The sequence below is a fragment of the Diceros bicornis genome, chromosome 34, assembly GCF_020826845.1.
Source record: "Diceros bicornis minor isolate mBicDic1 chromosome 34, mDicBic1.mat.cur, whole genome shotgun sequence".
NCBI lineage: Eukaryota > Metazoa > Chordata > Mammalia > Perissodactyla > Rhinocerotidae > Diceros > Diceros bicornis.
The window spans coordinates 35,678,221-35,738,328 of NC_080773.1; the positions used below are offsets into that span (position 1 = coordinate 35,678,221).

At 43.0% G+C, this 60,108-nt stretch overlaps 1 protein-coding gene and 1 pseudogene across 1 annotated transcript; both read right to left on the reverse strand.

Moving 5' to 3' along the window:
- Nucleotides 1-5,274: 5,274 nt before the first annotated feature.
- On the reverse strand, nt 5,275-6,259 carry LOC131397747 (zinc finger protein 599-like). The gene is made up of 2 exons (XM_058530802.1): nt 5,599-6,259; nt 5,275-5,300 (listed from the first exon to the last, which is right to left on the reverse strand). Exons 1-2 carry the CDS (start codon nt 6,257-6,259, stop codon nt 5,275-5,277), a joined length of 687 nt encoding a protein of 228 aa, XP_058386785.1.
- A 17,292-nt stretch (nt 6,260-23,551) lies between these two features.
- Nucleotides 23,552-33,860, reverse strand: LOC131397748 (vomeronasal type-1 receptor 1-like; annotated as a pseudogene).
- Between the last annotated feature and the right edge of the window lie 26,248 nt (nt 33,861-60,108).

A 60,108-nucleotide genomic window follows, 5' to 3' on the forward strand; every position in this document is an offset into this window, starting at 1 on the left:
CGAGAAGTATAAGAAACTAGCATACATTGCTGAGAGATAATAAAGGCCTAAGCAGTTTCACTGGTGAGTTCTACAAAACATTTAAGGAATAAATAATACTACAGTAAGACGTCCTTTCAGAAAACAGGAGGATCAAACGTTTTCCAACTCATTTTAAGAGGCCAACATAACTCTGATATCAAAACCTGAGTACAAGAAAAAAAGTAATTACAGAACTGTAGTCCTAGTTAACACAGGTGAAAAAATCCTTAACAAAATATATAGCAAACCAAATCCAGAAAAATGAAAATAATAAAATTAATCATTGGGTTTTATCAGAGGAAAATATGGTTGAACACCAGGGAAACAATCAACCCTCACCCCCCCAGTCTGTTTTCCTCTCTGCAGTCAGAGGGACCCTGTAAAGACCTGAGTCAGAGCACCACTGTCCTCAGCTCTTAAACATTCTATGGCTCCCACTACCCTCAGAATAGAGGCCCAGCGCCTCACATGCCATTCCAGTGCTGCTTTCTGCCCACCCGACCGTCTGGTCGCAACAGACATAGCACAGATCTGCGGTTTCACGAACGTTCCCAGTTCAGTGCCACACCCAAGCATATGCACATGCTAGTTCTTGTGCCTGGAAACCCTTCTTTACCTCATCCTACTGGGTTCCAGTAATTGGAAGCGCTGCATATAATCCCTGGTTTTGATTAAGGACCATGGGCCAGGAGTGATTCACTTTTGGGAACACCAACCTCAAGGGCAGAGAGAGCGGGAGGCGAAAAGGAAAAGAGCATCCTCTACATCCGGGCCCTGAGACCAGCAGGGCGCGCGTCCAAGTGGCTCAGCAGCCTGAAGCCAGTACACTTGCCAGCGCCCGGCCCAGCAACGTCGCCGCCATCAGACCCTGTGCACTGAGCAGGGACCCGAGTTGGCCCCTCGACCTTAATCGACTCCCCATCTTGCCGGGCGTGACCTCAGGTGACCCGCACTCGGGCCTCAATTTCCCTCGTGTAAAAGGCACACAAAGCCCAGGGTGCCGCCTCCTGAGGGAAGGAGGGCGGGTGCGGGGCCCGGAGAGCGCGCGGCCAGGCGGTGGTCACGGCTCGTACACAGGCGCAGAGGCCGGTCCTATTCTTTAACCCTCCTTCCTTACTCGGTCCCTAAAAACCTCCTGGGAAGGTGCCCCAGCCCAACGCCCAAGTCTCCACTGCCTCCGCAGACAGACCGGCCACAGCTCTGTGACGTCACCGGAAGTCCTGCCCCACCCCCGCAGGCCCCAGGAAACGTCCCTCCCCTGGCTCGTCATTGGACTAGCACCTGCCGCCATCGCACAAGCACAGCCTTCTGGGTGGTGTAGTTTCTGTCCAGCATCCCGCCGGGGTTGGGTGCGCCTGTCCCATTCTCCCCGACAATGGCCAAACAGCACCTTGAAGGGCACTGGGAAATAATGCTCTATGGTTCTAAGTACAGGGACCACGCCCAGATTTCTGTGGCCACATCGGGCAAAGCACCATCCAGAGAGATCTCCAATAGGAGACCTCTGCCTGTGCAGCTTTAGGCAAGCCTCTTCAACCTCTCAGACCCTCAGGAAAAAAATGTAAGTAAAAAACATAATAAACATAAAATAAGTCTTGGGGATGTAATATACAGCATGGTGACTATGGTTAATAATACTGTATTTAAAAAACATAATAAAAAGATTTAAAAACATAATAAAAAGATAACTTGCTTGCCAGTGTCTGTGTACTCAAATTAAACGGTGCTCTAATTCAGTGGTTCCCAAACCAGTAGCATCAGTATCACCTCGGAATTTGTTAAAAATGCACGTACAAGGCCCCATTCCACCATCAGTCCATAGCCTGAACCTGCAGCTCCTAAGAGAGCACTAAATCCTGGAGAAGTATGGAAACAGATCACCGAGGCCTAGGAGATATCCCCACAGAGGAGCACAACTGAAGAAACATAATGAAGACAAAATTTCACAATCACTTCTGCCTATATTCCATGCCCAAAGCTGATTTACATGGCCCACATAAGGGAAGCTGGGTGTCCACAAGGAGAAAATTGGAGAGCGTTTACCCAGATTCTAATTCAATCCATCAGATATCCATTTTATTATGCCTCCTACACATTCAGCATTATTATCCTTTGGGTGATAACCCCAAACTCCATGCCTCCATCTTAGTATTTCTGTTCCTAACCTAAGATCAGAAGGCTGTACAACAAAATAAGTTACTTGTTGCCATTCACTCCCAATATCACTATGGTTCTGGAACACAGTGGAAAGGCCTATCCAAGGATCTGAAGAATAAAACCCTGCCAACCTAGATTTCTATAAATGTCAAAACTGTCTTTCAAGAAAGAGTATGAAATAAGACTTATTTCAAGCCCAAATGAGAAATCTAATGGAAGATTAACACACAAAATGAAATCCTAAATGTTATATTTAAGGACTTTGGAAAGTGATCCCAGAAGAAATAATTGCAATGACAGAAGGAATGAGGTCCCAAGAGGGGAATGCCTTTGTGGATTGACTCAACTGCTTATTATTGCATTAAATATGAATAACATTTCCTTGTGGAGTTACAATGATGGAATTAACATGCATAGTCTCAACACATATACCAAGATAGGACATATTGGTTAATCTTCTAAGCCCCTTATATTGCCTGGGAAGAAAGAAAAGGCATCTATAGCTCTGTGCTTTCTGTTCTGTGTAAGTGTTTGTACATTTTGGCTTAAACAATAGCAAACAGAATCAGAGTATATGCTTTGCAAACTAGAATAAGGAAAATCTGGATTGTAAGTAATTAATAGAAAGTTTATTTTTAAAGGACCAGAAAAACAACAGGTGAGGCAAAACAATCCACAAAATAAGATGACATATTTAAACCCAAATATATCAACTATTACATTAAATAAGTATGGAATAAATTAACAGTTAATACTTTTCGATGGCTCAAAACTCCCTTTACAAGGGATTGAATTTTCATCAATAAATTTCAAGCACAGGTTTTGAATTTCCATTCAAAGCACAACTAACATTCCATGGCATCCTCAGCCACCCCATCTGCACTAATGGGAAAGAAAGCAGGGGGCAGAGAAGAATGCCCTGGCTGTGGCTGGTGGGGAACCAAGACCTTAAACTGAAGGTCACCAGAACCCATGAACAAGCTTCTTAAGGCCTAAAATCAGCTGAGTTGTCATTGGGACCTGCGGTATATTTTTACCAGCAAATCCCACCAGCACATCTCCTGGTAAGGAAGGAAAAGGATGGCACAAAGGGGTGACAATCATTTTAACAATAGCTGACATTGAAGTATATCCAACCACCCAACACCACGACAGGCATTTTACAACACCATCCTTTAACCTGCACAACAACCTGGTGAGGTGGGTCTGTCAACACTCGCTCCTTTCATAATGAAGCTGAGGCTTCCAGTGGTCATTAGATTGCCCAGTTTACAGGGGAGGAAACTGAGAACTCAAAAGGTCCCCGAGTCGCCCTGAGTCATGACCACTGATAAGCCGCACAGCTGAGAACAGTGCCTGCAGTGATGCAGGTCTCATCGCTGTCCTACACGCCTCCTGCCCAAAGCTGTCTAATCTAGGCGGGCTGGCGCCCCTTCTGGGTCAGAGAAATAAGGCCATGGAAAATTCAACTGCCCATGTACCATTAGGGGGACAAAGATGAGTCCTGTCATTTCTGTGTCCAAGAAAGGGAGCCTTCAGCTTTCACTCCCTCAGTCAACACACATGCTAGGTGCTGATTGAGAAACTGGAACACAATGACAGGCCACGTGTCACATTCCTACGGATGCAAAGGGCTCTCTCTTGAGGACTGAGGAGAGAAAAGTCATTCCCTTCATTCCAATTATTTACACGTCCTGTTGGCTCCACCTCCTAACATGTCCCAGGTCATCCTCTCCCCACCATCTCCAATGCCACGATCCTGGGCTAGTCCACTGTCAACGCACTCCTGGAACACACAGTGGCCTCCATACTCTCTCCCACATCAGTTCTTGACCCTCCGCAGTCCATTCTCTACACAGCAGCCAAACGGCAAGTTAGAGACAAATAAGATCATCCCACTGTCCTGCTGAATCCCTTCCTCAGCTTCTCAGGACAGTTAGAATAAAATTCATGTTTCTCAGCATGGCCTACAAAGCCCTGTGCACCTGGCCCTGCTCCCTCCATCTTACTGCCCACCACGAATCTCCTCCAGACACACTGGCCTTCAGGGCTTTCCTCCAACAGGCCTAGGTCTTGCCTGCCTCAGGGTCTTGGCACATGCTGTTCCCTCTGTCAGGAATGCTCTTCTCCATATTTGAGCTGGGGCTCCTCCCTCCCTCGTGGGTCTGCATGGTATTGTCCTGCGTATGCCGTCTGTTCCTCTTCCTGTGCTTTACAGTTTAATGTACACCTTCCCACTTTTACAGACAAGAAGAGAGGCCTGTGGGGAAGCGACATGACCAAGGTCACCCAGCTGGTGAAGGGCACAGCTCAGAAGTGTCAGAATCCCACTTCTCCCCTGAGTCCAAGCTCTTAGGCACTGGACCACGCTTCCTGATGCACATCTGTCCTCCACGCCTAAGTTTTCCCTGCTCGTCATTATGCTCCATGGAGACCACAGACACATTATGGTCACAGCAGGAGAGTTGCTACCCCACACCTCACGTTATCACGTGTGTTTCCCATTCTAGAAAGCAAGGCCCATGTCTCAGTCACCCATGTATCTCCACAACACAGGACACTGTGTGGGTAATGGCGATCAAGGATGGGGTTCTCGGGCCGGCCCGGTGGCGCAAGTGGTTAAGTGCGTGCGCTCTGCTGCGGTGGCCTGGGGTTCGCCGGTTCGGATCCTGGGCATGCACCCACGCACCGCTTGTCGAGCCACGCTGTGGCGGCGTCCCATATAAAGTAGAGGAAGATGGGCATGGCTATTAGCCCAAAGCCAGTCTTCCCCAGCAAAAAGAGGAGGATTGGCAGATGTTAGCTCAGGGCCGATCTTCCTCACATACACAGAAAAAAAGGATGAGGTTCTCAAAACTGCTGCCCATCATACCAGCAAGAGCACAGCAGGTCCCTCGGAACACAGAGAATGAGATGGGGAGACATGGACCATGAAAGAAGGGGATCCTTCATCCACTGGGATGCACATCACTCCTGCTTTGGGATAAACTGAGGCCCAGGTCTCTGAGTGAGCCACATGATAGCAATAGAGCTCTCAGGTGTGGAAAGGAGGTCTGTCTGCTGAGAACCAAGTTGTGTTTTGGGAGAGACTGGCTTCTAGTCTCTGCAGTGCAAGGGCTCAGCTACAGGTAAAGGTAACGCCATGGTCACAGCACAGACTGTGCATATGAGGGAGGACAGGGTTCTCTTAGGTATGAACTCTCAAATGCCAAGTCATATTTTTCCTCTGGCAGTATGATTAGCCACAATAGTTACTTTAAAGAGGTCTGTCCCCAGTATGAGTTCTCTGATGTTGACTGAGGCCTGCTTTCTGGTAAAAGGCCTTCCCACATCTGTTACACTTGTAGGATTTCACTCCCCTGTGAATCTTTTGATGGGTAGTGAGGGTTGAGCTATAGCTGTAGGTCTTTCCACACTCACTGCACTCATAGGGCTTCTCCCTAGAGTGACACCTCATGTGTCGAGTTACTGAAGAGCTGTCACAAAAGGCTTTCCCACATTCTTTGCACTCAAAGGGTTTTTCCCCAGTGTGGGTTCTATTATGCCGAATAAAATCAGAGAGGTGGGCGAAGGCCTTTCCACATTCACTGCACACATAGGGCTTCTCTCCACTGTGAGTACGCTGGTGCTCTGTGAGGTGTGACCTGCGGCTGAAGGCCTTCCCACACTCCATGCACTCAAAGGGCTTCTCTCCACTGTGAATCCGCTGGTGCTCTGCGAGGTGTGACCTACGGCTGAAGGCTTTTCCGCACTCCATGCACTCATAGGGCTTCTCTCCAACGTGAACGCTGTAGTGTTCAGTGAGGTCTGCCTTCTTGAGAAAGGCCTTCCCACACTTTCTGCATTTACAGAGTTTTACTTTAGTGTGAATCTGCTGATGTTGAAGAAGGCGGCAATTCTTGATAAACCCTTTCCCACAGTCCTTGCATTTGTAGGAGTTCTTCCCTCCGTGAATCAAGGGATCTTTCCTTGATCCGCGTGATTCACACTCACGGCGAGGGTCTCCTGGAGAGGTGAGCTCCTGGAAATTGTTTGAGCACAGACTGTCAGCTGTTCCCAAATCATCACCTTCAGGGATCATCTTTCCAAGGGGGGTTTCCTTGAGGGGGACTGTCCCTGCCCTCAAGTGCCCTCTCTGCTTTTCTGATGGTCCTTCCTGTTCCCTGGCTTGCCCCAAAATGGAAACCATGGAGTCTTCCTGAGTCAGTGACCTGTGGAATGAGCACCCCTCAAACAAGGATGGCTGAGAAGCAGTAGGCTCTATGGTCTTGGATTTTGCTTTGCCACCTGAAGGGAATTCAATACACAAAAGAAGCCTATTAGTGATGCCAACATAGAAGAAACAAAACCACCAAGCCCGTGGGAAAAGGCAGGTGGCAACAGTCCCGCTGATACCCGCTGGGTTTTCACATCTCTCAAACTCAGGTTGGTGTTTTTTTTTTTTTACTGGTCCTTGGATTCTTGACACCTTTAAAGGGACAACCTTGAGGAGAATCTGGGGCAGGGGCCAGAGTGGAGTCCCTTCTTCAATGTCCAGAGGGGAAAGAAATGATAACACTGTGTGTGCTGTGTTTGTTCTAAGAAAGAATGCTATGTGGTGCTAAGAACACAGCGAAGGGGGCATCTAAAGCAGCCCAGATAAGACGGAGAGAGACACTGGTGGAGGCTTCCCAGAAGAGGTGTCTTGAGAGCTGAGTCCTCAAGAAGCAGGAGGAGTTACCAGATATGGAAAGTGAGAGGGCACTGCAGGCAAAGGAGACCGAGTGTACAACGGGGCAGAGTCTAGAGAGAATCTGGATGCCCAGGGAACTGCAGGGCATGAGAGGATGCTGGGGGTAGACAGAGATACAGACAGGGTGCCGACTGGCAAGGTTCAGATGGGTGACAGTGAGGACAGCCGTGCCCACTCCCAGGACAGGGCCTACAAGGCTGAGGGTAAGCAGGACCTGGGGGACATATCAGATCAACTGTGCATGAGGAACAGTTAGGTGACTATAAAACAGACAAGATCTAGAGAGAGAAACCTTAAATATTTACTAGAAGATATTAATCTATGCAAATAGAGAAATTAATAACAAAGTTATCAATTCTCCTCAAATCTATCCGTAAGTTCATTACCACTCCAGAGAACAGGATTTTCCATGAAACTTGACAAGTGGATTCTAGAATTTACATGGAAGAGTCAAGGGCCAAGAATATCACTGAAAAAAGAATAAGGAGAGGGGACTTGCTCTCCCAGGTGGTAGGCTCATGATGAAATTACAGACATCAAGACACTGTGATATTGGCACAGATATAGAAAAACTGGCAATAGAAAATAATAGTGCTCAGCAACAGATTCATGAATATATAGAGCTTTCTTATACAGCAGAGGTAGCCTAGCAGATTAGTGGAAAAGAAGGGATGATATCACAAATGGAGCAAAAAAATTGGTTTCCCTCATGGGGAAAAGTTACTGTATTTCTACCTCACACCATACACAAAGACAATTCCATATTCATTACAACTTAAATGGAAAAAGTCAAATTTAAAATATATTCATAAGCAATAGGAAATGAGTATCTTTTTGACCTCGGTGTAGGGAAAGATTCCTAGCAAGACACGAAAAGCTGGAATCATAAAACAAAAGATAAATGGATCTGAATAAACAAAATATGAATTTCTTTTAATCAAAGATACTTTAAAGAAAATAAAAAGACAAGCTAAACTCTAGTAGAATACAACTGCAGCCCATATAAGGGGTAAAAGATTAGTATCAGGAATATACAAAAACTGACAAATCAAAAAGAGAAGAGCAGCCATCTTAATAGAAAAATGGGCAAAAAAATCATGAACCGACATTAAGAAAAGACACACATGTGGCCACTAAAGAAATGAAGATTTTCTCAACCGTCTGAGTAACGAAGGGCTGCAAAACACAACTACGGTGAGATCCTCTTTATACCTATTTGATTGACAAAAATAAAGGCACCTGGCAATATCAACTATTGGAGAGGATGTGGGTCAACGGAATCTCGCAGACACTGCTGGGGGAAGAGAAAATTATTATAACCCCTTCAGAAAACAATGGGTATCATCTTAATATTTCAAGTACCTAGTCATCCAAAATTCCACTCCTAGGAACATTATCAAGAGAAACTTCTGCACATATGCATGAGGACACCTGTATAAGAATTTCCATGGCAGCACTGTTTGTAAGAGTGAAAAACTGGAAAAAAAGTCAATGTCCAAGAGAATGAATACTTTGTGGTATATTCACACAAAAGCATATGTACAGCTGAAGAACATGAGTAAATCACAGCTATATCTATTATAAACATTAGTAACATAATACTGAATGAAAAAGCCAGGCCCAGATAACTATAGAATACTCTTTTTATAAAGTTTATAAAAAATCTATACAACATATTGTGTAAGTGTACACACATACATAGACACAGGTATGATGAAACAATTTAAAAAAGTAATGGACTGAACATTTAGATGAAGTGGACTGACCAAAAAACAAAACATACCAAAACTGACACAAGAAAAAATAGAAAATTTGAATAGCCCTACATCTACAAGGATATTGATTTTGTAATAACAACTTCCCACAGATGAAGCAATGAATAATAAATCCAAATTCTGGAGAATGGTTATCTCTGTGCTGGAGGTATGGGGATAAGAAAGAAGCACATCAGTATCAGTGCTGTGGTCCCGAGAATCCCCTCTAAAGTGCCACAAAGAAAAATGAAATGACAGGAAGCACTGACAAGAATGTGGAGCAATGGAACTCATACACAGCTGGTGGAGTGTGGGACGGTCAACCATGCTGAACATTGTTTGGTGGTTTCTCTTAAAAAGCTGAATATACACCTATGCCATGTCCGAGCCAGTCCAGTCCTGGGTACATGCCCACCAGAACTGCTCATGCAGTGATGCGCCTAACATCCATAAAAGGAAAACAGCCCAGATGTCCATCAACCAGAGAATGGATAAATAAACTGCAAATATTACTACAATGACATATTACACAGCATCAAAGTATCAAACTCCAACGATCTGCAACCACATGAATGAATCTCATACACATACTGATGATCAACAGAAGACAGGCAGAACACATACTGAGAGGTTCCATTTATATCCACTCAGGAACAGTGAGAACTCACTGACGGTGTTCAAGTATGGGTGGTTACCTCTGTAGGAGGTAGTCTTGACTTGGAGGGCTCATGAGGAGCCTCCTAAGGTCTGTGTCTTGACGTGAACGGTGGTTACTTGGATTTATTCATGTGTAAAAATTAATCAAGCTAAACCCTTAAGATTTATGTGCATTACTGTGTGTACATTACTCTTCAGTTAAAAAAATAGAAGAAAAGAAATAATGGATAAAGGGAATGTTTGGAAGTCCAGTGTAGACATTTCTTACAAGAATGAACCATCTCCTCTAAGAAGTTGGTTGTACAGATAGTCACACCAATAAGAGGCAATTCTAGAGCTAAGGAAGGAAATAAGAGAAGAAAAGAGTTCCCAAGGAGGAGGGAGAAGGTGTGACCTAGACCCTGGTGCACGAACTGGTCACGGCTGGGGGCAAGACCTCTTCTGTGGAGGTGAGGAGAGGCTGCAGGCAGCAATCAGATGTGGAGGAGTCTGAAAGGGGTGAGAAGCAAGAAGGAGAAGTAAGCAATCTTTATTTCCAACATGAATTTGGTCACAGGCTGAGACGTCAGTGGCGGGGGGAGTGGGGACGATTTGGAATAAGGTGAGTGGCCGGGAGAGCTGCTGCAGGAGACAGAGCTGGGCAGAGGCACAAGCAGATGGGAGACAACAGGCTGTGTTCGCATCATGCAGATGAGAGATGACGAGAGAGCTGGACCAGGGTGCTGGTGGTGGAGCTCGGGAGGGCATGGCAGGCTGGACTCAGGAGGTGAGGGTGACGTAAACTGGGGAGGACTTGGGGCTGGCTGGATGAGGGGTCTGATGGAGACAGAGGTACTGAGGGGTCATTCAAGGTTGTTTCTGGCCTTCTCAGCTTCTCAGATGGCAGGGCCATTCACTAAAACTGGTGTCCCCAGCGAGGTCCCAACAAGAAGCTTTCATAGAATTTCAGAGGCAGCAGTTCCCTCCCGGTCGCTGCAGCGACCCCCACTGCCCAGCTCCTGGCCACTCACCTGGCGAGGTGCTTTGTGAGAGGCCTCCCCTCACCGTCTGTAGCGCCTGCCCAGGCTCCGGCAGGGAGATCAGCTCTGGTTTGGGAGCGGGAGACCCTTTTCATGGAGATGCAAGACAAAGGTGATTTGTAAAGACAAAACAGAACCTCCCTACAGAGTGTGGTATTTAGGACAGGGACGGTTTCAGCATGATGTTGCTCCCACGCGAGCAAAGACAATGCTGACCTATGGCCTGGAACCCAGGCCCCAACACCATCCTTGGGTGAAAAGGCTGCAGAGGGTCGTGCTGGCTGTCTACACAACACCCTCCATCCTGCAGACCCATGCTGTGCAGGTGCGCACCCCTTCCACACACAGCCGTGGGGCCCTGGGAAAGGGATGCCTCCCTCCACAGCTGTTTCCTAATTAATCTAAGTCAGTGGGTTGTACCCTCCCTGTGTCTCACCAGGGGATGCCTGGTCCTCACTACAGACCAGTTCAAACTCAATCTCTGGGTGAGGCCTGGGCATCAGGAGTTTCCAAAGCCCCCTGGGTGATTCTGGCATCCAGGGAGCGATGAGAGCCCTGGTCTCCATCAACTTGCAAATGGTGCCCCAATCAGGAGCCTGAGGCAGACGGTGACTGAAGCCCATCATTCGCTCAGAACAGGAAGCCTTGATTGTGGAGGGAAGAAAAGCGTGAACAAGGGGTTCTGCAGCCCCACTCAATGCTGCAGCCTTCTGGGGCCTGTGAGGGACCCAGACAAGGCCAAAGCAGACCCCTGCACCAGGAAGAGGGGGCAAGAAAGCAGAGAAGGGGGTTGGCCTCAGGAACGTGCCATAGTCCACAGGCAGCTAAGCCGGGGTTTGACACCAGGCCTGGTTCCAAAGCCCAGCCTACTGAGCATCGCACTGGGGAGAGAAGGGCTCACAGAGCCTGTGTGGAGCCAGCAGCTGGAAGAAAGCGGGCCGTTGAGGTAGGGGTGGGATGTGAGTGGGAGGAGTTAACTGTTAGGGACCAGGGGACGAGGGGAGGGGCCAACTTGGTGATCCTCAAACTTGGCCATTGTAGGAAGCACAAAAAGAGTACACAAGGGAAACCTACACGGTGCCTCTGGTGAACGAAGACATTTACACAGACACCAAGTGGCGTCTCCTCTCAGCGTCACTTCACAAAGGGAAGGGCTTTTACCACCAAGGCAGGCAGAGGATGGCAGCTCACTGTGAAGGGGCAGCTTCCAAGTTGAGCTTAAATTTTAGCATTTAGCTCCCTGAGAAACTCAGAGCAACGGCCGTATTTTCCTTACACAGTGGGGCAGGCGGGCCTGCTGGGGGCTGGGAATGCTCCAAAGATTGATCCAGCACAAGTCCCCCTAGTAGGTACATGAGTAAAACATGCATTGGGCTGGATACTTAAGACTGTACTTTACTGAAATAATAATATCAGAGATATAATTATACCACTGAGTAATGTATAGGTTAATTAAAATAATCATAATAAAAAATTTGCTCCAAAGTCTGATTGTTGCCTTTGGGCAGGAGGTCCCCAGACGGGAGAGAACTGGGTTTGGAGTCAGGCGGCTTTGGGAAAACACTGCACCTCACAGGGACGTCATGAGGATTCAATGAGCAGAGCAGGGCACATGCCTGGAATGGGCCTGATACGGTATCAGTGCTCAGGGGACATTAGCTGTGACTACTTGTTACTAATGGCTTCTCTTTAAACAAAACCACTTTTTAGTTTTCTTAAATCAATTTCTTCAAAAAGAGAATCTCGTATCACTCAAAAATGGGAATAAGTTTCCCTTGCCACAAAGGAAAGGTTACCATCAAAACACAACATTGAGGGGCCGACCCAGTGGCGTGGTGACTAAGCGTGCGCACTCCAATTCGGTGGCCCAGCGTTCGCAGGTTCGGATTCCAGGTACGAACCTATGCACTGCTTATCAAGCCATGCTGTGGCAGGCGTCCCACATAAAATAGAGGAAGATGGGCATAGATATTAGCTCAGTGCCAATCTTACTCAGCAAAAAGAGGAGGATTGGCAACAGATGTTAGCTCAGGGCTGATCTTCCTCAGAAAAACAAAAACACACACACAACGATGAAATCAAAATGATGCTCTAAGTCCCAGCAAGCTCATGCAGACCATGCAGGGACAGAAGAGTGGGAGGCTGCTCCCTCTGTTGAAGGAGAAATCAGCAACCATTGTGAAAGACATGAACCGAGACACTCTCCAGACAGGAATCAAGAGAGAAACGGCTTTCTTGGGGTGCCCATCAAAGCCACCTGGTGATACATCTGTGTGTCCTCTAAAATCATCTGCAGTCCCAGCGGAGAGTGTGGCTTAGGCCGCGGGAAAGAAGGGATGGTCATACGGACACCAAGGGCCCAAAGGGCCTCTTCATTGAGACTGTGTTGTTTACAAGGGAGGAGGCACCAATTGGGGACCGGCCTGACTCTCCCCCTTCTTGGACGACCAGTCCCTCACCCATGACCCTGCTAACTGGGCTGTGGGGTCATCTGACTCAACCAGGCTGGCTCAGTCAGCTCCCTCTCGTGGGAATCTTTAATAAGGACCCCAGGCTGAGCATGGCCAGGCACTGGGGTGAGAGGTTGAGGGAAGTGCTTCCTGTCACACAAACACCTCCCCAGAGAAGGCATGATTTAAACATGCAGAGAAAAGGAAAGGAAGACAAGAAGTCCAAGAGTCTGAGAGCAAGGGCTGAGGTGCCCACCCCCACCAGAGCTGCTGTGCAAAGACAGTGACACGAGCAGACCCAGAGAGAGAGGCCAGGACGACAGACCCAGAGCCGGGCACAATGGTGCTTCCTCCCAGTTCCGGAACGCGGTTCCTCAGGGCATCCTGCTCCTGGGTCTGCCAGACACCCCCCTTTCGTTCCACGCAGGGGACTGTGTTTCTTGCCCAATGATCCCTGGTGGAGACAAAGGGAGAGCAGGCCAGAGGAGGTGAGTCCAGAACATGGCAGGGACTGAGGGGAGAGGGCGGGTGGCTCCAGAGGCCTTCTCCACCAGCCAGGCCTTGAGAGAGAGGACGGAAGCAAGAAGCAGGCTGCAGGTCCCGCGCATGGAGGCGAGGAGAAGCCTTACCCAGAGAGGCCAGGAGACGGCAGGTGTCCAGCATCACCTTCCAGTAGAGGGTTCTCTGAGCCCGGTCCAGTAATGCCCACTCCTCCCGGGTGAAGGTCACCACTACATCCTTGAAGGTCACTAGTGCCTGGAAAGTCAAACACAATAGCATCATGCACCTTGTGCTGTTGGATGGGACCAGAGCCTGTCACTCAGTCACTGCTGAGGTGCAGAGAGACCCAGGCCCGAATCACCCAGCCTTGCTGAGGGCCGAGCTCTGTGCTGGGCTTAAGGGGGAGGTGGACGTGGCTGAGAGAAAAGGCTTCATGGTGGAAACCATGGAGAATGACAGACAATGGCGTGCCCGTGAGGACTGTCGGCGCAGACAGTAAGCGCTCTGGGACATCAGAGGACCGGGGAAAATGACGATGACAATTCCAACAATGAAAACAGCAGCAGCAGCAGCAGCTGAGCCTCCCTGGTCCTTGCTGTGCGCCTGCAGGGGGCTGAGGGCTTCACAGACCCGGGTGCAGGGATTAAATGTCCCCAGCTCTGGAGCAGACTCCCAGGTTTGAATTCAACCTCTTGAATGGACACTGGCCTGCTGTGTGACCTTGGGGAAGCCACTTCATGTCTCTGAGCCTCAATTTCCCCCATTAGTATAATAATAATTCTCACTTCATCTGGTTGTTGTGAGAATTCAAGAGAAGCAAACATGCATCCCTGGCTCAAGACAGTGCTCTGCATATGTTGTTACTTTTATTCACCCTTCCTCAGCCACGGAGGAGGTAAACGCCATCATCAGCTCCAAGTCACGGTCAGCGAGCTGAGGCTCAGGGAGCTCTAGTGAGTTGCCCAGAGAGTGAACATCTGGTAAATGATCACGACTCTCCCCGCACCCAAGACCCGTCTCAGCAGGTAGGCGGAGCCTTTGGCCACCACAAGGGCCTCTCGTGCCTCTTTGAACAACTCTGCCCTCACTGCCTCTGTCCACGAGGTTCCCTCTGCCTGGGGTGGCTCCCCTTGCCCTCCTTGTTCCCAAGCTCATCTGCAGGAGAAAGCACTGCCCACCTCACAAAGTGTAACTGAGGTATCACCCTCAGGCTTCCCCAGCCCACTGTGGCTGGGAACACAGGCTCTGGTAGCTGATGGACAAGCTGTGAGTTTCAACTACTAAAGAGCTGTGTGGCCTCGGGCAGGTAACCAAACGTCTCTGAACCTCTTCTGTAAAGCAGGGATGATAACAGAACCTGACTCTGAGGAGGTGGGGACTGACGGAGAGGAAACATAACTGTCCCTCTGAGCAAATCAAGGGCCCAGTGACAGCCCACTCTTATTGCTGTTTCCTTAGGATTATTTGTCCTCTTTGCTCCTCAAGCACCCTGAAAATCTCAACCCAGCTCTCAACTCTGCACAAAAATGCCAGCTCCCAAGCACAAGGGTGCTGGGGCAGGGCGTGGGGGTGGGGAGCTTTAGCAAGAACAGCAAGACAGCAGGTCTTGAGGGCAGTGAGCCAGGGAGGAAGGAAGGCAAGACATGGGGGCAGGCACAGGGGAGTCGGAGGGACAGCTGCAGCAGGCCATGGGGGGCTGAAGGTATTCTAGGTGTGGTGAGAGCCCACAAGGGGGCCTCACTCATTCCCCAAGCAGCTCTTGGGCCCTTACAGGTCTGTCCCTGTTCTAGGCCTGGGGATAGAGCAGCAAACAGGAATTCACAGGCCCCTGGGGAGGCGGAAGGCAGATCCTCAACAGGCAACAGAGTAACTGAGCAAGACAATTTCAGATGGCCTTAAGGTTCTCAGGACAAGAAAACAGGGGGAGGAGATCAGAGAGGTTGGAGGCGATTTTAGAAGGGGAAACCAGGGAAGGCCTCTCTGAAGAGGGGCTGCGGGAACATGGCTGGAATGAAGGGAGGGGGCCAAATGAATGACAAACAAATAAGACAACTTATGCTTATTTAAGAGGAAACAGGGTCACATGCTAGAGAGAAACCTGGGGACTGTTGTGTGTTTACATCCAAATGCACACCCCGCTCCTGCACACTGCCACCACCCAATCTTTACTGCACTTAACTTTTCACATAAAAGTGTCTTAAACAGAAAAATGAATTTACTCCTGTGAGTGGCAAGCCGGCTTTGCTTGTAATAAACAGACGGCAACTGCAAAGATGAATCCAGTGACCTTGGCTCCCAGCCTGTCCAAGAGCCCTCTCATCCTAACCGAGGAGCGATTCCAAAAATACTGCTCCCACTGTGCGTCTGCCCCTAGGATCTCCCTCTTCTCCCAGCCCTCGGCCGGATGCAGGCCTGAGACCGAAGAAACCACACAGCCGCACTCCCCTGGGTGAGCCCTAAGATCATCACAGAACAAGGGGCTCTGCTCCCTGAAAACAGTGTCCAGAGTGATGCTACCTGGACAGTGCCGGACACTCGGGGACACACATCAAACGTGCCCTCTCTGATTCCCTCAAATCGGGGAAGAAGTGTTAATATTCCCATTCTAGATCCGAAGAGATGGAAGACAGGGCAGTGAGGAGACTTGCTCAAGGTCATAGCCCTGGGAAAGACATAGCCAGAATGTACCTTGCAGTCTCTACACTGTTGCATGAGCTCTTTCCTGAGGCTCGGTTCATTCAGACGTGCAGGGACGGGGGGATTCCGAGATGCCCCATTTCTCTCTCATTCACAGTGCCATCAGGACAAGACCAGGGCAAAGGCCTCCTTAGACCCCAGAAATCACAGAAATGAACGGCCACAAGTAGCATTTCCCGAGCATTCCCTGGGTGCCCTGCACTGCATTCAGTGCTTTTCACACTCTGCTCCCACATCTCTCACCAGAACCCCAGAGAGAAGATGCCATGATTAACCTCATTTCACAGCTGAAGAAATGGAGACTATCTGGATGTTGGGCAGTGGCAGAGCCTGGAGCTGAACCCAGGCAATGGGCTCCGGAACTTGTCTGGCACAGCTGCAACCCACGCTTGGGCTGGGAGGGTGGCTGAGAGTAATATGGGGAACACAAGGTTCCAAGTACTGTGTGAGAGTACAGGGATCCCCCTCTCTGCTGTCCCTGACTCCTCTGAGCCTCTAGTCTGCTCTCCAATCTACGGCTAGAGGAAGCCTGGATCAGATCACTGCCCTCCTCTCCTCCAAATCCTCCATGGCTCCCACCAACCTCAAAAGAGGCCCAGTTCCTCAGCCTGTCATTCTAGACCTGACTCCTCTCTCAGTGCTCTCTCTTCCCACCAGGCAAAATGGAGACCTGTGATTCCACCCAGCTCCGCCTCAACTCCCAATATTTGCACCTACTGGTGTATGTGGCTGGGACACGTCTCCCCACCTCAGCCATTAACGGACAGCGTGGGGAACCCTTCTGTATCAACCCCGGCCTGGATTCAGGACACCAGGCCGGGATTGACCACATTTCGTGGCTCTCAGACTCAAAGCCACGGTTAGTGGATGTGAAGAGACCCAGGACAACACCGTCCTCTATATGGGGGCCCTGGGACCGCGTGGTTGGGGGTCCCCGGGCCCTGAGGGGCCATCCACTCACCTGCACCGGGTCCATCGGCGCCTCTGCAGCCTCCATGGGGCCCTGCGCACGGACCGGGGCCTGTGAGGTAGGTCCAAGGGCTCAGCTGACCCCTCACAACTGCCTCACCCACCCCCGGCCCTGCCTCTTTCCAAGAGGCATACTACGCCTCTTCTTGCGGCTCCCTGCCCCCGTGCCCTCGAGCCGGCCACGGGCTCAAGAGCTCAGATCTCGAGCACACGCCCAGGAGCAGCCAACACAACCTCCACGAGGACAGCGCCGGAAGTCTCGCCCAACGCGGGATCCCAGTCCTGCGCTGTCATTGGCCCAGAGCTACCGCCTCTTGCCGCTGAGCCTGCTGGGTAATATGGTTCCCGCAGCTCTGCCTGCCGCCTTCAGGGGCGCAGTCCCAGAAATCTCGGCAAACTACCCGTGGCGCCTGAGTGAGGGCCTCTGGGAAATGATGCCCATCATCAGGCTCTGTGGGCGGGGCGAGGCTTCTTCGCTTCTTCTTAAACGGCCCCCACCCCATTTCTGGGGCATGTCCTCCGCAACCAGGAGAAATGTAGAGGTGCGTTATTTCATGTGCCCAACAGCTGCAATCCTAAAGGGACACACCAGACTACGATATCACTCAGGTAGAAGGTGAGTCCATTCAAAGATCAGACCTAATGAATATTATCTTACTGTTTTTCAATTACAGGGAGACTGAAGCTTGAGAGTCAACTCTGTGGGCTTCAGTACTGGTCAGAGACAATAGAGAAAAGACGTCCTAGAGGGAGAGCAGGCGGAGATGATATTAGGCAGCCTTGAATCACGTGGCCAAGGCGCTATCTTTTTTCCTCTCGCAAAATGCATTTTTCCTGCCTGTATACTCACTGATTGTATCGTGTCCAACCCAGAGAGCAGCACTGTCTTCACAATGTAGTATGTCTTACTCCATATTCCAAGGCATAATCCATTTCTTCTAATAGTGTTACACCTGAGATCTATTTGAAAAGGAGAGATATTTACCAAATTTCATTTTCTGCTGGGACAGTGGCTGCAGTGGTCACAGTCAGAATGTGTAGACAGTGGCCATCTGAACTTGGAGATAGACGTTTGGGTTTTCTTGATCTCCATCTGTTTGCTGTAATTGCTATGATAGTATCTGCCAGGAGAATTGAAATTATCTCTGAAAACTATTTGTGAAAAGCAAATTACTTTTGCTTTTGTAAGTAGTAGTTTTGCTTTACTTTGCATTACTTTTGCTAGTTGTAGTCTACTAGCAAGATTATGCACAATGTTACCAGTTGCCTCATCAGGGCATAAACATGTATTCAATAAAAATTCACTCCAAGAAGGTGCCTTGTGTTCTCGTTATATAGCATCTTTGTTACTTAGAAGCTGCACATGATTGTGGTTACACAGCTCCATGTCCTCAGGTCAGAACTTGGCTACTCCACCTCCAGTCAGCCTCTCTGTCACATTACTATAATCGAAGATGGCTCAAGGTTTTTGTCCCAGCCGGAAGGATCTATTTGTCATTAACTGAAATGGGAAAGGGGTGGCGGTGGTACAGATAGAGGAGCTTAGAAGGAAACGTTAGGATCTCACTTTTGAACATATTTTGTTTTAGAAATTATCAAACATCCAAGTGAGACAGACTGTAGGCATTTCAATATAGGACTCTGAATTTTTTTTTTTTGGTAAAAATGTCAGTGTTTTTATTCATTAATAGATTGATTTTTAGAATGCCCCTAGCAATGCAATCCAGACTCCCCAACAGAATAAGAAATTAATGTTCAGAAATAACACAAAGTAAAATGTCTCATATATGGATTCCTGCCATTACAGGTAAGTCCAATGTTTTAGAAAAAGTAAACACAGAAAGCAGTTTAGCTGGGGAATATTTAAGGACTGTCTGACCTGGAGTAACAAAAGGACTGCTCATTTGTCTCAAGGTGGGACCACCGTGTGGTGCTATTGCGGAGCGCCGTGTGGGATCAGGTTGAGGCAGAGTCCTCATGAGGCCACACCCTTGCTTAGCTCTTTTCCTTGCCTCATTCTCTGTCCTTCGATTTCTCCTGATAATTTCCCCTCAATAAATCACATGTCGCTGAACCCTGTGCCAGATTCTGCTTCTGTAAAACCCAACCAACACATTCGATCAAAACCTAAAATATTAATCATGTGAAATATATCAAGGATGTTGTTTCTTTTCCATAAAAAGATGAGCAAAAGAGGTCAGGAAAACGTGTTTAAATGTGTCCCAATATGAACCAAGCTCTGCAATTTTAGGGGAGGGTTAGAATGTGATGGTGAACCTCTTTGGGGGGGAGGGGTGCCTGTCCGCCTGGGCAGTACCTGGTTAGCATGGGACACCATGTTCTCTGCTGTGTGACTTTATGTCTGGGATGGATCTCAAATCCTTAGCAAAATAAACTTTTTGGTAATAGCAAAAGGATTAGGGAAGAAACAAACACTTAATAGTCTGTAAAATCAGAATAGATGGAAGACAAATTGCAATGTTAGTATTCTCCCAAATGGCACTTCTATCTGAAAGACAATCTTTTCCTTATTGTTAACGTGTATGCATGATAAAAAATGAGTCATTTTTTAAAAGAAAAAAATCCAACTAAAATCACACCAAATTAACAGAGGTTTCTTCAATTTTGCTAGTTTCCCTTTTTGCCTCTCTTTATGAAATTGGGTCATGCTTTTTCACTGCAATCATAACTAACATGGAGTGTGACATACAACTTTTTAAATCATGTTTTATGTAATTAAAACTCCTTTGCCTCAGAGTAATAAATTTTATTATTTTTTAAACTTGTAAATAATTCCATTATGTAAATCAGCTTATCTTTTGTGTTATTTACAACATATAGGTGGTTTATCTAAGGAGTCTCCAATTGTTTTATATTAACATTAATGCTAAAATGGCAATTATTTCACTCTTATTTTCTTTATTTTTTATTTTTTTGTGAGGAAGATCAGCCCTGAGCTAACATCTGTCGCAAATCCTCCTCTTTTTGCTGAGGAAGATTGGCCCTGGGCTAACATCGGTGCCCATCTTCCTCTGCTTTATATGGGACGCTGCCACAGCATGGCTTGACAAGCGGTGCATTGGTGCGTGCCTGGGATTGGAACCTGCGAACCCCGGGCCGCCGAAGTGGAACGCATACACTTGACAACTGTGCCACCAAGCCGGCCCTCATTCTTATTTTTATTTGGATTGCTTCATTATCCCAAGTAGCCAAACTGACACAGTTAATCCTTACAGATTTGAGGTGTGGATGTTCTGAATTTAACAAGTCATTAGATCATGGTATTCAATCTGCTCAGGCAGCTGGATGGACAGATTTGTGCTAAGTGGCAGCTTGCCCTTCTCTCATTATTATTTTTCTTCTAGATAGGATTGCTGGATCTCAAATGGTTGTGTCTTACACTAGATACTTCTTTAATTTTGGCATTTCCTTCTAGTGCAGATGTTCTCAGATTTGGGGGTGCATCAGAATCTCTGGAGAAATAAGATCACAGAAGACCTCAGCTCCTTGAAGTAGGAAAGAGCCTGAGCATTTGTATTCATTCCAAGTTCTCTAGGTGATTTTGAAATGACATGGCTTGAGTACCTTGCTCTCAGAGGATCACAAAGTAAGTGTGAGGATTAAATGAATGAAAATACAGAGAGCTTTTAAAACAGTACCTGGAAGCGCCTTAAAATCGTCGTTGCTGTTAGTGTGGTAACATAAGGCTATGCGGGTGGCTATAAGTAGGAAAGCATTTTGTTGATTATTAGCTTGCAGCCTGTTTCCTGGAAGGCTCTTTGCAAGTCCAAGAGAAAGCACAGGGTAGAGAATAAAATCTCCATCCCAGGTAAAGGAAGGAAGAAAATCTTTCTTTCTGAAGCAGCAATATCCCATCCTAAAGCATGTTTTACGTAATTAAAACTCCTTTGCCTCAGAGTAACAAATTTTATTATTTTTAGTAGATCCAGAGGTCTCCTGGAGATAGAGAGGTTCTTTTATAAGGTGAAGTCACAAACAAGCAGGATGAACTCGTATCAGGTTCTCGTATCTATCGAACTGCTTCTATAGAGGCTGGTTCCATTTCCTGTTGGGTACTTGAGTTTCCAGTATTAGGAATATGCTGACAGGGAGAGAACTGAATTTCCCAGGCTGAAAAGGACCTTTAGGACCACAGTAAAGTGATTTTCATTGGGCTGAGCCAGGGATACATTGCCACATGTCTCATTGTTGAGCAGACCCCTCAATTACAGTCATCAACTGTGAAGTGTCGCCATACAAGAGAGTTAGAAAGAAGCTTGAGTTCCGAAGATCGGTAGAGAGAGTGTCAGACATCCTGAGTATTCGCCCTCCTCCCCCACGTGTCCTCCATCTGCCCCTTTCCCTTCTCAAGGACCCAGCAGTTGGAATTATTGGCCACACAATAATTCCCAAACCCAAGAGCCAGTACACCTTGTTGCCTAGATTTTCCCCCTTTATCCCTTCATAATTCATGATCCCACCATCCTTCCTTTTCCAGATACAAAGCTAAAGACACCCACATGGTGATATACTGGGCTATTGCTGGCCAAGGATAGCTATTGATAAAAGAGATGTCAACACTTAAGTCTATGTTCACCTCCGATCCCCCTCCCACAATTGACTTCATGTTACCCCTCATTTCCCTGATGCTTCCCTTAGGCTTTCACCTGTGGGCTGAGCACTGGCTGACTATCACAGCTTTGATGTGACTTGTGAGGAAAGGGACACTGTTGTGTCAAGGGAGAGGAGGAGGAAGAAAGACTCAGGGCTATGTCACTTCCTCAGTGGAAACTGCTGGGGGTGGGAGCATGGATTTGTGAATTCCGCAAGGGGAATTCAGAGAAGGAATTGGCTCAGCAGAAGGTCAAGCAGAGGGAAGTTAAGAGAGAGCTTGCACCATATTTTTAAATAAATTACAATCTTTTTGGAAGAATCTTCATCAATTGTAGACAGTGTTCCCGCCTTGGCTTGAGGAGATGGGGACGGAGGGGTGGGGTGGGGTGTCACTATGTCACTTTATACATACAGGGATCAGTTCAATATGGTCATAGAAAAAATGACATTTTAATTTAACACTAACAAGATTAAGAAAATTTATGAAATCACTATAGTATTGTAATAAAAATGTATGATAGAACTAGAACAAGGAAGCCAAATAAGAGAAGGGAGAAGGGGAAAAACTGGGAATCCAGAGAAACCATAAAATGAATTTAAATGAGAGACAGTACATCAATAGACATGGCAATGTCTTATTTCGATTTCTTCAATTTCTTTCATCAGTGTCTTATAGTTTTCAGTGTACAGATCTTTCACCTCCTTGGTTAAATTTACTCCTAGGTATTCTATTCTTTTTGATGCCATTTAAACTATAATAATTGAAGAATTATGGATTAAAAAATCAATTTAAAATTAAATATTTTACGAATAATTTTAAATAAGAACAGCTGACATTTTTACCCATAGTTTGAACTCCTTTACTGATCTGTCACTCATTCATTCATTTATTTAATTTATTTATTTTGTGAGGAAGATCAGCCCTGAGCTAACATCCATGCCAATCCTCGTCTTTTTTTTGCTGGGAAAGACTGGCCCTGGGCTAACACCCGTGCCCATCTTCCTCCACTTTATATGGGACGCCACCACAGCATGGCTTGACAAAGTGCATGGATGCGCGACTGGGATCCAGCCTGGGACACCAACAGTGGAGCGCACGCACTTAACTGCTACATCATGGGGCAGCCCTGATCTGTCATTTTTGTGTGTGTGTGTGTGTGAGGAAGATCAGCCCTGAGCTAACGTCCGTGCTAATCCTCCTCTTTTTGCTGAGGAAGACCGGCTCTGAGCTAACATCTATTGCCAATCCTCCTCCTTTTTTTTTCCCCCAAAGCCCCAGTAGATAGTTGTATGTCATAGCTGCACATCCTTCTAGTTGCTGTATGTGGGACGCGGCCTCAGCATGGCCAGAGAAGCGGTGCGTCGGTGCGCGCCAGGGATCTGAACCCGGGCCGCCAGTAGCAGAGCGCGCGCACTTAACCGCTAAGCCATGGGGCCGGCCCTGATCTGTCATTTTTTTAAAAGCCGAATGTTCATCTTTGTTGGCCTCTGTCCTAAGTGCTGCATCAGAACCCTCCATCACCTTCCTTTCTTGCTTCATAGTCTGTTGCTCTCCTCACCTCTCTACACACTAAATGCACAGGATTTCTCCTAGTTCCTTTAGGTTGTGTAGGATTTTCCAGGTGATTTTCCTTTTGTCAGAAAGAACTGGATCCAATTATGTTTCAAAAATATGTTTTAAAAAACCTCCCATTTATCTTGATAAGACCCAAAGTGATGGATTTCCTCTAATTCCCTAAACTTAGAAATTTCCTTCTTTTGCACTATTTCAGAATTCCCTGAACTTCTCCTCAGAGGATCCTAACACTGCCAGAGTAAGTAATCTTTGTATTCTTAAATACGTGATGTTCATTTTTATCTCTAGTGTAACATCCATGAGACATTACTGGCCTTATTTGCCATGGCATCTTAATTTCCTTGTATGCAGTAGTTAACCAAATGTTAACAAATATCAAAATGAACGATTAAATGCCATGGAGATTACAGATTCATAGCACTGTAACTAGATTAGGAAAACAGTTTGTCCTTGACCTTCAGGCAAAGCAGAACTGAGAGATTCTGGTGTCACTGATCATAAGCACGAAGGGACTGAATGCTGGGAAACATGAGGCCATGAGCACAGAGCTGTTCACTATCCACTGGCCTGGGTTTGCAACTAAGTCATCCAAAAAGTCAAAATAGTGTAGATGGAATAAAAGGTAACAAAGGCCCTCACCAGGATTAGGATGGTATAAGTGGCTCTGGCCTCGTGGGAAAGTCTGTGAAAGAATCTTTTACTATGAATGTGTTGGACTCGCTGCTTGTGCCTGAGCAGGATAAAGACCATGGAGCCACTGGCCCGCACCATGAAGCCCAAACTCATAAAGTCAAGGGAAAAATACATAACTGTATATAATGAGCTAAATCTCTCTGGCATTGTCCAGGAGCAGTATCCACAATTGTTTTCCACACTAAGGTTTTTGCTGTTCAGTGGACCATTCACTATTATAGGAATGCATGAATTCATCAAGAGATGCAGAATCCAGCAAAGGAAAGAGCAAAAGACAATGAACTTTGGGGATCTAAGCTTGAGATTCATCCATCTACAAATACTGGGGTTGAGCTTGATGGCCTGGAAGCCATTGAGGAGACAGATAGTGCTGAAGGAAACCCCTGTGCCCACTCTGTAATAATAAAAGACAAGTTTACATGCAGCATCATCCAGGAAACATTTCTATCCAAAAGCAGCCATTGTTTGAGGTATCCCTTTGGAGAAAAGAACCAAGGAGTTGGCTAAGACCAGTTGGTTGAGAACCAGGTCTGTGGGTCTCACCTTATGTCCAGTGAGCAAAGAGAAGTTATAAAGACAAGGGAGGGATGAATTTCCTAGGATCCCAATTGCAGTCTGAGTGAGGAAGATAATCCCCAATTCCAATTTGCCAGAACCCGTGGCATCAATATCTAGGGGTGTTGATTTTAATGGAAGTCAGAAGAATGAGAAAAGAAAAAAGTAGAAATAAATGTCTTGCTATCACTATGGAGAGTACATTTCAACACTTAACCTAAATCATATTTTCTCATGTTAAGCAGGCATTAACATTTTATGCTTTTTTTTTCTGCAAAGGCAATTCACTGTTGAACTGCATTAGAAATAGCCTCAGATAACCATCAAACTTGCTAAGAGACTAGAACTTAATTATTTCAACCACTTATAATAAGAGAGGATAATTATATAATGTGATAGAGTTGGTAATTATCACTAAAATGGCAATCATATTTGAATATGTAAATATCACATTAACATGTTGTACACCATATATTTACACAATGTTATATGTTGAACATATTTCCATAAAAAAGAAAGTCTATTAAAATAAAAAGGAAGAAAGAAAGAAAACTCTGCCAAGTGAGCAAAAGAAATGAACAAAAGAAATAGCCTGTGTCCATCTCTCAGGGTCTGGGTGAATGAATGAGGGCACAACTGCACACAGTTCTCGACAGCTAGAGAGATGAGGAAAGGAGATATCTGTGTACCAAGCCAGTCGCTATTGTTTGAAATTTTTTTCCAACATGATTGAGAAATTGGGAAACACTTTGAACATAAAGCAAATTTTGTTTGCTTACATGTGTTTTTCATCTGGAAGACTAGATGAATGCAGAAAACTGCACTCTGAAGCAAGCCATGCGGGAATACAAAATACATACCAGGACACAACTCAAACGTACCAGACGCCTCACTTCACTGTGTCTTATAGCCTCTTACACCCACATCTTGTGTTATAACTTTCCACTTGATTTATTTATGTAATTTTTAAAATTGAGGTATAACTGACATACAATATTATATAGTTTCAGGTGTACAACATAATGATTTGATATTTGTATTTATTGCAAAATGATCACCACAATAATTCTAGTTAACATCTGTCACCACACATAGTGAACAAAATTTTTTTTCTTGTGATGAGAACTTTTAAGATTTACTCTCTTACTGCTTTCAAATATGCAATACAGTCTTATTACGTATAGTCGCCATGCTGTACATTACATCCCCATGACTTACGTATTTTATAATTGTTAGTTTGTAGCTTTTGGTTCCCTTCACCCATTTCACCTACCCCGCACCAGGCTGTTTTTAGATGATCCTCCTTCCACCACTTCACAGTCATTCATAAGCTCTAGTCCTTCTGACTCCCACTTCCACATGCAAATTTCAGCTTTTTAAGGCAAAGTGTCATATTTTTACAGTATTTGCATATTTCTTAAATATTTAAAATGTTTAAAACTGTGTTGCCATAATTACTAGGCTTCTATCTTGTTTTTTATGTTTCACTGATGACATTTTTGAGTGTCTCAATAAACTCTGTGAGGTTATTTTGGATTTTGTAAATCTTGGGCTTTTTCAGGAGCACATACATTGCATTATAGTAGAAGTGACTATGGAGTTTTCTCCAGGATATATTCTTAAGTGAAAAAGGCATAGTCCAGAGCAGTGTACAAAGTATGCTATATTTTTTGAAGCAAGTAGAAAAGTTTCAACGAAGGAATAGAGTGTTAACCGGGTACAGGGACAGAAATGAATGTTTATGAAATTTTCTTGTGTTATAGCTTCAACCTTCACAAATTTAAATATTTTACATAATGTTTAAACAATAGTAAATCAAAATGAAATTTTAAAATCCGTAGAATGAAAGAAAAAGAGAACTTTATTGTGTGTTGGCCTTGTGGCCCATCCAACAAAGAAAAAACCATCTAATGGCTTTAAAACCCAAAAGGATATACACACACAAAAACACACACACGCACCCATCTGAATAAAAGTAGTGAAATAAGATAATAACCGTGAACTATTATTATTAAAATAAGATAAAAATGGTGAAAAGGGAATAAGAGCAGTGCATATTATCACTGTCATGCAGGAGGTTACCACTAGAGGAAACTGAGTAAAGTGCACATGGGATCTCCTGTATTATTTCTGTCAACTGCATGTGAGTCATGAATTATCTCTACAAAAATGTCAATTAAAAAAAAAATCCAAGGGGTATGTACAGGGTGAAAATACCTGCAAAGATATCTTAAAGTCCTGTTGAGAATCATTCTCGGTAAAATCCATTGGTATTGATACATTGAACAAAATAAAGCTGTGTATTAAAATTTGGCAAAATTATGTAATTTTAAGGAAAAATAGAAGAAAATTTAAAACTCAATTAAAATATGAGGATGAGAAGTAAATAATAGAGAGAAACTGGAGCCCAAGATAATATTCATGAAGATATTATTACAATATAGGTATCTTATTTAACATGAGTCTAGTCTAAATGGTAATATTTTTAACACTTCTCAAGTAATTATAAAAATAAATAAAAACTAAAGGAGAATGACGATAATGGGTACAAAGGAAAGCTTTATGCTGAAAATGGAAAAAAAGAAAAGTCAATGGCACAGAACATAAATAATACATTCATATGTATATGCATATATTCTTCCTGATAAATTTCTGGGAAAATTATCTATTTATTACATGGTATTAACTTATTTGGAGGTAGAAATAGAGGTATTTCAACATTTCACAATTAGAACTAAATAACATACTGGATCTAAAACGTAAAGAATGACAAATCTCCTAGGTAAAAATATTGGAGTATATTTTTATAATTTGGGGTTGGGGAAATCATCACAGTACATGGTCCAAACAAATGGCATTTTTATTTTAATAATGAAATGAGAAGATTAGTAGATATTATATTAAATAAACAAATTAAAATTAAACACAAAAATAGTTAATTAGATAAAACATATAAGAGGAAGCTATCAACAATAATGTCACTAATGATACTAGTTAGACTATTAAAACCAAAAAGAAATGATGACAATGGATATGAACAGTACCCGACGGACTCATTCATACTCTCATAAAATATCTTTGTCTCACAAGTGATCATAAAAATACCAATGAAATTGAAAAGGATGTTCTATTATTTTTGACTATATATATATCAAATTACCAAAATATTATTATGGATCATACTTCTCTGACACAAAACTTCATTTTTCATTCCTGTCACAAACGATAATTAATGAAATATGATTGAAGAATTGGAGTTCATTAAGGTGGCCCAGAAATTAGAAGATATTTTAAACTTTTTTTATGTGTGCAAAATTCAAAAGTTTATACCATGTCTTTGTAAACTTATCCGGTTTGACTCCCACTCTTTACCTCAAGGGCATTTTTTTTAGAATCTAAAAAGTGTATTTTTTTCAGAGCAATTTATTTTGGGTTAAGGGAAGTAAGATCTAATTTTTTTTCAATTTTATTGCAGTTGCTTTCATCATAATAAATACTTTATGTAATTCAAGTCACTAACGTTTTGGGGAAGAAAACTGAATAAACACATATATCAACAGTAGGGACATTGAGGGGTAGGAAGCTCTGATCCTGCTGGCAGTGAGCATGTGCGTACCATGGGCATCGATCAGGAGGTTTGACAAGAGAATGCACAGAAGGAATTCACTCAGCACGCGGTCAGCCAGAGGGGCATTCTCAGAGATCTTACTGATTATGTACATACAAATGAAAACCTGGAAGGATCCTCACCAATGCACAATACTGTTCTTTCTGAGGACTGTGAAGGATGGGAGGGAGGAGAGAGATAGTTGTCAAAGTGAATATTTAACTGCACACACACATGGATTTGTTAAACATATTCATATGAAAACTGTAATTTTATAACACTATTCAAGGTTGAACTGGAAAATATAGGAAATGGCTGGTGGAATCAACCTAGGCTATGAAACAAGGACAGTGAGGCGATATAAGAGAAGGATGAAGGAAAGGACCAGGAAGCATCCTCAAGAGAAATCACAAGATGAAGTGAAACAACAGAAACGTGTCAATAGAATTTACTGTGAGAATTTAAAGTGCTTGCACCAAACAGAGAGCCTGGGGCCGGCCCGGTGACGTAGGGGTTAAGTTCGCGAGTTCCGCTTCGCTGGCCCGCGGTTCACCGGTTCGGATCCTGGACACAGACCCATTCACTGCTCATCAAGCCATGCTGTGGCGGCGTCCCATACCTATGAGCTACAGCTCTACAACTGTGATACACAACTGTGTACTGGGGCTTTGGGGAGAAAAAAGAAAAAGGAGGAAGACTGGCAACAGATGTTACCGCAGGGCCAATCTTCCTCAAAAAAACAAAAACAAACAACAGCCTAACAACAACGACATTGCTGAGGTTTTGGATTACTCCAGCCCCTAAAGACCTGCAGGGATTCGAAAGCAATAATGACACATAATTTCTTCTGCCCTTAAAGGTTCTGGGGAGACAGAGGGAGGATCTAAATTAAGTGCCTCCTGCTCCCAGGGAAAGGAAGGTGGACCTCCTCTTCCAACAACGTTTCTGGTCAGAATTTTTATTTTGTTTGTTTGGAAAAGAATTATCTTACAAATGGGACATGTGTTTGGAGTGAAACTACACTATAGCTAGGAGAGAGTGTGGATAGATCGATACAGATCCAGATACAGGTGTGAGTCAGTCCAGAAGGACAGCCCTGGGAGGGCAGGGAGAGGGTCAGACTAGTGTGAGAACGAGACAATTGAGGCACTTTACAATTTGTTTCAATGTCTGGGTAATGTTTATGTTTTGAGATTTAAAGTCCTGATTATTCTTTTTCCAATACTCCCACAGTCTTTTTGCCGTATTCATCTTTACGTAATATTTCCGTTTTTGTACATGACAGATAAATGAGCCTTTCATTGGTCTAGATGAGAGATGTGGTTAACCCACCACTGATGACAGAAATTTACAGACACATTATTAAAGACTCCGTATAGCACCACATACCTCTGCTCAAAACAAAATAGGCACACACACACCAAGAACTGATATCCCACAGACACTAGGTGTTTACTCAGAATGGGAGCTCATCTTCTTTGTATTATTACTTGAAATATGCTGAATCTTGAAGCCTTTAGAGTGACTTGTTATGGTCAGTGCATTTAGTGAGAGAAGTTTCCAAACAATATAACTGAGGGGAGAGGAGAGATGTCAGACAGCCCTGAAGCAGGTTGACGAGAGTGGTGATGTGCCTCCGGTTTCCTCAGCAAATGTATTTCCTGTTTGTTTGTGTTTGGGCTTATCTCTCTGTCCGTCTGTCTATCTATCATTTTTCATCTACTTAAGGTTTTTTTTTTTCCCAACTCAGAAAGCCAATTTTTCAAAAAATAGTTAACCCTGGATTTCTTGAGATAAGTATTTTGTAAGAATCTGACACTTACCTGAAAAGAAGAGCTCTTTACCAAATTTGGGTTTGCTCCCACGACAGGGACTGCCGTGGCAGCATCTGTGCAAGTGTCTAAATGGGACAGATGAGGCTGAGATAAAGGTTTGGGTTCCATGATCTCATCTCCTTGCTGGGGAGTAATTATCATTTCACCTGTAAGTGCAGTCACGGTGTCTACATGGGGACCGGAGATTATCTGTGAAAAACATTTGGGATTGTACAAATCACTGAAGGCTATGAAAAGTGCTTCATGAGATAGCCACCAAGAGTGGCAGAAACTGATGGGAAGAATCTACTTTTGAAATAATAAAATCCTACAGGAATGTGAAAAGAATACCATGTCATCTCATAAGTGAGAGGAGGAAGCTGATCAAATGTCTATCCAGGATTCTTAGTCAGTTTGAGGGCTTTGTTTCCAAAATATGACTCTGCTTCATTTCCGAGGGCACTGAGGGTAGTGAAATTGAAGGAAAAGAAGCATGGGTAGAGTCAGAAAGATTATTCAGAGTTGTGCAAATAGGCAGGAAATCTGTGTTGTGATATTTGTTCAGTATTTTAACAAATATTTATTGTGGAGTTTATGTGCTTCAGGCACATTTCTAGGCAGATGGAACATATCAGTGCACAAAATATAAATGGAAATCCCGGGACTTACTCTGTAGTTGATGGGAAAAGATAATAAACAATGCATCTGTGATATTGAGTCACGTGGTAGATTAGAAGGTGATGGGTCCCCTGGAAACAAGAAGAGCAGGGTTCAGGTGATAAGAAGTTCAGGGATCCTGGGAGTGGTTAAAGGTGTAACTTGGGTGTCAGTGTTTGGACTCATAGTGAAGATAACATTTGAGGGAATATTTTATGTGGTATAGGAAGACACATTCATTTTTTTCTTTCCAATTGTTATATATTTATTTTCTTGCCTTCTTACAGAAAATTCAGTCGTCTGTAAAATACTGAGCAAGAGTGCAAAGAGCAGCTATCCTCCTTTTGTTTTAATCTCCTGGGACTATTTTAACAATGGGCAATGAGTAATGATATTTGCAACAAGATTTTGTGGATGTTATTTATAAGATTAAGGAAGATCCCTTCTATCTTGTATCCTTATATGTGAATAGGTTTGTATGTGTGTATATATGTATGTATATACATAACTTTTGAACATATATATATATTATTTTTGAACACTTTGAGAGTATATTGGAAATGCTGTACCCCTAGGCCAAAGAATACTTTAGTGTGTATTTCTTATAGAAAAGGACATTATCCTACATAACCTGAGTACAATATTCAAAATCAAGAAATTTAATATTGATTTAATAGTATTATTTAATTCACAGACCATATTCAGATGTTGTCAGTGTGGGAGATCAAAATTGGCCACCCTGAAATATGTCTTTTTACCCCGATTATTTTCTCTGGCGGACATTTGACCTCCCCCACTAACTGCCTAAAGGAATTTAACTCTGGGTATGGACAGACTGGCAGGGTCCTCCCTAAGCCCATTCTTTTCAAAGTTCTGTTTACCAAATGTTTACATTTGTAAAGGTATGTCCCTCTGTACTGGGAAGCGGGGGAGGGATGACCTTATTTGTAGAAGCTCTTGTCAGGACGGAACAAGAGGACTTAAATCTACATACTCTTAATTACTATAATTTCTGTCTCTCTTGCCACATTCTCTATGGGTGGCCTGCAAAGAATTGTCTGACAAACATTTACATTTCCCTCTCCATGTGACTTGTCTTTGTCCCCTCTGAAATCCCAAACCTACCACGCCCAACATCCTCCTTTGTCTTTAGCTGAAGATAGTACTTAAGATGAGAATCTCTGTCATTTTGTCAAGAAACTCAGTTTCCCTGGTTTCTCCCGTGTATACATGTTATTAAACTTGGTATTATTTTCTCCTGCTAACCTGTCTTTTAATTATTTGGCCAGCCATAAGAACCTTAAGGGCAAGAGCAGAGGGGGATTCTCCCTCTTCCCCAACATCAGTTATTCTATTAACATCCTTCACAGCTAATTTCTCCAGTCCAGAGCCAAACCCAATATCTAGAATGGCATTTACTTCTCATTTGCTTTAATTCTTTATTTATCAGAAACAGTTTCTCACTCTTCCTTTGAGTGCTTTTTTCTTTCTATTTAAAAAAAATACACGCCAATTATTTTGTAATGTTTCCCTCAGTTGATTTGTCATGAGGTGTCTTCATGATTAATTAAGTTTATGCGTTTTGGTGGTGAGGAAACCACAGGAGTATTGCTGTGTCCTTCCCAGTGCATTGTCTGCTTTCCTATCATTGGTGATGGTAACTTGGTTCACTTTGTTACAGTGATATCCCTCTGATCTCCCTACACAAAAGTTACTATTTTCCCTGTGTATTGTAATTTATTAGAAGAAGGAGTCTTTGAAAGTTTACAAAAATCCTTTTCCTCATTGTTTTCTATCCTTTTATGAGATGGTCATTCCATTGTGGCCACAAGAAGAGACAGAGGAGAGGCTCAGGAAAACAAAGTTTATTATACTCACACGTTCTAGAAACAAGAGGCGTCCCACGAAGGGAAGACACCAGGGTGGTCAGGATGCAGAAGAGAGGATCAAAGGAAGGTTTAGGGCACCACTTTATTGTGGTTTCTCAGGGGAAGACAAGGTGGGGCAGGGTGAACAGTTTAGGATTGGCTGGTTTGAATAATTTTGATGGGCTTTGGGCTTTCTAGGTGGTCCCTAGTTGCTTGGTATCTGGCTGTTTCAGCTGCCAAGATTCCAGGCTGTTGTTCTTGAGCTACCTCTCCTTCCATCTGGAGAAGCGTATGCAACAGCCCTCTTGGGTCAGCACAAATTCTCTTCCCCATCTTTGTTCCCTAGTGTGCTGTCTAACTATCTGATGACTTTATTTTTTCCATTTATCTAAGGCTGTATTATCTGTCCAAGCTGCTTACCATCTGTAAGCAAGGTTGAATAGTGTCTTCCAGAAAACATTATGTCCACATCTTAACCCCTGGTACCTGGGAATGTGACTATTTGACAATAGAGTCTTTGCAGATATAATTTACTTAAAGATCTTGGCATGAGATCATCCTGTATCAGGGGTCAGCCCCAAGCCCAGTGACTGATGTCCTTTTACGAGAAAGGAGAGGGAGATTCAACACACTCAGAGGCACAAAGGCAAAGGCCATATGGAGATGCATGCAGAGATTGAAGTGATGCATCTACAAGCCAAGGGATACCTAGGATTTCTGGCAACCAGGAGAAGCTAGGAGAGAGGCGTGGAACAGATTCTCCCTCAGAGCCTCCAGAAGCTGCCAACACCTTGATTTCAGACTCCTGAGCTCCTGAACTTGAGAGAACAAATTTTGGTTGTTTTGAGCCACCTAGTTTGTGGTAGTTTGTTACAGCAGCCCTAAGGAAGATAATACATCACCCTTGCTCTTCTTCCTGGAAAACACACACAATTTACATGGTCAGTATGGCCAATAAATGTTTTTCCTCAGTGTATTTCTCTGCAGTAAAGGCAAATTCTGGTTATCTCAGGATTGCTAGACCTGTGACAATTTTACTCTTTTAGAGAATTTTGGCCAACCGTAGTTTGGCCAAAAGACCTGTTTTTGCCCTAGATTGCTTATTGCTGAGGTAATATTTGAATACATTTTATGGACTCCAAAATGTTCAATGTCCCTAGGATGTCATACGGGTAGTTGTCATCTCTGATTCTACTTTAGTTTGCATATGCCAATGAACTTCTCATAGGTACACACAGCAGACACTTGGGCTATTATTAGTGAGCATATGAGCCCACATAGTCTCCCATAAACTGACACTACTTGGGGAGTATTGTTCTCCTTGGTTATTGTCCTCTATCCACAAAACGTGGACTCTAATCATTAGGATACATGGTACTGTCAGACGCCAGACACACAGAGGACATTTTATATCCAGTATAGCCTGGTAGCTTTCTCAATGGCTTCTCACCTTGGTTATAAGCTCCACAGTGCTGTGGCTCTGTTGTTGAGTGTGGTTGGGAGGCAACAGTTCCTGCATATCGCCTCCCCAAAGGGGTTCTCTGAATAGGTATAGGCAGTAAAAGGGGTATTAAAAACTAAACAATATTAGAATTGTTTCAAAATTTAATCTCTTAGCATCAGATGCATATAATGTGGATGAAGCCAGATTGTATATTCCTGAAATAGATTGAGGCCAATCCTGGACCTTCAGCTTCAGGCAGATGAGAAGGTGTCTGCAGACAAATAGTTTCCCCATTATGGTCAACTGTAAGTAAAGTGAGGGTATAGTATCATCCTCTGGCTCCCAGCCTCTCATGAGGCACAAGGTTAATGTTAGCTCTTTTCCTTGTTGCAGATTTTCATGTCATCCTTTTCCAAATAATTTCAGTAAGAGAATTCCTCATTCAGATATTATACCCTTTACAATAACACATTTGGGTACGGGTGAGGCAACACCATTTTCATCCATCAATCCCTACTTTGAGCCATGATTTCACCTGCAAGCTTTCTAGAGTTGCATTACCATATTATACCTTATTATATGACCTTTTTAACTTTTTTGTTAAGAATTTATTTTTTTGAGCACTTTGAGGTTCACAGCAAAATTGGGAGGAGGGTACAGAGATTTCCCATATGCTTCCTGCTGCCACACACGCACAGCCTCCCCCATTATCAACATCCCCACCAGAGTGGTACAGTTGTTACAACTGATGAACCTGCATTGACACGTCATCATCACCCAAAGTCCATAGTTTACATTAGGGTTCACGCTCGATGTTGTGTAGTCAATGGGTTTGGACAAATGTATAATGACATGTATCCACCATTATACTCTCATACACAGTTTTTTCACTGCCCTAAAAATCCTCTCTACTCTGCTTATTCCTTTCTCCCCTCAAACCCCCCAACCCCTTGGCAACCACTGCTCTTTTTATTATCTTAGTAGCTTTGCCTTTTCCAGAATGTCATACAGTTGGAATCATACAGCATGTATGCTTTTCAGATTGGCTTCTTTCACTAAGTAATATGCATTTCAGTTTCTCCATGTCTTTTCATGGTTTGATAGCTCATTGATTTTTAGCATTGAATAATATTCCACTGTCTATGGGTACCACAGTTTATTCATACACCTACTGAAGGACATCTTTGTTGTTTCTGAGTTTTGGCAATTATGAGTGAAGCTGCTTTAAACGTCTATGTGCATGTTTTTAGTTTGGACATGTTATCAACTCCTTTGGGGAAATACTGGATCCTATCTAACATTATGTTTAGTTTTGTGAGAAACAGCCAAACTGTCTTCCAAAGTGGCTGTACCATTTTGTATTCCCACCAGCAATATATGAGAGTTCCTGTTGCTCCACATCCTTGCCAGCATTTGGTGTTGTCAGTGTTCTGGATTTTGGGCAGTCTAATAGGTGTATAGCGGTATTTTGTTGTTTTAATTTGCATTTCCCCTGCTGACATATGATGTGGAAAAGCTTTTCATATGCTTATTTGCCATCTGTCTATCTTCTTTGGGGAGGTGTCTGTTAAGATCTTTGGCCCATTTTTTAATCAGAGCCTTTAATTTTTCATTAGCTAGTTTAATTATGGCAATACACTGAACATCACTGTCCATGATTCTTAATGAAGTTTCTTCACCATTCACAGGCCATTTTACCCATAAAAATATTAACAACCTGAGCTTGGTGGGGGTCGTCCCAAGAAACCCTGGCTCTGCTTTCACTCTTTGTGCATGTGTGTGTGTGTGTGTGAGGAAGATTAGCCCTGAGCTAACATCTGTTGCCAATCCTCCTCTTTTTGCTGAGGAAGACTGGCCCTGGGCTAACATCTGTGCCCATCTTCCTCCATTTTATATGGGATGCCGCCACCGCATGACTTGCCAAGTGGTGTGGCAGTGCGTGCCTGGGATCCAAACCTGTGAACCCTGGGCCACCGCAGTGGAGCACGTGCACTTAACTGCTGTGCCACAGGGCTGGCCCCCTGCTTTCACTCTTAATCCTCTCCTTTCCTTGTAATGTTTTAATCAGAATTGATCCTGAAGGGATTATATGTGTAATCATGAGATTTTAAAAATACATCAAGGATAAGACAAATTAAGATTTTCCATCCTGGTCCTTTGACAGTCTAAAGAATTGGTTGGACAGCCAGATCACTATTGGATAGCCAAACAGCCAGATCACTATTGGATAGCCAAACCACTGCTTGTTACAGTCACCCACTAAAATTTTAAAAGCTTTTTCTATGTCCTCCATTTTTAATGTCATTTTTAATCAATCATATGACTTACACAAACTTTAATTGTCCTGCTATTTTCTAGCCTTTTTATTCTTTGTGGTCCCTTACTGCTGTTGAAATAAATTTCTGAGCCCAACATGGAGCTGCTCCAGCTTGGGGTGCCACCTCAGCAAACCAAACTGTTGTGTTCCTGTAAATGTTCTGCCTGACCAGAAATGCAGTATATCCAGTGAGCCGAACCCCAAAATATCAACCCAGCTTTGGGCTCTGTACTTATTTCTTTGTTTTCTGGTCTTTCTAAATAAGGTCAAATAAGCAACCTCAGCCAATCATGCTCTGTCTCCAAGTTGCTGTTTCTAACATTCTATAAAACTCACTCTTGCCCAAACATCGCTCAGGAAGAGTGCTCCACTGCTTGTGAGGCATGGTACTTTCCCAATCCGTGGATTGTTTTCTCTTGAATGTTTCTCTTGATTGTTTCTCTTGGAAGGACATTAAACTCATTACTAAGTTGTTTATTTTTGTCCTTTGATACTACCGAATAATCCTCATCTTTTCCCCATTGATATTGGCTCAAGACAAGTTTGACATAAGGGAAGCCATATTGTAGAAAAGAAACCCTATTGTAATTTGGAATGACCTCTGACTAACTAACCCATCTGGATATGCACCCTCCAGGAGACCTAACTGCTCTGTAGATTTTAGGACCCCTGCTTGTGCGTGTACCTCCCAGCTGCAATAAGATGATAACTTTGTTCTTTTGAGTTCCTTAGGAATGTGATGACCCCTGAACAGAGAGTCTATGCTGATAGCCATCATCAATGAATACTGAAAGATCTGGTGTGACACTCCCAGTCTGTAACACCAGAAGATCGACATTCCTAACCCCCACCCATAACCCACCAGCCTATATAACTGCTGTAAGATTTTGTGCCCCCATAGGATGGTTCTTTTGGACGTTAGTCAGCCATCTTCCCTCTTGCTAGCAAGCTGTAATAAAAAAGTCCTTTTTCTCCTACCACCTTGCCTCTTGACTATTGGCACATCTTGTGGCGAGCAGAAGACCCCCTTGGGGGGGTAACACCATCATGAAGTTCCATTTGGGGAAGCTGAGCAAGGTGATCCATAAGCAGCGTCCCTCACATCATCTTGTCCCATTTTGATCAAGGTATGAGGGTATCAAGCCTCACCTGGATCAGAGGCAGAGTTAGGACAAGCTGTAGTGTCATACTGAATCATGGCTCGTAACTCTTCAGCTTTACTAGCTTCTCTATTACCTTCACTTTCCCTAGGATGAAGAAAACAAGCCAATGCAGTGCGTTCTTGACTCACTTTCCCTCAGATTCAAAATCTTTTCACATCCATTTGTGTTTATCTCCCGGGTCCTGTACCTACTGACTCTAGGTCCTATTTTTATACTTTCCCTCTCATGGGAGAGTGCAGTCCTTGAGCAACCACAAACCAGGAATAGCCAGAAGCCATCCAGAAAGCAAGGATGGTTTCTCATGCACTCCGCTCTACTCATTTTTCGTTCTCCCCAGCACCACCTTCCCATTATTATTTAAAATAGAGTTAAGATTCATAAGAATTATCCTATCTGCATCACAAATTGCAAAAATTACAGGAGTTTGGATAATTGAAAAGACTCATCAGTGTTCACAGAGCATTGGAATGTGAGGCTTTTATTTCAATGTCAAGGATGTGGTGTAGCAAGAAAAGAGAGTGCAGGTCACCCAGGCACAGCTCTGCAGAATCCTTATTTGCATGTGGACATGATTCATCTTCAGATGAAGGATAACTCCAGTTAGAATTCCCAGCAGGGATTTTATGCTGTTCTGTTAACAGTGAAATCAGGATGCCAAATCCATTATGACATTTTGAAAACCATCAGTAAACAAACTGGCCTTGGGTGTCACCATGAGATTTTTGAACTTTAAACAGCACACGTAATAAATCCTACTGCCCTGGGGCTGGCCCGCTGGCGTAGTGGTTAAGTGCCTATGCTCCGCTGCTGGCAGCCCGGGTTCGGATCCCGGGCACAAACTGATGCACCACTTGTTGGGCCATACTATGGTGGCATCCCATATAAAGTGGAGGAAAATGGGCATGGGTGTTAGCCCAGGGCCAGTCTTCCTCAGCAAAAAGAGGAGGATTGGCATGGATGTTAGCTCAGGGCTGATCTCCCCCTGCCCCCAAAAAAGAAAACCCTACTGCCCTATCTCAACGAAGAGTCAAAGCCAGACATCCAGGAGTCCCTGGTGATAAGGCTGAAGTTTTCCAGTCCAGGTCAATTAACTCTATCTTACTCAAAATAAATACACAATATTTCAAAATTTGTGAGATGCTGCTAAAACAATTCTCTTTAGAGGAGGTTATTATACTAGAGGTTTTAGCCAAGGCAATGAAGGAAAAAAAAAAAAAGAGACACAGAGTGTCTAGTTTAGAAATGAAGAAATAAAACTGTGTTTATTAACAGAGGACATGATGGTCTATGGAGAAAATCCTATGGGGTCTAGAAAATCCTAAAAACCAGAAAATAAAATGAAACTACTAGAACTACTAAATGCTACTGTATGTAATAGCAATGAACCACCAGGAAATTGTAATAAAATTTAAGAAACATTGCAGCTGTAATAGTATCAGATATATAAATCCTTAGAGATACAAATGAATTGTAAACTCCTAGAGATGGTCAAATAAGACATTGAGAAAAACAAAAAGTGACAAGTAAGCCTTTATTCACTTACTGTGAGAGTGTAAACAAGAGGCCAAAAAAGAGAAAGAAGGTGCTGGCTCCCTCAGTGTCCCATTCTCCCCACAGAACTGCTCTGGGTGAAGGTCAGATAGATTAGTGTGGACAGGGGACTCTCACTGCCAGGGAGCCCTGAACAAAAGACTCCTGCTGTTTAATGGGCCCAGTGGACAGGAGGAGGAAGAGGATAAGGGCTAGGAATATTGAGTAATAAGTCACAGTGGAGAAAGTGTTTTCAAGGCCCCATGATAAGGGGGTCTTACTAGAGGTGCCTGAAGAATAACTCAGCAGAGTCCCACCTGTCCTCCTACCTATAAGAAAGCCTCTGATGGAGATGTCTAGGCTAGGAAAGCAGACATGCATGAGGGCATGGCTGGGGGTGGGAGGAATGATTCCTTGACTGCAACTCCCCCCCTACAATGCACTGAATATGCACCGAGTCAGGTGTGGGGAGGGCAGCTTTCCCCCTTAAGGCCTGCCTGGTAAAGTCTTTCTAATCACCTATAGTTGGGCCTGAAAGGTCACCCATAGCATTCAGGCTTGGCACCAGGCTCCTCCAGGCCTAAATAAAAGGAGAGATATACCATGTTTATGGATGGGGATGTTACCACTCAAAGAGGGCATTCTCCTACCTGACGCATGTAAAAAAAGCCAATTATTACAGCATCAACTTTTGAGAAAGGAACACAGTTTTATTGCGAGATGCATCTGCAAGGAGACAGGAGGCCATGCACTCAAATCTGTCTCCCTCATCCAAAGTATGAGGTCAGATTTAAGGGATCAGAGAGGGCCAGATGGTATGCAGAGTGCTGGCAGGATGAGTTTCAATTGGCAGATCAAAATTTTGACTCACTGCTCCTGAAAAATAGCTTCAACATCCTGTTGTTAAGATGAGTCAGTTATGGGATGTTACTGGGAAAAGTACAGTAAACAAGGGTGAAGTTGTTATGCAGATTTAAGTCATTGCCTTCTCCATTGATAAGAGATTCTAGAGATTTAGAGTAACCTTCTGTTTTCTGGCATAGAGAGGGAGGCATCCTTACAAATGGAGATTTCGCTTATAAATGGAAATTCCCCTTACAAAAGGGTAACTTCTACTAGATTTTCCGAGATTTTCCTGTGTCTGCTTTGTTTTTTCTTAATAATTATCAGCTCAAAATAGGCTTTTTGCCAAAGAGGCATATTTTGGGGTTGCAAATTCTATTCCTGGTCCTGTGGTTACAGGAACACTTCATATTAAAATGTTATTCTCTCCAAGTCAGTGTATAGATGAAATACAATCCATGTCAAAATCCTGGTAGACTTTTTTTTTGGTAAAATTGACAAATAGCTTCTAAAAGTTGTATGTCATTGCAAAGGACTAAAGATGATCAAAAGGACTTTGAAAAAGAAGAACAAAGTTGGGAGACTGTACAACTCTGATTTTAAGACATTGTTAAAACATATTGATGAGCATATGAAAGTATTGTCATAAACACAGCAAATAGATAAATGGGACGGAATAGGAAGATCTAACTTTCAGCTGCATCCACCTGGAGAAATTGGAGCAAAGCTTAATAGCCTGGAAGACACTGAAGAGGCAGATAGTGCTGAATAAAACCTCCTTGCTCACTCTGTGCAAATAGAAGACACATTTACATCCAACTGCATCCAGGAAATATTTCTGTCCAAATGCTGCCTTTGTCTCCCTTTGGAGAAAAGCTTCAAGGGGTTGACCAAATCCAGTTGGTTGAGAATATGGACTGTAGGTCTGAGATCTTGCCCAGAGAGCAAAGTGAAGATGAAAGGAAAAGGAGAACGGAGTTCCCCAAAATCCTAGCTTCCATCTGAGTCAAGAAGATAATCCCTAAATTGGCCAAACCCATCATATCAGTATCTAGGGAGCATGAATTTTTATCACACTCTTCAGAACCTAGGGAAAAATAAAAATGTATGCGTTACCATCTTCATATTTCCCCCACTGTTTAACAGAACCTACATTTGCCACTGAAAATAAAGAATAAGAACATATCCTGTTGATGCAAATAATCCGCAATCCATCTATAAATCAAATTGGGGTGAGTTTATTGTATGAGCCTATCTGCAGACCATATAGCCCAGGAGAACACCTCCACGGAGGAAGGAAGCTCTCTGAAGAACCGAGATGTACAGCGTGGTTATATACCATCTTGGAACAAGTAGCATACATCAAATATGACAGGAATATCTCTTTTACTACAGTCACAAGATGTTTTGCCAGCACAGCAGGTCAGTGGTCACAAGCTGTACACAGTAGGTCAGTTTGACCCTTGGTTTCTGGGAAGCAATGCTTGCTTTTACGGAAGTGCTGATATGATGGAGAGGCATACATTCCTGTCTTTAAAAACATCATTCTTTGCTTTGTAAATGTTTGAAGCAGCTGTATAATGCATGCTTAACAGGCCATGTCAGGCCTTTCTGGAAAAACAAGCTCAGGCTGAATTAGTTTTAAACGAAATGGCTTCCTTATATGCCTCAATATATATATTAAATTTTCTTATTGCTTTTCATTTATTCATCAATCCTTAATCATGAAACAGCTTATTAATTGAAGCAGTAATTCTAAAGAGAGAAAAACTGGAAACCAAACAAGAAGTAATTTATTAAATAAACAAAAGCTCATCCACATAACACATTACTATTTGTAAAAAAGAAAAGAAAGAGGAGTTTATATACTCCAGAATATTTTCTACTTCTTTTCCAGGAAAGGAGAGAAGTCCATGTGTTTACGTGTATGTTTGTGTGGGCTTACATAAGAAGAAAACCATTCAAGGATAAATTAAAAATAAACGAAAAGATTAGTTACTGAGGGAGAGAGAGCGGAGTTTGAAGGGACACATTTGAAAGGCAGACTTTTAGGAATCAACGTAATTTTATGGTTTTCACTTTGCAACAATATAATAAAACAAAATTAATCTATGATTAAAAATAAAATTGATCAAGGGCCGGCCCAGTGGCGCAAGTCGTTAGGTGCACGCGCTCCGCTGCGGCGGCGCGGGGTTCGCTGGTTCGGAACCCCGGGCGCACACCGACGCACTGCTTGGCAAGCCATGCTGTGGCGGTGTCCCATATAAAGTGGAAGAAGATGGGCACGGATGTTAGCCCAGGGCCAGTCTTCCTCAGCAAAAAAACAGGAGGATTGGCAGATGTTAGCACAGGGCTGATCTCTTCACACGCGCAACAAATTGATCCATAATGTGAAGCTGAATGGAAAAATGAAAACATGTTGCAATAAGTATTTTCCCTATACATACAGAGAAATTATTTCATTTTATTGTATAAAGCAGAAGTTCATTCATCTTGATGAAAAGAATAAGAAGTTTTCATGTATATGAGGAAGCCATTCTGGATTAAATCTGATGGGCTTGAAACTTGTTTTTCCCAGAGCAGCCTGACTTGTGGCCCACCAAACACTGTACATCTGTTTCAAACATTTTCCGAAAGGAAACAATGCACTCTTTAAAGATAGGAATGTAGTGGCTCCCTTTTTCTGATGCCGATACCAGTACTTCTTTGAAGATAAACTCTTCTCAGAGAACCAAGGTCAAGTTGACCTGCTATATATGTGCTAAACTTCAGCAAAACCTCTCCTTGTGATTTTGGGGAAAATAATTGTATTCCTGTCATGTTTGATGTATGTTCTTTGTTCTGAAACAGTGTATAACCTTGCTGTAAACCGCGCTTCTCCAGAGTGATTTCTTCCCTGCAGAAGAGAGTGCTGCTGGGTTAGTGCTCACATTAGGCTCAATAAATATCACTCTACTTTTCTTATCTATAGATTGGTTATTGATTATTTGCATCAACAATCTGCAGGAGGATATCCCTTATAGATGAAAAAGAATGACTGCAGATTCTAGCTTCCAGTCCAGGATGTGAAGAGCTTGAAGGAGCATCACTGCTGCTCTGTAACGAAAAAGAGCTTGATTAACTAACTTCAAATACATGACTGAGCGCTTGGCGAAGGTTTCCCAGGCATCTCTTTCTGACTGAGCAGGGAAGGATGTGGAAGACAGTCAGACCCACCTCTGTTCCTTTATAGGAGCCATGACCCTTGCCAGCTGCATGCTCTGCAGGGCCTCTGCACCTGCCCTCTGTCCCTGCGGTCTGTGTAGGTGGTGTCTCTTTGCCTTTGGTGCGTTTTATGCAGGGGAGACTGAGGCTCAGAGTGCGACAGTTAGCCAGGTCACTCTGCCCAGGCCAGGGCAGGAGATCTGCCCTGGTCACACTTCTCAATTCATGGGGTCCAGTGGGAGTGGCAGTGCCAGTAGAGTCGGTGCAGGTGAGGGGATGGTCCCCAAGCTCTCACTCGCCCAGACCCCCCACCCACATGATCCTTGTGGTCCTATATAAGAAGGAGTGGTTTCCTGGACTCTTTGCCTTTCTAGCTGCCACTTCTCAGATCTTGGGGCCTTGCCGGCTCTCCTCAGCTCAGATTCCTGAATCCAATCCAGGGCTTATATGGTGTCGGGGGATGAGGGAGAATCTCCCTCTGCCCTTTCCCTTAAGGTTCTTCTGGCTGGCCAAACAATCAACAAGACAGGTTAGCAGGAGAAAATAATACCAAGTTTAATAACATGTATACATGGGAGAAACTCAGAAATGAGCAACTCGTCCCTCTGTCTAAGCTGCTTGCTTAAGTATTGCAGCTAAAGGCGAAGGAACGTGTTGGGGGTGGGTAGTGGCCTGGGACTTCAGAGGGCAGAAGGACAGTTCTTTTCAGGGTCATCTATTGATCATTTGGTCAGGGAGAGATAGAGTTTTTTGATAAAAGGGGCTTGGTGCCCCTCCCATTGTAACATCTATTTTACATTATCTTTATAGCCATCATGATAGAAGATCTGTTCCAGGAATGAGCTACCATGTCAGATTCTTTAGGCAGTTAGTGGGGGAGGTCAAATGTCCTTATTGTCTTCAGCTCGAAATAATCCGCAAACCAGAGTGGTGCTTCCTGGGGCAGCTTGCCCTGAGCACCATCAGTTCCCTCCTCTGAAACTTCCCTAGAAGTTTCACATATTAAAAGCTGAGCTGGTGACTGTGGAGAGAGAAATCGTGTTAGTATCCGAGTGATAAGAAGTCTGCAAAGAGAGAAAAGAACGTAGATTAGAATGAGGATGAACAGGCAGAAAAGAACAAATCGGAGCACATTTCCCCACACTCCATTAAACCAGTCCCCCAATCCTGGAAATAAGTCAGTCCAAAAAAATGTGTGAGCTTCGTTTATCTGATGAAAAATGTCAATCTTCTCTTGTAATAGATTTAAGTTAGATATTACTTGACCTGTTTGATTCACATAAAAGCAACATTTTTCTCTAATGATTGCACATGTTCCTCCTTGCTGGGCAGTGAGCACATCCAGAGCACGTCGATTTTGGAGCACCACAGATGCTAGGCTGTTAATCTCTGACTGGAGTATGTTCAAAGTTTGCATGGTGGTGTTGAACTCTTGCTCCATTACCATACAGAGATTTAATATTGCTTTCTCCAACTCATAATCTCCAAAGCTGGGGAATAGGACTCTCAAGGCTGAAAAGAACTTGGAGTTGTGATACACAAGTGGATTTTCCACGATTTCTCGACTGGCACGTTTATGTGGCACAATCTTATGAACAAACGAACCCAAGTTTGTAATTTGGCTAGCATTTAAGGTGGAGTGTTTGGTGACAGAAGGAGCCAGGTATCCAAGTCCGCATCGTCCTGACCAATTAGGTGGGAATCCTTTATACACTTTGTTGCCGCATAAAATGAAAAGACCAGTGTAGTTTAAAGACAAGGTTAGAATTGAGTCTGTAGTTCCCAGGATCTGGACTATTTCATGATCTGTGCCACTTGCACTGTTACTACCTAAACATCTCCATTTCCCATGAGCTCCTGTCAGTCTGCGAGAACAGAATAGATTGCGGAATAGCTGGTACAGGAGGCCTGCAGTCTGATTTTGGCAGCTATAAAGCCTGGTCTTGTCACCTGACCAGGTGAGTCCAGATTTTTGATCCACCCATATATAGTCTGTGGCATTGGGCAGCCTAACCATGCGGATAGCTGCGATACCCCAAGTTGCACACGGGTGGCTCATAGGCCATCCAGAGCACTTGGTGATTTGGCAAATGTTTGTGCCAGAGGGAGTAGTGATAGAGTCACTTACAATTCCCTTGAGAGTTCTGAAGATGCCACCTGCGGAATCAAACCACAGAGTTTGACTGCAATATTGTCTCGGTATGTCACCCAGGAAAGGTCCAGCGCCATGTTTACTTTCAATGCAGAGGGAAAAACTTTCACCTATTGCTTGTACTTGGGCAAGGGACAGTCCTTGACCTTCTAAGTAGTCTTTCTGGGGCCCAAGTGACTCACCAGGAGAAGAAGCAGAGTGAAGTTTCCCTTGTTGCGGATACCATACTCTGTTATTCATCCATCTTCCGTACTTAGTCCACCAGGTGTTCACATCAGCAGGAACAAAGACTAGTTCAGGTTCTTTTGCACTATCTAGCTGTTGACATAACCAACAGTCAGATTGATTAGTTAGCGTGGCTAGGGCTTGGTAAACTGGCATAAGGGGGTGTTTGGTCTGTGCCCGACCTGTTGAAAAGGAGAGAGTTAGTAAAAGCAAGACACAGATCGGAAAAGAGCCCATAGCGGAGACTTACAGAGGGGAAGAGGGACAGATAGAGACCAGCACTCTCCAGTCAGCTTTCTAATAAATGATTAAAAAAAAAAATATATATATATATCCACTAATAGTTTGTGTGTGTGAGTGTATATATATATAGGGAGTTTTGAAGTAAGGGGGAGGAAATGGGTCAAAGTAGGTTTTCTTGATGCGTGATCTTGGGAAAAGCTGTCTACTTCGTGATGTCGGCTGCTTCTGGGGCCTGGGTTTTGGCCCTCGAAATCCTTAGTTTAAGGTCTCCTGTGGGGATTATCTCCCAGTTGTCTTGAGAGCTATGTTCTGGGTCTATTTTGGCGTGGCTCGCATGGATCCAGGAAGATTTTTCCTTTATTTTGATGGCAGTGCAGGTCGTCAGTAAGACTTCATAAGGTCCTTCCCAGCGAGGTGACAGTGCGTGTTTTTTTCTAAAGACCTTGATGTACACCCGGTCTCCTGGTCGCAAGGGATGGCAAGGCTTGTCAGAAGGTGGTGGCCATGCCTCTTTTACCTGTTGACGATATGCTTCAAGTATACTAGTTAATTTTTGTATATAACAAGTCATAGCATCAAATTGTTCACTTAAGTTCCTATAATATTCATTTAATCCAGGACTTGAAGATTTAGAGACACCAGTAGGCATTGGACGTCCAAAAACTATTTCAAAAGGAGTCAGTCCATGCCTTCTATTTGGAGTATTTTGAATCTTCATAAGGGCCAAGGGCAGAGCTTCTGGCCATTTAAGTCCAGTTTCTTGACAGATTTTTCCTAGAGTTCTTTTTATATCTAGATTTTTACGTTCCACTTGCCCTGATGACTGAGGGTGATATGGGGTATGAAATTTTAATGAATACCCCAGAGTTTTTGCAAGCAAGTGGTTTATCTCTGCTGTAAAATGAGTTCCTTGGTCTGATTCAATCCATAAAGGAATGCCAAAGCGAGGAATAACTTCAGTTATTAATTTCTTTACCACTGTTGTGGCATCTGCATGTCTGGTCGGATAGCATTCAGTCCATCCACTAAACATGCAGACAATAACCAAACAGTGAGAGTAACCTAAAGCTGAAGGCATGTCTATAAAATCCATTTGGAGTGCCGCAAAAGGCAGCGTGGGCCTGGGAGGACTTCCTGGATCACACTGATTTCTCCCAGAGACTTGGTAAGATTTGCAAGTTGTGCACTGGGAGGGGATTTGGTCAGAAATTTTATGGATGCCAGGGCAAAACCAATTGTCTTTCAGTTCCTTAACTATCCCCCGTTTGCACATATGTCCCATTTGGTGGGAGATAAGTGCAAGCCAAAAAGTCAAAAGAAAAGGAGCTACTGGAAGTCCATTTGGTCCAATGTATAATCCATCTGATAATTGTTTGGCACCCTTTTGTATCTAATTGTCTTTTTCAGATTGTGGGGCATTTGCCTGATAGTTAATAACATCAGTCAGGGATAAAGGCAGGTTTAAGAATTGGGTGGAAAACGGATAAGGGGGTCCATAGTGAGCTGCATGTTTAGCAGCTCTGTCAGCCCTGTCATTCCCTAAAGATATGACATCAGTCTCCTTAGTATGGGCTGAACAATGAACAATGGCAATTTTTGAAGGGAGGTGAATAGCTTGTAATAAGGCTGCAATTAAGTGTCCATTAGCAATAGGAGTTCCTGCAGAAGTTAAGAATCCACGGGATTTCCAAATTGTGCCAACAGCATGGCAGACTCCAAAAGCATATTTGTGTAAACGAAAGAAAAACAAGGTTAGTGGTTAGAGCAAATTGTAAACCAGTTTTTGAGTTCAGAGGACAGCCAGTGAAGAAGAATTTTAGATGTCAGCGTCAAAGTATCTTTTGCAGTTTAAAATGTCTCTGATGGTGTCGTCAGGTCATCTCTTAAGTTTATATCAAGTTCATCAGCTTCAGTTTGTAAGGCTTCAGGAAAAAGGGCAGGTTCAGTTCTCAGTGATTTTAAATGAAAATGATGGAAAAAATCAAAAACGTTAGTTTGGACATCTGTAGCCAGATATTTTAGGAGACTAGAAGAAATCAGGATCCAGTCCAGTCAACAGATATAAAACAAAAACCTCAAAAGACAACAAAACTAGGATCTAATATCCGCAAATTTATACTGAAATAGTTTTTACTGAAATATAATTTTTCTCTCTAAAATCACCCTCATTTTTATTAAGATAGCAAAATTAAAACTAGTTTGCAAAATAAGTCTAGTTCCAATAGAGTTGGCTCAATTATTTACATAAGTACATCCAGAATAGCAGTTGATCACATAGGCTCTTTTAAATCTGCTTTGCTGGAACTTTTTATAAGGAATCTCACATTGAACTTTAAAGGTCTCTCGAGGCCAGGAAAGCCAAGCCAAGGATTTTGTCATCAGACTTTGCCTGCAATACCTATAGATTTGGGTGAATTCCTCTATTCCGAGGTTTCCCCAAAATATTTTAAGGTTCTTTGTACCTGCCGGATAAGTGACATTCTTTACTTATCCTGGTAAGTGCTGCTTGGAACATAAGGTACCAGGCCAGTATTTCCACCTGGCTTTATTCCATAAAGTCCAATCTTCGCTCCTCAAAAGCTGTATGGTTATATGGCAAATATGATGTTCTAGTCACAACCTTGGTAATAGAACCAGTGTTTCCAATTGTGTCCTGTTATAAGGAGAACAGATTCTTATTGAACTTATGCAAATAACTATATTGCCATGAAAACAACAATACTCGCTTACTAAGAGTTTCTAAATTCGAGGGATCAGGTAGAGAGAAAAAGATAAATATTTCAATTTTACTTACAAAAGTATCATTTACCAAATTGTTATGTCATAGCTAGCTCAGGAGAAAAGAGAAAAAGTTTTCCTTAAATCTGAAAAAAACAAAACATTAAAAATTCAGCAATACTTCAAATGAAAAATCATAAAAATTATAATCATCCTTATCAGTTCATTCAGTCCTGTATAATCCATTTTTGATCCCAATCTTTTTGTTAGCAGCTTCATGAAGTCAGTTTCTCCATCAGATTTCTGTAATTTTTTTTTTTACCAAGTTCAGTTTTATGATCAGAAAGTTTGTCAGAAACCTGTACTCCAGTGTAAATGTCAGAGTCCTTTCCATGAATTTTTCTGAAGTCGAAACATTTTGCAAAAGCATTAGAGCAAAGAAATAAGTCTGTAAACAACAAGACCTCAAAATGGCAATTAACAAGGAAATTTGGTTAATTTTGTGACATACAACACTTTAAAATAATAATAACCAGAATTATGACTGATAACCAGGACAGATCAGAATTTCAGTAATGTTATACAATTTTAAAACACCTATGTCAATAACATTTGCCCACATAATAGCACCTAAGCAGGCTTATCATCACTTGTCTCACAATGCTTTCCATGTAATTGAACATACTGAATAAGCCTAATAAGTTTAGTATCTTCCTCCTTATAGGAAGAGAGCAAATTTCTTTGAGAAGTTCCAGGGCCCTTTGAAAATTCTCAAAGAAAAAAAGTAAAAAAAAAAGACTTATTTAAGATATGAATTTTGAGGAGCTTGTCAAAAATATAAAAAGTCAAAGCAAACAGAGCATTAACAGTCCAAAGAGCCTTAATAGAGAGACTTCAGTCTTTTGAACACAGGAAATTATTTTAACAGTTTTTTTTTTTTTTTCTGTCTTTTAGGTAGACTTACCCAAAGGTAAAGAAAAATCTTTTATAACCTCTTTATCAAGTTTAAGCAAATTATCCTTTTAAGAGAAATAAGACCAAATTTTAATTTTGCACCAACTTACTTCTGCTATTAAAACTCATTTACTTAATTAAATTCATTTCAATCTTAGCCAACTTGATCATGCAAAAACTCTTTTTCCAGAATTCCTCTTCCACAAACCTTCTATAACTTTCTTTTTACATTCAGAATTTGTCCCATGTCTTTCTTTTCTCTCCTAGTACTTGAGGACAAATTTATCTTTCTTAACCAAACAAAATATTTCCATTCTTTGTACCTTTATACATCTTACTTTCCTTGTACACAGACATATTTTTCTTAATATTTAGTAGCTTCAATCACATATATTAATTAGAAATTTTAACCCTTAGAAACCTTAATTTGTAAGTAAAAACTAAACAATTATAAACTTTCTTTTACATTAGTATCTTGTGGCTTGGAAAATTTATGAACACTTTATAACTTCTAGAAACATGTTTCTTTATAGTACAATCTTTTAATAAAACACATGTTTACCAATAGACCCAAAACACCTTTTAGTTTTCCTGTAATGAAAAGCCAAAAGTAGACAAACGTACATTTAGCAATCAATGTCTAATATCTTATCTTATTTGGAAATGATGATACTCAGAGAATTTTTTATCATAAATTTTAGCAAAACTCTAAAAGTCACCAAAAAGAGTTTGGAAGCTGTAACCACCATAACACATAATTATTGTTTAAAGTTCATCCAACATTTATCTTTTTCACAACTATTTACTTGTTCCCAATAATTATTTAGATTGCCTATAAGACTTCATAGACTTCAGATAAAATTAGCCATCATTTAAATTACTATTTTTGTTAACCAGTTCTGTAATAGAAATAACATCAGTTTTTTCCTACAAAATTTCATGCAATTTTCATCACTTCTTATACCTTTAAACATAGTTATCATTAAGATTTTTATCAATAGGTCTTGGTCTTCTAATTTTGGACAAGGGAAGCATTCCCAGTCAGACATTTTAAAACATACTCAGGCAAGGTTGATGTAACCTCTTTATATAAAATTAGCTCAAACATTCCAACCTTTATAATCTTATCAACACTTACACTTTTACATGTTTTCAATTCTATTGTAACCTGAGTCAAGGTCTTAAGGCTAGTCAAATTTTTTTCCTTCTTTTCTTTTGGCCTTTTCTTAGGTACCAAATAAATAATTATGTGAGAGCTCTCAAAACATTTTTTTTTCCCCCAATTTAGAAGTTTTTCCAATTCAAAGGATCCGTCGTCTGGCCATTGACGAGTAGGATCTTCATTTGTATATTTATTCCAATAGTGACTCGAACCAATAAGCCTTTTTAAGGAAAGACCCGGAGGTAACTTTCCACGCTTAGAATAAATCTACCATGGACGCAAGAGGCGTCCCTGGTGAGGGCGCAGATGATGTAGCCCCCGTGATCCACAGAATTCACTCCCAAAGATATTCAGAGAAAGTAAAGACCTTCGTTGCACAGGCGGTAAGGATCTCCGGTCTCCCACAATAGTGTGGGATGCCTCCAGTCACAGACCCGCTAATCTGTGACACCGGGCGGGCGATACTGGAATGGGATTTTTCCAGCACTAACAAGCAACGAAGGTTAAGATGACAAAAGCCCTTATGGACTGGGCCCTTTATGACAAACTCCCCTGAGAGCTTGGCACAGCCGGACAAAGAGACAGTTCGGAACCCCAGTCTACTCGACTGGCCACCAAGGTGCACCCCGGTAAATGCACCTTCCGTATGGTGGAGACCAAGGAGAATATTCTCACTGGTCACAAAGCCAAGTTTTCTCAGGACACAGAACAAAACAGAAGGAAAAACCTCATCCGTTTTTTTTTTTTTTTTTCTTATGTGCACAATGACAGCTTTAGCCACGCCTTAGGTCTCTTGGAGCCAGAATAATACCTAGCGGGGGAGGTGCCGCGGGGTTGGGGACTGTGTGCTGTACAGAGTACCTTGTCGTTGCACGGACATTTTCTTGCAGTTGGCGGGGGACCTGTGTCATCTACCCCGTTCCGTGACCCAACTTATCCTGTCACGGGAGTCTTCTGAAAGTGGCGAGCGCCCTAATGGCTCTTAACTGCTCGACCCACGCCCACCTAAATTTGCGGCCTTTTTGGCTTCCAAGATGCCCTTGGCAATGACCTTCACTTCATGTGCATAATAACCCACAGCAAAGTTTGTAGACGCCAGTCTGGTGAGACCCGCAAACTCACCAGTCTGTGGGGCCGCCCGGACAGCAGGCTTATAGGGCCTATGCCTGCGTCCTACCCTATGGTATTTCCTTCTTATGACAAAAGACACAGACAAAAGAGAAAAACAGAGACTACCTTTGGGAGGAAAAGGGATCAAGATCAAAAACCAAGAGTACTCTACCAGATTTAAACCAAGAGTCACTAAAAGCCCAAGAAACTAGTTTCCCAAATATTTTCTCCTGCCAATCTAAATTTAGAAAGAGAAAAAATTCTCACCATTTCCTTCCGCCGGACTCCGCAGATAGAGATTCTGGGAGGCTGACGTGGTAAGAAGTCTTACCTTTTTGCCGGCTTTCGTCAGGCGTTCCCATCTGCAGTAGTCCAGGGAGAAGGCAGGTCTTCCAGCCAGAGAAGGCAACTTGCCAGCCAGTGTGGCTCCTGGCGACTACGCCAAAACTGTCGGGGGATGAGGGAGAATCTCCCTCTGCCCTTTCCCTTAAGGTTCTTCTGGCTGGCCAAATAATCAACAAGACAGGTTAGCAGGAGAAAATAATACCAAGTTTAATAACATGTATACATGGGAGAAACTCAGAAATGAGCAACTCGTCCCTCTGTCTAAGCTGCTTGCTTAAGTATTGCAGCTAAAGGCGAAGGAACGTGTTGGGGGTGGGTAGTGGCCTGGGACTTCAGAGGGCAGAAGGACAATTCTTTTCAGGGTCATCTATTGATCATTTGGTCAGGGAGAGATAGAGTTTTTTGATAAAAGGGGCTTGGTGTCCCTCTCATTGTAACATCTATTTTACATTATCTTTATAGCCATCATGATAGAAGATCTGTTCCAGGAATGAGCTACCATGTCAGATTCTTTAGGCAGTTAGTGGGGGAGGTCAAATGTCCTTATTGTCTTCAGCTCGAAATAATCCGCAAACCAGAGTGGTGCTTCCTGGGGCAGCTTGCCCTGAGCACCATCAATGGTAAAGTTCACATTTCTGGCAACCAATGCAGTGGGATGCCAAAAGTTGTCCCTGGTATAGGAACCAGCATCTGCAAATGCTTTGAGGTGAGAATGAGTTGACACTTTTCAGGGAAGCACCAGAGACCTTTCTACATAGTAGGAACAGTGAGGGTACAGGGGCAGGGCTCAGGACTGGAACTGCAGGCTGAGCAGTTGGGCTTCTATTCTGAGTGTTTGGGGAGCCATGGAAGATTTGGAACAGAAGAGAGAGGTAATTTGACTCATACTTTAATGACCAGGTCCTCTGAGAATTCAGAGTGGAGAAGAGATTGTGGGAGTGAAGGAGGAGGTCATTGCATAACACCGTTGAGGGTGGCTGGACCAGTTGGGTGACTGTCGATGTGGAAGAAGTGGTTGGATTCTGGATCTCTGGGTGTTGGATGAATCGAGGGTTTTGTCCTTAGCAACTAGAAGGATGGACACACCCTCTACTGAAATGGGGAAGTCAGCACTAGGAGTAACTTTCTGAGGGAATATGAGAAGTGGTGTTTTGTCCATGCTTAAGGAGACCCAGAGACATTTTATCAAGTGGACAGCTGGCTACACATGTCTGGACTTCTGGGGAGGGATCCAGGTTGGAGACACTCACAATGTGGTGGCTGGTGGTTGAACTGGATTGGAGCTGTGGGTGTGATTTAGGATGGGTCATCTCCAGGTCATGGGGCATTGTGCTTAGGGTACGAAGAAGGGCAAGTTTAGAGCTGAGAACTACTTCTCTTGTTGGGCCCTTGGGTGGGTGTGGTTGGTTTTGCAAAAGTAGAAGAGCACTCTTTAGACGTCACTGTGGAGGACTGTGTGGTAATGCCAGGGAGGTGGAGGAGAGAGGAGTTGGAGAGGCTGGAGATGTGAGAGAGGTGCAGTCCAGAGAGTGATGTGCAGGTGGGAAGAAGTGTGAACTACTCAGGGTTTAAGACAGATGGGTGAGCCTAAGTTTAGTTGTGTCAGGGAGGCATGATATGGAGGACCCCAAGGGAATTGGTTGCTAAGAGAAGGATGGGACCCTGTGTGTCAAGGTACAGAGTAGAAGGCATCTATCTGTTCACCTGCCTATTGTTGGTGGGGTTGACACAGTGATCAGTGGGACATGAGAAGAGGGCACCAAAGGCACCAGGTCCTGGTTTCTCCTCTGAACTGGGGAGCTGAGGAGGAGGATGAGCAGCATAGATTGGAGGGGGCATGGACTGGGGTCCTGGGGAAAAAGGTGAACTGAAATGTCCTCATCATGCCAGGGCTGTGTGACCTTTGAGGATGTGTTCATGTCCTTCTCCTGGGAGGAGTTGGAGCTCCTTGATGAGACTCAGAGACTCCTGTAGTGCCACATGATGCAGGAGAACTTTGAAATTGTGGCCTCACTGAGTGAGTCTTTCCATTCAGTATCTGGTGCTTCATCAATAACTGTACAAAATCTTAGTGAGTTAAACTACAAATATTTATTATCTCAGTTTCTTGGTTGAGGAAGCAAGATGTGGCTTAGCTGAGTGCTTCTGTCTCCAGGTCTCTTGTGAGCTCACAGTTAACTTCTCTGCCAGGGCTGTGATCTCATCTGAAGGCTCAACCAGGGGAGAATCCTCTCCTAAACTTACCCACATGGTTGTTGGCAGGATTCACTTTTTCGCAGGATATTGGACTGAGAGCATCACCTCTTAGTTGGCTGTTGGCCACTGGAGCACCTCACTTCTTTGCCTTGTTGGCCTCTCCAACATGCAAGCTAACAACCTGGCACCTGCCTTCCATTAGGGTAAGTGAGCAGGAGGGCCCAAGATGCATCCAATCATTTTGTAACTTAAGCCCTGAAGTGACATCCCAACATTTTACCATATTTTGTTTATTAGAAGTGAGTCATTAAGTGCCAGCCCACTCAAGCGAAAGATATTAACAAGGTCTGAATATCAGGAGGTGGGAATAATTGGGAGCCCTCTGAAGCTGATTTCCACAGACCCTTATATGCTCCCCCAGTGTTTTGTGCTGGGCTTTGCTCTTTTTCCCAGGGGTAACTGTGTCTGTGTGAAAGCTGAACCATGGGCACAGTTCCTTTGCTAGGTTCCTTAGACTAGGTGTTGTGAGTGCTGGGACTTGACTGTACATGCTGCCTCCTTCTCTCCTTGAGGAGCCCTGACATCTGTTGCCCTTGCATTGTTTGAGGGTAGGAGTCTGGCAGATTATCTAATAGATCCTACTTGGCTTGGCCACTCCTTAGATGAGAGACAGTACAGACCCATGGCCCTTCTTACCTCTGGTTGTGGCCCTTTTTCAGCTGACATTTCCTGGAGCCCTAGTGTTCCACCAAAAGCCTGAGTGTAGGCACCAACACAGTCACTGACATTGGAGACCAACCGGCAATGCAAGACACTCCTCTAAGATTCTTTTTGTAATATTTAGTTTTCTTTCCAATGATATTGTTTGCCCAGAGCCAATGTTGACCACTCAGAGCACTGTCTTTCCGCAGGACTTGCAACTGCCAGGTCACAAGGAGTTGCCCAGATAGAGTGGGGCAAGGGGTCCTTGGTGTCTAATGGTAAAGACATGACTTCAGCAATGGCATGCGTGACCTGGAGTGGACCTGGCACAGGTACTTGGGCACTGGGGAGGGTATGATGTCAGAGGTGACAAAAACCTGACCTCTTTCCACCAGTGTTTTGGTGCCAATGCCAGTGGCCACACTCCATTTCTTTAACTTCTCACTCCTGACACTTTGCCTTCTTGTCATTTCTATTCTGACTTTCATTGCTTTTTCATTGGCCACCTGTCTGGCCTCTGTGTCTCACTCATTATTTTCCAACAGTGCTCTTCACCATTGGCCCACATTTAATGTGTTATGAACAACGCTTACAGCCTTAAATAGTCGCTGAATACCAGCTCCTCTGTTGAGATCGGATTTTCTTGCAATTTGGGGCACCTCTTGTCATCAGCAGCCAAGGCCTGGCTGAAAGCAATCATAGAGGAGTGAGTTGGGGATCCTGCCTTGACCACCTGTGCTGCACCCCACACTTGCTCCTCTCACCATGTGAGCCCTCCCACCACCCCATTCTGTCACCTTTGAAGCACCAGTAATGCAGAGTAGTTCCCTCTTGTACCTGACCCTGGCCCCCTCATCCTGACAACGTTCCCATGGACTCATTCATAGGTGCGTCAGTTGTTCCTTTGTCGTAGCACTTTGCCCCACATAAAATTCAACAAGCCTTTTACTGGCACTTCTCTTCTTTCAGGTTGTTGATGTGGAGTAGGGGAAAAGGAAGCCCCTTCTGAGCAAGGTTTCTCAGAAGGACTGCCATACATCAGGACTCCCAAAAAGGTCCTTCCACTCAGAAGACCCACCATTGTGACATGTGTGGCAAGTCCTAAACATTTTTGGAGCTAACAAGAAAAGATCCAGGAAAGAAAGTTAACATGATATCTGTATCCATGCGTGATTCCCAATGTGTCCCATCTATCACCTGCATTTCATGAGAGAATGGAGAACCACTGGTATCCTAAGGGTCCATTGTAGGCAGTGAATTCATTTGTCCTCTATTCCTCTGGAGTGTACTAGTTATATACCTTCTTCAGGATAATTCAGACTATATTGATGCAAATAGTTTTCTTTCGAGCTTGATTATCTCATGGAACCCATTTTCTAAGTGGGTTTCATGTTCAGAGACCCACAGACAATTTCAAAAACTTATGATCTTTGTTGTCAACTCATGTTTGGCGTAGTAAATGCAAGTTTAAATTTTCAACAATGTAAGAATAAGATGTAAGTGTATCTTCTCAAGATTATATTATTCCTATATATATTCTGCTTATTTTTTATGAGTTTTTGAAAGGATGGGTTAAAATCTAAATTTTAATAATTTTTTGTATCTATGACAATTCTGTAAGTCTTTTTCTTTCAATTTTTTTTTCTTTCTGAGGTAGATTATCTCTGAGCTAACATCCGATGCCAATCCTCCTCTTTTTGCTCAGGAAGGTTGGCCTGGGCAAAAATTCATGCCCCTCTTCCTCTGCTTTACATGTGGGATGCCTACCACAGCATGGCTTGATAGGCACTGTGTGGGTCCACACCAGGGATCCGAACCTGTGAACCCCGGGCCGCCCAAGCGGATCAGGCAAATCTAACCACTATGCCACCGGGCTGGCTAGTCTTTGAATATTTTTATAATATGTATTTTAAATGAAGATTGTCTCCCAATTAGTACTTCTTCTTGCTATTTAACCCCCAGTTGATAATATATCTCTGTTGTTCCGTGACACAGTGACATCATTGCTACTTTCTTAGTTGGTAATATGAAATGTGAACGTTAAGAAATCTATATGGCGGCCAGCCTGGTGGCATAGTGGTTAAGTTCGTTTGCTCCACTTTGGCGGCCCGAGATTCACAGGTTCGGATCCCGGGCGCAGACCTACACACTGCTCATCAAGCCATGCTATGGTGGTGTCCCATATACAAAATAGAGGAAGATGGGCACAGATGTTAGCTCACGGCCAATAGTCCTCACTAAAAAAAAAAAAAAAAAAAAGAAAGAAAGAAATCTGTATGTTATCTGTCTACATTTTTCAGAATTATTTTTGGAATGCAGTGCTCAAAAAGGCAATAGATTTCTTTAATTGTTTTTGAATCTGAGATATGTTAGTGTTTATAATTAAAAACTATGCATCACTTTTTTGGTCTTATTGGACATTATTTATTATTCTTTATTTCATGTATCAGATAATATATATTTCTTTCTTTCTTTTCTTATTTTCATAACATAGACTGACTTTTCTGACTCTATATTCAAATGTACTGATTTTTGTTCTTATGTGTGTCCACTTAATGTAGGTACCATATTTATATTTATTTACTCCAAACTTTGCTGTCATATTTTGAAAAGTGATATACATAAAGAAAATAACACAACATTTACACAGGCAGTTTAATAACTATTTTTACAGTTATCATCTGTTTTAACTCTTACACAGGTCAATAAATGGTATATTTACAGCACCCTAGAAGCCTCGTGTGCTTTCTTTCCAATATAGTTAGGCCAAAAGTTAAACAATTTTCTGATGTTCAAAGTGTGCATTTCTTTGTTTTTCTTGATAGTTTTACCAACTGCATGGTGAATACTGACTTATGTAGTGGCATTTTTCCTGTTTGAAAACTTTGTAATGGCTGGCCCCATGCCGTAGTGGTTAAGTGCGGCGCTCTGCTGCTGCGCTCGGGCTCGGATCCCAGGCACACACTGACGCACGCTTGTCAGGTCATGCTGTGGCGGCGTCCCATATAAAGTGGAGGAAGATGGGCATGGATGTTAGCCCAAGGCCAGTCTTCCTCAGCAAAAAAAAAAGAGGAGGATTGGCATGGATATTAGCTTAGGGCTGATCTTCCTCACCAAAAAAAAAAAAAACAAAAATAAAAATCCCCACAACTTTGTAAAAATAGAACCACATAGTGAGGATGACTCTGTGCCTGACTGCATTTGCCCAATAGAATGTTTGTGATTTTACATTTCTTTGTGCATGTGAATGTGTGAATAAAATGCATTTATTCATTCTCCTGTTGAAAGTTTCTTTGTTTCTTTTTCCATGGTTTTGAAAGTTACAAGTGTTGCTACTTAGACACAAGTGCCATGTTTTCTGGTGTATGTCCACTTGTCTACCTGGAGTATATATCAATAGGAAGACTCTTTTGCACCAGGAGGCACAGGTTTAAGTTTACTATATGTTGCTGTATTAGTTTGCTAGGGCTTCCCTAACCAAATAACACAATCTGAGAGCCTTAAATAACAGAAATTAGTTTTCTCACAGTTCTAGAGGCTAGAAATTTAAGATCTAGGTGTTGGCAGATTTGGTTTTCTGAGGCCTTCAATCCTTGTTCTCCAGGCGGCTGCCTTCTTGCTGTGTCCTCACACGGACTTTCCTTTGTGGGCGAGCATCCCTGGTGTCTCTTCTTCTTAATAGGACCTCAGTTATAACAAAATTATAACTGAGGATTAGGGCTCCACTTTTATGACTTCATTGAATGTTAATTTCTCCCCTGAAAGTCCCCATGTTCAAACACAGTCACATTGGGGGTTGGGCTTCAACATATGAATTATGGGAAGAAACAATCAGTCTATGAGCAATGCCAAACTTTTCTGCAATATAATTTTGCCAGTCTAGACACCCACTGGGCAAATTATGATATTTACTAATTTCTTCGGTGGTACCAACACTTGACAATATCAAACTCAGTAAGTTTCGCCAATCTAAGTTTAGGTTAATTTCCATTTCCTCATTTGTTTTTTTCTCTTTTAAAAAATTGTTTGAGCTTTGTAGTTCTAATCTGTGGTGTCTATACAAGTTTATTTGTTGATTTGAATTTTTTGTCATTATTTTGAAGGAGTTATTAATTTTTTAAATTAATTATAAACTACTCTAACAATTATTAAAGGCTCAAATATCTTGTATGGGTTGTCATTTCAATTTTTATTATTTTTTGATAATAGAAGTCTATTAATTTCATATATTTGGTGTATACGTTTTGGCACTCCTTATATTGGGTTGAAAAACATTGGTCTATCCTGGCATTAATGTATTTCCTTCCATGGCATTTTAAGAGGTGTAAGTTTTTTCTTCTCATTTAAGCTTTGCCTATTTGAAATTAATTTTTGTGTATGATTAAAAGCAGAGGTGAAATTAAAATTTTACCGGTTGGGCTCCCAGAACAAGTTTTTTAAAAAGTGGCCTTTTCTCAATGTTCTGTAGCACCATGATAGCCATTAGTCAGGAATCTAAATATGCATGTGCTACTTCATAAACTTTATAGTTTATTCTGCTATTTTTTTTTTTTTTTGTGAAGAAGATCAGCCCTGCGCCAGCATCCACGCCAATCCTCCTCTTTTTGCTGAGGAAGACTGACCCTGGGCTAACATCCGTGCCCATCTTCCTCTACTTTATATGGGACTCCACCACAGCATGGCCTGACAAGCGGTGCATCAGTGCTCGCCCGGGGTCCGAACCAGGGCTGCCAGCAGTGGAGGGCGTGCACTTAACCGCTATGCCATGGGGCTGGCCCCTATTCTGCTAATTTTTAACTTAAATTCTATGCCACTATGATAATAAAGCACTGTTTTCTTAATGTAAATTTATGACATGCCTTAGCTTTTCAAACAAGTACTCCAAGCTTGTTTATTTAAATAATTTTTTTGTCTTCTAAACTCATTGCCTTAGGACATTTATAAATATCTTCTCAAATTTCAAAACAATGTTAGAATTTTTATACTTACAATTTATTTATTTATTAAACACCTCACCTCACCATCTCCAAAACAAGTATTTTAGCACGTCTTTGTTTTCCCTTGCAACGTGACGAAACACGCCAAGTTAATAATATTGTCAACAATGGATTCCCGTTATCTAATTTTTAGCCAATAACATATACTAAGATATATTGTTACTTCTAATTCTTATTTTTATTCCAAAATCTTATTGAATTGGTTTCTCTTATTTGTAAATTGCCTCCAAAATTTTCATCTTGGCAGATAGAGAAAACAAACCTCAGAGAAAAACAAAAGAACTGTGTCAGCTCTGTCTTTCAACACTTTCAATGCATTCTTTGTGTATCTGCAACTTTTTTGTTGAGAAATGCAAGTTTAATAGTAGTATTAAAAAATTTATATATGATAGGCTTGCTGACTCTTGTTCCACCTGTCTGTTCTTTGTCCCTTTCTATAGGGTTCTAGGCTAATGCCCAGTT

Excerpts from the sequence above, each read along its gene's own strand:
- LOC131397747 (XM_058530802.1), bottom strand. The coding sequence starts at position 6,259 with ATGATCCCTGAAGGTGATGATTTGGGAACAGCTGACAGTCTGTGCTCA. Across the intron at positions 5,301-5,598 it reads GGAGAAGCCCTATGAGTGCA|CTGAGCCCTTGCACTGCAGA; the intron begins GTGAGTGTGGAA and ends CTTTACCTGTAG.